Source organism: Salarias fasciatus, chromosome 16, assembly GCF_902148845.1.
Source record: "Salarias fasciatus chromosome 16, fSalaFa1.1, whole genome shotgun sequence".
NCBI classification, from domain to species: Eukaryota; Metazoa; Chordata; class Actinopteri; order Blenniiformes; family Blenniidae; genus Salarias; species Salarias fasciatus.
In genome coordinates this window covers 8,593,965-8,666,053 of record NC_043760.1, presented here as the reverse complement: position 1 = coordinate 8,666,053, position 72,089 = coordinate 8,593,965, and the positions used below count along the sequence as shown (strand labels likewise).

Sequence of the window (72,089 nt, the reverse complement as noted above, 5' to 3'; positions counted from 1 at the left end):
AAATGAAGTTAACACAGACCATAGTTTCTATGGGTGTGAAACATATCAATATGACAATATATCACAATACTCAGCTGCCCAATTTTGAATTAACAGCACTGAGTTTATGAATATAATGATTCAAGTTTCAAATGCGCCATGTCAAGCTGAATCCCTGAAGGGCCGGCATTCTGCATGTTTCAGATGTTTCTCTGCTTCAACACACCTGAATCTCATGTTGCAGTCATCCTCAGTATTGTAAAAAAAAGCCCAATCAGGAGACCCTCGTTGCAATCAGCTGTGTTAAAACTGGAGAGAGACCTAATACATGTGTATGAGCAGTACATGAGTTACAACACTGCCGTCTGACAAGCTAAGCAAAAAGAAAGAACACAATGCTGCAATGCATAATACATCTTGTACCTCCTTGTGTTCCAAGCAGGTCTTGCATTGACTGTTGCTTCACGATATCACATGCCTGCATTGTTAAGCCGCGTTCAGACTGAACGTGTTATTGCGTCAAAAACGTGAGAAGTTGAACGCGTGTCAATTTTGAGCTCCGACGCTGAGCAATGCTGGGCTCCCGAGGATACCGCATTGACGCGGCGCATCTGTGGTGGGAAGGCGGGGCTTCCGGCCTTATTTCCTGTGTTAGCTTAGCATCATGGCTAACCCTGTTGAGCGAGTGGCTTGGCTTTATTTGTTTCATAAAGCCAGACAACGACGCCATTGGCGAACAGTATGCCGTGCCTGGGTGCACGATATTATCCAGAGACGGTCGGAGTTTGGTCAGTTTCACCATTTGCTCCAGGAGCTGCGACAGAATGAAGGTTGCTTTCATCGGTCCCCGCTCCCTGACCGACGTCACCATAGAGACACTCTCTGATTGGTTTGCCGCAAAAACGCCGCATCAAAAGTTCGGATTTCCCAACTTCAGCGTCGGCTGCAAAAACACGCCGAGGACGCCAGAACACCCCGACACGCTGCACAAACGCGTCTGATGCGCCGCCGGGATTTTCGCCACCGGTGAACGTGCGTTCCCCATTGTTTCATTCATTTGGCGGTGTGAACAGGCCTTTACGCAGCCATTCACAACCCATCTACATTTTAACTGTGCTCTCTGCGGTAGAAACATGCAACAGGTTTTGGCCTGGACATGCTTTGCAGTATGCAGTATGCAGCAGTTTCAGCTGCAGTTGCTCATGTGTTAGATCGCACCACTCAGGCCAGCCTTCAAAAGTCAACAGGAACAGAAATTGAAAAACAAAACAAAACATCAAACTTACAGTTTGAATCCTATGTAAGAAAGAAACACCATTTGAACCAGTGCCATGAGTGTCTGGAAAAACAAAAGACACAAAGTGCAGGAGGACTGTGAGGCCATGTTTCCATCCTTGGATCACTGTAGACAGATAAGACCCCAAAAGGGCCGGGATGACTTTGTTCCAAAACAACTGGACCAAACATACTAACTGGATCACCCAGTCTTCTCAGTTACATTAAAATCCTTTATGCTCAGTTTGCATGTTGCTGAAAGAATATCCCTGAGTTAAAATGATTTTTTGCTTCCTCATATATTTGACGAACTGACAGAAGACATGGTAAATACATAATAGAAGTGCTTCCTTTCACCTGTAAGTGGCCTTAATGTTGTGGCTGATCTACGCATGGTTTCTGTCACCAAATTACCACCAGAGGGCAACTGAGAGGAGTGATGCTGAAATAGGGAGGGAATAAATACATCACATACCAAAGAGCACTGGAGTGTAAGTCGATGTGTTTTCATTGTTCTAAACATGACCGCTGCTGTAGAAGCTGATCTCTGCTTCCCACAGTTCAACTCATCCTGCAGGAAGATTACACGCTCTCCTGCAGTGTCCATGCTCATTTACATCACCCTGTCCTCCATCGCTGTGCTCACTGTGGTTCTCAACCTGCTGGTCATCATCTCCATCTCCCACTTCAAGTAGTCAAATGCTTCATCGCTTCAACCGAAGAACGAATGACTGTCATTGTTAATGTTTTTATGTCTCATTGCCTTTTTTTCTGCTGCAATAATAATTGTTTGTTTGCAGCAAGTAATAGAAAAGTGTGTTGATCTGTTTCATCCCCAGGAAGCTCCACACGCCGACCAACCTCCTCCTCCTCTCTCTGGCTGTCTCGGATTTCTTGGTGGGCCTCCTCATGGTTTTTCAGATCATCCTCATTGATGGCTGCTGGTTCCTCGGTGACCTCATGTGTAGTCTGTATTTTCTCTTAGACTATGGGATCACCTCGGCCTCAGTGGGAACAATGGTGCTCATATCAATCGATCGCTATGTGGCCATTTGTGACCCTCTACATTATTCCACTAAAGTCACTCAGAGCAGATCAAAAGTCTGTGTTCTGCTTTGTTGGCTCTCCTCTGCAGTTTTTCAAGGTCTGGTGCTGAGAGATAATGTGAGACATCCTTATGGCGTCATTTTAGTGCCAAAATTCCGCACGCAAAAAAATCATAATCGCGCACAGTTAAACCACTCTCTGTGCGCTCGCGATGCCTCTCCGTGCGCGTGCGGTCACTTTCTACGCGCGCGACATCACTTTTTGTGCGCACGCCAACTCTTTCTGCACGCGCGTGACATGTCTGTGCTGTCTGCTCACGCGGTGGTGTTGCCTTTTGGCACTCAGGGGGCGGGCTTTGAGTTGACGCCACTCAACCCCTCTCTCCTTTGTGATTGGTTGCTCTAAACGTCTACTGTCTTCCGATCAGAGCCAATCAGAGGTTAAGTAGGGCGGGTAGTCATCATTTGGCGGCAGAATTGGAAAATTAAGGAGTAAAATTCACATAACATAACCTCCATACAGTGATTTGATTACTGTGGAGGAGACCTGTCTGTTTCCTGGGAGGAGAAAGAATGAATAAAAACGTCTTCATGGAGCCATCAAGGCTATCTGTCTCAAATGTATATGTAAATTATATTTGATTTATATCTGTTAGTGTATATCTGTTATTCATCTAATTATAAATCTTTCTTAGATTTTTTTTAGAATTACATTTAATTTGTATCTGCTAGTGTATATCTGTTATTTATTTAAGTATATGTGTCTTAGATTTATATGTAAATTATATCTAATTCATATCTGTTAGTCTGTATTTGTTATTTGATTATATCTGTCTTAAAATAATATTTAAACTCTATTTAATTATGTTGTTTAGTTTATATCTGTTATTCAGTTATACCTATCCTAAATTTATAGTAAATTTTTTCTCCTTTTTTTCTGTCTTTTTCCCTCTCTCTCAGATTTCATTTGATTTTATGCCAGGATCAGTGAAGTACTTTTGCTTTTTTTTCCCTTTGTTTTGAGCAGGTGATATGTTGATAAGTTTCATAAGTCACAAAAGTAATAGACCCATTTGAAGACAGTAGACGTTTAGAGCAACCAATCACAAAGGAGAGGGGGGTTGAGTGGCGTTAACTCAAAGCCCGCCCCCTGAGTGCCAAAACTCAACATCACCGCGCGAGCAGACAGCTCAGACATGTCACCGCGCGTGTAGAAAGAGATCGCGCGCGCACAAAAAGTGATGTCGCGCGCAGAAAGAGACCACGCGCGCGCGGAGAGGCATCGCGAGCGCAGAGAGTGGTTTAACTGTGCGCGATTATGATTTTTTTGTGCGCGGAATTTTGGCACTAAATTGACGCCATACATCCTGGCAGGTACAATTCTTGCTATGGAGAGTGTATAATTGTTGTTGAATACGTTGCAGGAATAGTGGATCTTTTGTTATCTTTTATTGGCCTTGTCAGCGTCATTGTGGTTCTGTATATGAGAGTGTTTGTGGTGGCTGTGTCTCAGGCTTGAACCATGAGGTCTCATGTTACAACAGTTACGCTTCAGGGCTCAGTCAATTTAACGACATTGAAATCTGAAAGGAAGGCGCTCAGGACTGTCAGTGTTGTCATAATTGTGTTTCTTATCTGTATCTGTCCTTATTACTGTGTTACTCTTACAGGTGGAGATGCTGTATTAAGTGCTTCCTCTGTGGCCTTTGTAATGTGTCTATTCTATTTTAATTCCTGTCTTAACCCTCTGATTTATGCTCTGTTCTACCCCTGGTTCAGAAAATCTATAAAACTCATCGTTACTCTTGAGATTCTGAAGCCTGGCTCCTGTGAAGCTAACGTTGTGTAGAATGAAGATATATCCAAAACACATCTCTTCTTCAGTTTGTGGTTATTGGTCATTTTGTTTTCATTGTGATAACTACTTTAAAAGAATGGAGAGTGATAACCACAATACAGGTGTAATTTAGTTTGCTATGTTAATGGAATATGCTTGGCTTGTTGAAGTTGAATGTGCTCAAATATGAGGGAGCATGTGAGAGGAGTTCCTGCACTGCAGTAGAATCAGAAGTTCACTCAACCACTCAAATTGTCCAGTTAAAGTAATAAAGAATAGATACTCAATTTAAGATGTCTGATTCGTGATCCTGAGTCAGCTTTGATTTTCAGGAATAATGAATCAGCATCATATCTGTTGTTGGGAGTTGTGCCCTTTTTACATCTGATTTTACAGGAAAATACAGAAACATCCCCGATATATTCGAACCTCTCAGTCTTATGTTGAAACTGTCAGAGTTTCATGCTCGTAAAAACGTTTACATCTTCCTTGCTGAGAAGAGTTGTGTTCATCTCTATTTGTTAATCAGTTTGTTTAACGGCAGAAAGTAGCAGTGAAATTGACACTGAGGAAGCTATTCTGTGACAGGTCACAATGAGAAGTGAACATTGTTTTTGGAAGTTTTGGACTCTTCCATGTCAATACTGTGGCAGCTCAAGAAAACCTTCAGCTTTGGAGCTACAATCTTTATTCAAATATACTTTTCTCAAAGATATTGGATGAAAGAATGACAGAATAAATGAAAGAAAGATTGTACATTTTATACATTTAAATTCTTTTCAGTCACAGGAGAACTTACCCATTCTCAGATGGAATCAACCTTCTGGTTCAATTCAGTTCATCAGCCATTCTGGACAAACTGTCCATCTTGCCACTGACTTCGGTGTCGCGGTCAATCTGTCCTTTGAACCACTTGTTGGTCAGGACTGTCAGCTGTTGGGTGACCTTATTGGCTGTGGTTTCATTTTGTTTAAATAATCTTTCATTATATTGAGGCCTGTTGATCAATTTCATTCTGAATGTAGAGTTTTTGAAGATCAAGCAGAGTGGAGCTCCAAGACAGATGAAGGACGGGGCAGCAAGCAGGGAAAAACATGATGGAGGGAGAGAAAGACAGGAGAGGAAAAGATGCAACCGCCTCTTTGAAGAGCGAGAGCAGAACAGTCATTGGAGGAGAGCTTAATCTAAGTATGAATGACAACTACTGTTTGACTCAATGAACTTCCTGAAAGCTGGTGGAAGGATCTGGCAGTAGTGTGTAACCATGCCCCCTCATTATGAAAACTTTATTACTGTGTATAAAATTCAATATTGATTTATTTTCAGGTGAACCATCTGATCTCTCTTCTGGACCATGAAATGTAATGAAAAAACAACAACTATGAGCTGGAGAAATCAATGTTTCATTTTGAATTAGAGTCTCTGGAAGCCTTTTGGGAGCACCTGGTGCAGGGTGTGATATTGCAAATTGTTGACAATTTTGGGAAGGCTTCATTTTCATAGCCAGGTCGCTACGCCCATCTTTTAAACATCAAAATATGGGAGTACAGCTGAAAAAGAACAACACAGTAGGTTATTTAATTTTATTTAATTATTTAACGTTGCTGTGGGCAAGATTTTCCTAGTCAGTGCTAATTTTTCAGTGTTTTCTTTGGATTAAATGTTAGAGTTAGAGTATTGATAATCCTTTACGAGTGTAGCATAACTGCACTACTGCGAGGGCGCAGCGTTTCCATCTGTCTCTGTTCTGAGCTGAAAAGGAATCTCGACAGCTCCAGGTATCTTTGACCAATCAGAAGAGCCCATGAGGCTCTAACCGTGATTGGTCGAGGGGCGTTTGTCGCGTGTTCTTGTGGGAGGGGCTTAACTTGCGTAAGGGCGTGATGTCAGAGAAAACAGGACAGGATTGGCTGTGCTGGGTTTCAAATCGCCATCTTTGATGGGTCAAATCGCCCCCTAGCTTAGGTAACCCGAAGCAAGATGGCAGAGATGCGGAATCCTGCCGACAGCACCTTTAAGTGAAGCTTAAATACAAACACTGTTGCATTTTTGTTGAAATTTGGTGCTCTTGCCTTTCAGCAAAAATGTCCTGGGTTCAAATATGAGGCCCGGAGTCTTTCTGTGTCGGGATTGTGTGTTCTCTGCATGAGAGCATGGGATCCATCCAGCTACTCTGGATTTCTCCCACAGTCCAAAAACATGCAGGTGAGGTTAACTGTTGGCCCTAAATTGCCCCCAGGTGTGAGGGTGAGTGTGTGTGACTGTCTGTCTCTATGTGTTTGACCTGCGATGGACTGGCGACCTGTCCAGTGTGTACAGTACCTCGCCCTCATCCATAAGGAGCTGGATCTGGCTCCAGCATCGGGATAAGCGGTTCTGAAAATTAATGAATGAATAAATCAATAATAATTTAAAAGAAGACTATTTAAATGAATGTTACCCAATGTTTGTCCGAACTCAATATTTTTATGAATCGTAAAGTCATTGAGTTGTATGTTGCAAACTCAAGTAATTACAAAAGTTGCGGGCTTGACAGAAAACAAATCATCGTTTGCTGTTCAGGAGATAAGTTAATGACAACTAGAAAAAAATTGCAGTTCCTGAAGAAACTGCAAGTGTGAATGCTGAGCTGAAAATGTTAAACTGTAATGCAGAAAAACTGAATAAGAAAAGGTGAAAAACCCTGAAATAAAGTTGAAAAAGGTTGAAAAAGTTTGAAAACACGGCAAAAAGTTGAAAAATGTTGAAAAAGGTTGAAAACACTGCAAAAAGTTGAAAAGGGTTGAAAAAAGTTGAAAAAGGTTGAAAAAGTTTGAAAACACTGCAAAAAGTTGAAAAAGTTTGAAAAAGTTGGAAAAGTTCAAAAAAGGTTGAAAACACTGCAAGAAGTTGAAAAAGGTTGAAAACACTGTAAAAAGTTGAAAAATGTTGAAAAAGATTGAAAACACTGCAAAAAGTTTAAAAAGTTTGAAAAAGTTGGAAAAGTTCAAAAAAGGTTGAAAACACTGCAAGAAGTTGAAAAATGTTGAAAAAGGTTGAAAACACTGTAAAAAGTTGAAAAATGTTGAAAAAGATTGAAAACACTGCAAAAAGTTTAAAAAATTTGAAAAAAGTTGGAAAAGTTCAAAAAAGGTTGCAAAAAGTTGAAAAAGTTTGAAAAAAGTTGGAAAAGTTTGAAAAAGGTTGAAAACTTTGCAAAAAGTTGAAAAGGGTTAAAAAAGGGTGAAAAAAAGGCAAATAGTTGAAAAGGGTTAAAAAAGGTTGAAAACACTGCAAAAAGTTGAAAAAGTTTGAAAAAGGTTGAAAACACTACAAAAACTTAAAAAAGTTGATAGAGGTAGAAGGAGCAGTAGAGTCAGTGTCAGAGTAACAGAGGATCAATAGAGCTCCAGTCTTAATGGAAAAATCCAGACTAATCAAGCCGCAGCAGCACAACAGGTGTGTCTGTTGCTATGGAGACCAGCTGCACAGCAGCCATGACAGTGAATCAGCACTTTTTAATGGAGTGCGCATGGTTGAAGAAATGGCATTTCTCGGGGACCAAGAGGTGAAATTGAAAAAGATTTTCACACAGTCAGATTCAGAAGCCTTTCATGAATGTAATGGTGCAGGAATCATGTCTGTAGGATCATCCATTCAGCCACGGCGATTGTGCAAACACGAGTGAAGTTTTGGATTCAGGCGTCTCGAAAATGCATTGGAGCGGATGGGAGAAAATTCTGCACTCTCCTCAAACAAATGCAGCTGGAGAGAGAACCGTTTGAGATAGAGACAAAGTGACTCAATTGTACGGGTCACAAGAAAAATCCCTACGTTTTGAGGGATTATTGTGCAGATTGAGCCAGAAATGTGGCCGTACGGACGAGAAAATAATTTTTTTTCGGTTAAAATTCAGAGCCTCCCGCACTCTAAATTCCTTTCTCCCACTCTAGCTTTTCCAATACACACCCATTGTAAACTCCAAAAACGGCTGAAATTCTCTCCGTACTTGAAGGCTCACAGTTTAAATTTGGTGAAAAATCTTGCAATGATATTATATACCTAAATAGAGGACAAAAATGCCTACGTTTTAAAAGTTAAATGACTTTTCTATGTGAAAGTATGACAAAGTTTTAAGGGTTCAAAGTTGAAGGACTTGAAAGGTCAGTTGAAGAGGTTTTCCATCCACTTCAATGTTAAAAATAATTTTAAAAAGTTTAAATATTTCAAAAAGTTGAACAAAGTTGAAAAAGTTTAAAAAGGTTGAAGAAAGAGTTTAAAAAGTTTAATATTTTAAAAGTTGAATGGTTAAAATCGGTTAAGATTTGAGGAAGTTATAAGGTTCCAAAGTTTGACAAAATCTCCATCCGTTAACATGGGGCAAAAAGTTGCACAAAAGTTGAAATATTTCAAAAAGTTTAAAAGATATTAAAAAGCTAGAACATAGCACCCATGTCCTTAAAAAGCTGCACATTTTGATATATGAATGGTTCAAATCGGACAAAATTTGTAGGAGGAGAAGCGTGCCAAAAAACGGCGGAAGAAGTCAGAAGAGGAATGTAATTGTGTGAATGCCTCAGCATTCACACAATGAATGCCTCAGCATTCACACAATAATTGTTGAAGTAGTTTTAATACACACAGTTTTCACTGAGCAGCTACAAGTCAGTTAAATTTGACAAACTAAAACCAAACTCTTTATTGCCCTCCACCAAGATCATAAACTATTCTAAACCCATTTTAATATGGAAAGGTTTGATACAATGTGTTATCTCCATGACGGACAGACTGGCTCTCCAGTTGGAAAGACACCTTTGCACATCATCAGCCTAAATTGGCTGAAGCGTAACTAAATGCTCATTCTCTGAAGGTACAATCTAATTCCATGCAAAAGGAAAATGATATGAAGTATATGAGGACATCGTTGAGAAACTTTTAACAATTTTTACATAAGCCAATAGGCCTTTCGCTAAGCACTCAAATGCAAATGAATCAATAGCATTCAAATAACAACTTTGTGGGAGCCAGATAGTCTGAGCACAACACTCTGTAAAAGAGTTTAAGCTGGCAACACTTTGGCTGTTTTCTGGACCATTTCGGCCAAATAAGATGCACAAAATGGTCCAGACCTTAGTCAAGGGTCCATTGTTACTTAAATTTCAAAGAAATGAGCAACTCTGGCTTATTTAGTAATTCTTCAAGTGTGGTATCATATTCAATGTCATAAAGGTTTGGGGATTTTCCCCTGGCAAACCCTGACTACGCAGGTGTGGCTTTGTGTTTTGAGCTTTTGCTTTATGTTCTGTCAGTCATCAAGCTTATTTTTTTTGTGGATCCGCGCTGTCTTTCTTGGACATATGGACTTCAGGCAACATCAGTTTAAGGTCAGTCAACGAAATCTTGTCCTGCAGATGTGCCTCCATCTGTAAGAAAATAAAGAGCAGTAAGAATCTCCATTCAGATGTTTTAATCATCCATCACAACATCGTCATGTCAATTTCAAAATTCAATTCAATTCGATTCAAGACAGCTTTATTTATATAGCGCAAATTACAACACAGTCATTTCGAGGCACTTTAACAGAGAAAACCCTACAGTTCCACATGAGCAAGCAAAATGTGACCAAATGAAGAACCCACATTAAGTCTGTTTGTACTTGTTAGATTCATATAGATATCCCTTCAATCCATCCATCAATCCATCCATCCATCTTCCATACCACTTTGTCCTGTGTAGCTTTGTGGGGTGCTGGAGCCCCAGTTTACCATAGTTAGGAGCAGGATTCACCCTGGACAGCTGACCAGTTCATCACAGGACAACCAAACGCTCACAGTCCCACCTCGAGGATATTTAGGGCATGTTTTAAGATTGTGGAAGGAAACCCAAGTACCTGGAGGAATCCCACATACCCACAGGGAGAGCATGCAGACTCCACACAGAGAGGCTGTAACTGGTATTTGGACCCAGACTTTCTTTCTGTGTGGTGACAGTGCTAACCACTGCCCCACTGTACCATCTGCAATCCAATCCACCTTAATTCAAAGCAGTTAAAACAACCACAGAGACACGAAGTGAGCCTTGAGGACATTGACAGCCCCCAGAGTGCATTGCTTCATACTTCACCTTCTGTTCTGAGTCTATTGTTCAAACCAGGAATTTCCAGCTCCTCCACTGACCAGAGGCCAATGTGGACATTGTGGAGACATGGAGGTACCCTGGAATACATCTTGACAATAAACTGGACTGGATGACGGACACTGAAGTCCTTTACAGGAAGGGCCAATGATGGCTCTCTTTAAGGTCAAGGTGACAGTTTGACTCTGACCCAGGAGTTGACCAGTAAAAGGAAGACTTCTAACTAAATATTGTCCATTGCCTTGTCTCTATGTTACTTGCGAAATCCTGATGAACAACTGTTGGGGTGGCACAGTATGACAGGGTGAAAGAGTACAGTGGTAGCATATCATTAAATTGATTACAGTCCTGCACATGACTGGGCAAGGACAACAGTTAGCTTGACTAAACTGAGCTTGTACACATGTACCGGCAGTTTTTCTTGATGGATGATTATCAGAGTCGAGATTTAAAACAGTTGTTTCTCTGTTTTGATGTCTGTACAAGCCTGAATTCTGAATCTTGTTAACTGAGTGAAGATTAAATCCTCGCTGTTTCAGAGGGACAAATACAGTTTGATGGTGCCATGCTGCTGTATGATCTTTTTCACTGTGAGAGAAGTTACAGAGGTTTTTACCTGCTTCAGGAGCTGGGCATGGCTTTCTGGGTCTGAGAGGTTAGCCAACATCCGAATAGTTAACTTCAAAACAGTCCTCTGCTTCACCTTTGGAGCTGCACAGTCCAACAAACACATGGCCACAATCCAGGGACAGAAACAGAGGGACTCTTTACACATATTTAAACAACAGTCATCATCCTCTAGTCCAGTGAAACTACACATCAACAAGCAGAAATGAATTTGCTTATTTTACCTCCCTGGCAGATAAAAGGAATCTCCGATTGGCAAGGTCTATCATCCCAGTCATGGTCTGGATACTCCGCTACACAGCTCTGAGAATAGCCGTCGTTGCTTGGTTGACCTGTTCTCCAATTCTGGAAGGAACTGTTACTCCCATCAGACCACATCCAAGCTTCTCGATACAAACCAATCCACACTTCATGTCCCGTTATCAGAGACAGCACTTTTTGGTTTTCCTGTTCATTCTCAATCATAGCCAGGTCTGTGTAGTGTATTCTGCAGTAAGACTGTGCATCCTCCCATTTTTTCTCCTCTTCAATTAGGGTGTATGTCTTCTGGTCACCTTGCGCTACAAGACATAAATAAATATGTTAGCTATGCTGAACTATATGAATTGTGTTTACTCGGAATTTTCAATTTTGTTTCCTTTATTTTGTCATGCAGTTATCTGATCTTTGTTCTGGCAGGAAAAAAAAAAAACATTTTTAATTGAAACAAATGTTTTCTTACCAGTGTAACACAGGAAAGAAAAGCGTTTCCAGCAGAACAGATCAACCCATCGTCCAACTTCATTTGTGGCCATGCAGAATTCTTTTGCTATCCAATTATTCACTTTTCCTGCTTCCATGTAGTGGTACCCAGTTGTACTTGTTGATTCAGTTCCAGACCATCTCCAGGAGTTTGAACCATTACCCATAGTTCCCTTCCAGGATTTGGGATCATCCCACAGCCCGATCCACACATACCACCTAATGAAACTCAGTCGGTCTAACTCATCTATGTCATCCTGGCTTTCAAAGGTCGCCAAATCATCGAAAAACTGTCTGCAGAACTGCTGAGCCTCAGTCCACGTCTTGTTGAGGGTGATGTAGCGGTACTTTGGGTGGACAACGTTGGAGCAGCTGATGAGCCCAAATCCTATTAAATATAGATGAAGTTCTTTTTTGAAGCGAAAATATAAGAAGTGCATGACAGAAATGTATTAAAGTGAAACAACAATTAAGTAAACTGTAGGTTCAAACTCACTTCCTGCATGCTAAAATGAAGTGTGTCTAAACAACTGCTGCAGCCCCCCAAAAAAACCCCCAAAAAAACACATTTACACAAAAATGTGTAAATGTGAACAACAAAACAATTTGATGACAAATGGGCGACTGGAACACGCCATACATGGACAATATGGGATGAAAGCAACTGTACAGAGGGACGATATGTGCACTGAATGTGGGACAGGTGGATATTTAGAAACTTGGGAACAAACTCCACTCAGAAAGGCCCCATGTCCTGACTGAAACTGGGAAAAGTGACACTGTGAGGTCAAACAATCTACAACTTTATAATTTACACTACAAAGGAAAACGAGTAACTGTTTCTTACCAAAAAGCATGAGTGCAGCGAGCTCTTTGAAATCCATGTGTGTCTTTACTGAAACACAAAGGAGAACACATGTTAACTGCAATTACCCAAAACAAAATTGGGATGCACCAGAATAAAAATGAATAATTCAGAAGGAATTTTATTTTTTAATTTTCTTCAGTTAATTGTAAGCATGGGTAAAAACAGATGTCACTGTTTGGCATGTGGTCAAATTTTTATACTGCATCCGAATCGAGGAACTTTATGATTGGTCTACAAAAATGCACATTCCAGTGAATCATTTGCACTTTTTTCTATTTTGGGGAATACAAGTCTTGTGTAAATGTGAGAAACTGAGGAAATAAACGACCTTGAAAATTGTTTTAAAGTGCTCCAGATGTGATCTCAGCTCATTTATCAATCTGTTTTAATAATCAGGTGATTTTATGCAGAATGCTGGTGCCAGCGACTCATACAGTGGTTTGGACTGATAAATAAATACTTATCATCTTATATATTTTTTTTCTCCTTGTGTCTTTGGATCTGCCAATCAAAATAAAAAGGCTGGAACTGGAAATGGGCTGTGTCATGTCTGCGCTGGAGGAATCACGAGAAGGAGAGTCTTTTCAGATGCCTTTCGGTCGGGATTTCCAGGAGACGGGACAAGCTGATTACAGTCACGTTGGTGAAATAGTCAAATTATCATACATTTTGGCTTTTTTGGGATTATTGATTGTACATCGCAGAGGGCCAAATAATTGTGCAACTATGATAATTTTCATGCACATTTCTTTGTGCTTTTCTTTTTTCAACAATAAAGGAATTTTAATTCTGATTCTTCAAATATTTGCAATACATTTTGGACACCACATATCAATATGAGAAAACTGCAAAATGCACTATTCCAGATGCATTTTCGGTAGCTTCATTTCAAATGACAAAAATATTTATTTTCCTGTTTTATTTGCCTTTTGTCTTTTGAAATACTCTTTCGTTTTCTGAAGTCTTTTGAAGGTCCTATGATTTTAATATAATTTTTTTGTTTCCTTTACTTTTTGTAGCACTTTGAATTGCTTTGTGTTTGAATGTTGCTATCCAAATAAACTTGCCCTGCCTTAAGAAGTGAAGGAAACAATGTTTTAAAAGGAGTATTTTTGTGGGCTACAGCTACAAATTATCCATCAATGCCTTCTGTGTTGTTCATCTGAATACTATGTAGCGATCAAGTAAATCAAAACAAAGGTCTGTACTCACAGGTTTTCATCCAGATATTCAGAAGCTTGACGGTGGATATTCACAGCACTTTCAACGAATACATGCAGTTTATAGTGGAAAAATTAAAATCTATGGCTTCATGAAAACATCTCTCACTGGAGATCTGTAGGTTAATGTCCGTAGATCCCAGTTAAATACAGCCACTGTGAGTTGTTCTGAGTTTATTTTTGAATATTCAAATTTTTAGAAGAAACTGATTCACATGTAGTATTTGTTTAGAGTTTTTTCATATTGTGCAGTTGGTATTTTCATCCATTTTTTAAAAATAATTTTAATTATTATGATGACTGTAATATTTGATCTTTGGTGTCCACCCTCTGAAAGACATCCTGCATCATCCCGGTGCCAAAAAAGACCTGGCCCAGTGAGATGAACAACTATTGATGGGTGGCACTCACTTCACATCTGATGAAGATGCTGGAGCTGCTCGTCCTCCCCCTCCTCTGGACCCAGGTTCAGTACGTCCAGGACCCCCTACAATTTGCCAACCGGGTGAATGTTGGGGTGAAAGACGCTGTGCTGTACCACCTCCATCGAGCCCACGCACACCTGGATAGGGGAAACGACACAGTCAGGATCTTTTTTGTGGACTTCTCAATTGCTTTCAATGCCACTGCCCCCCCTACTGTGAGTGGACCCAGGAATGGTAGACTGGAACTCTGATCGGATCTATCTATCTATCTATCTATCTATCTATCTATCTATCTATCTATCTATCTATCTATCTATCTATCTATCCACAGTGCACATACATGACTGTTTAGTTTTATTATTTACATCAAGGAGCATTTGTTTTGGCTCATTCTGGACAGACCATATAAATGAACAGAGTTGGGGTCCGTTACTCAAAAAAGTAAAGAGTTCTCTTTCATAGCATTTGTTTTGTGTCTCACATTGGGAACGCCTACAGCAGGGGTCGGCAATTAGATTTGGAGATGGGCCACTTTTTTTTTGGGGGGGGGGGGGGGGGTTGACAGGTTGTGGCAATAGAGGCATGCGCCCGCAGACCAGGGCAGCAAACAATCACTTCGGGTTTGTTAAATCTTCTGCAGCGGTAGCTCCCCTCCCTGCCCGGGAACTTCCTCCGGTTGCTCCATCCGTCGTAGACATGTCTGCCTCGTACACTCACTTACTGGACAATAAATACACACGGAGACATGCTGCCTTCAGCTCAGTGCAGCGCACTCACTTGCGCTCTCTGTTCACCAGACGAGGTGCCACTCCTCTTTATTTTTCAGTGACAAACCGGAAACCACAACGAAACAACACATCCTTCAAAGATTGTCTATTGCAACACAGTGACAGATATCGCACTCCTGCAGGGGTGCGTGCGTCCACTCGAGGGACTGGGGTAATGTGTGCGTTCATGCGTTCACGTGTTGGAATCCTCTCGCGGGCCGGATTGGACGGTTCGGCGGGCCACATTTGGCCCGCGGGTGGCTGATTGCCAACCCCTGGCCTACAGCGTGACCTCATCAGAAGCTCCTATTGCACTCCGCCAGCCATCATTGGCTGGAGTCAGGCATGTCAGAGTCAGAGAGGGTGGAGACCCTCCCCCTATAAATAGTCCTGACACTGCGCTTCCCATCATTCCAAAACCTCTTCTTGTGGTACAGTAGTCTGAGCTGCTGGCTGGCGAAAATAGCAATATTTTCAATGGCAAAAACAACCAAGTGGCAACACTCCCGAGTAGCAATACTCAGGGGCATTTGCTTTACCAGCTAACACTGACGAAGAGTAGCAATACTCCCGCTATAAGCCCCTGGAAGTCGCAACACTTCCAGCTTGCTCCCGCTACCCACTAGCCCAGCCAGCCACGAAACGAATGCTATGAAAGAGAACTTTAGGTTCCTTACGTAACCCCGGTTCTCTGAGTAGCATGAGTCAGTGTCTCACCAGACCACCCTCCTTGCTATTCGAGAAGAGGTGTGTGTCTTTAGAATGACGGGAAGCGCAGTGTCAGTTCTATTAATAGGGGGAGGGTCGCCACCCTCTCTGACTCTGACGTGCTTGACTCCAGCCAATGATGGCTATATACAATAGGAGCTTTTGATAAGGTCACGCTGTAGGCGTTCCCAATGTGAGACACTCACTCATGCTACTCAGAGAACCGGGGTTTCGTAAGTAACCTTAAGTTTCCCGTTACTCATTATTTTTGAAATAAGTAGTTTCTTACACTACTTGATTACTCCATGGAAATCGTAAAGAAATTACACTATTCATTACTGCATAGTGCTCCGGGGAAGGATATACTACCGCACAGCGGCTTAAATCTATGGCTTCGACTGCTGTGCTCCGGTATATCCTTCAGCGGAGCACTGCGCATGCGCAGGTCTGTGTGTATCAAAATGCTATTTTAACAGATTGAAAAGAAAACACACCTTTTAGAATGTTTTATAACCATTTGTATTTACTTCACATGCTAATACGCCATCCCCTGGACCGCTGGAAGGAGTATTTTGTCCACTTTCGTCAGTCCGGCTCTCATTCCTATTGACTTCCAGAAATTGAGCTAAGCTAACTATGATGCTAACAGCCGGGAACCAGCCACTGGATGCAGGGACATAAAAAAGGTATTTATGAGCTTGTCTAACTTTGTCAATGATTGGGATAGGGTCCAAAATCTTTGGAGTATTCCTTTAAAAGAGGCATTTACAGTAGAAGGGAGTGCAGTGCTGTCAATTTGTATAAGGCAACCAATTTTACTTTGACGGTTCCATCCCCCGGAAGGGATAGCGAGTAGTTGCTCGTATGGCCACCGTTCCATCTACTGGTGGTAATAAAAAGAACTCCGCTTAAATAACAATATTTTGGTTGCTCTATTTGCCATCATTGTAAAAGTAACAATCATAGCGTTTCATTTTACACTACTTGTTCGTATCAAAAGTAATTTAACTTCTTGTAACATTTGTTACTTGTAGTTATACACCCAACTCTGTAAATAAAGTGAGCATGACCAGGACTGTTCTTTAAGTCATGGTGAAAAGGTAAACGATCTTTGAATATTTCTCCAGGACAAAAGTGAAAAACGTATTCAAAGTTAGGTTGGCGTCTGTCACTTATTTTCATATTGAAATAATAGGTTTGTGGACAGCACAGCTTAGAAGATGCAAATGCAAGTTGCGTAACTTTCACGGGTGGTTTGGTAAAGTGTGAACATTTTGGGCACTTCCACTCAATCAAACTGCACCACTGAACAACCCTGGTGCGCCTTTGCTCAACACAGTCTAAATTTTACTATTCTGATAGTCTTGTCCTCATTTCTTACCAATGAACTAATTCCCAAATTTGCACTTTCAAGACAGAGACATCTGAATCTGGTGGAGTTGAATTCAGTGAAATGCATGAAAGATTAGATTAGATAAAACTTTGGGAGGGTACCTCAGGGGAATTGTGGTTTCAGAAGCAGTACTGTGCGATTATGAGTGAGATAATGATGAAATTTGAAGACATCTTGAATATTTACAGAAAAAGACACTAAAATTCTTCAAAAAATACATCCTATTACAAGTGACTAAACTCGAAAACTACCAAATCCCAGGAGTAGATGCACTGGGAGTGATGACGCTCTGCCACCAGTGTTATTATTGTCCATCTACGAAGTTGGATCCTTTTTGAAAAAGTTCCACCTTGGGAGTCGGTTTCAAAAAGTTACTTTTTCATTGTCTCCAAGCACCGTTATTGTGCAAACAGGGCCTATATGGTCCATGCACTGAAACAGCTTTTCATTTAGCTGACTGGTCGATTCTGCCAGGACTGGAACTGCAAATGCAGAAATTATTGACTCAATGCATAACAAAAAGATTCTGCTCCAAATCATAAAATATTCAAAAATATTTATATTCAAAGTATAAGAATTAAAGCTGTCTGTGTCCCTGCTGCTGTATTTGCCTGAATTTTACATTCAGATGAGCAGAGTCTTGCTCAGTAAACACGTGACCGACACTGTCTGAACAGGGTGCTGTCGACATCACCATTCAACAAATGTGACTTATCTATCCTTGGACATTAAAATTTTAGTCAAGCAGAAGCATCATCCAGTAGTTGACATAGCAGGAGATGGCATCCGACAAATAGCATGTTAAAAAAGAAAAACATCAATAATAATAAAGCCACAATAAATAGATAAAATCAGGTTTGGGCTTGTCTTAAAGAATGAGATAAGACCCAAACGTAAGATGTACTTTTAAAAAAAGTTTCCAAAACAAGGTACCGGTGAGAAACCTTGAGCAGATTTAATAAAAGCAGGAAAAAAAAGTTTCATCAGGGTTTTGTCGACACAGAAATGGGGCAATCAGCAAATAAAAGCCACGTGTGATGCCCATTTCCTGTTTAAACTGCAGGTTAAAAAAAGTGAGTGCAACAACTGCTGTTGTTCAATTTTCAAGGCCACGGGAACCAGGGGTGCAGAGGATGCTGCAGCACCCCTTTGTGAATGTAGCAAAAACGTCCATAATTGAAAACTATATCGCCCACCTTTCTTTTATAAATATTAACTAATTTAGCTATGTTTCCCCAATAAATGCAATTTGAGTACAGCTTGAAAAGAAATTCAATTTAATAAACTTAATCTGCATTCTGCATTTTCACAAAGGGTGATGTTGTGCACTCACAGTAGTGGCTCTTGCATTGATGGGCTTTTTTTTTTTTCTTTTTCTGCCCACAACCCCCGAGGCCTTAACCCCCACAACCGCCTCTTGTCGTGTACAGCATGATGCTGCTTCCACCATACTTCAGAGTGGAGACGGGTGACATGCAGTGTTATTTTTCGTTAAGGTTTGGTCTCCTCGGAGCTCCTTTCTCAGTATTTCCTACTCTCCAACATGGCTTGTGACAAATTGCAGACTTGATTTTTCCATCTTTGGTTCAATAATGTCATTTCTTGTGTGATTTGTGTATGAAACACTCTGTTCCTCTCTGGCGTCCTCTTGGACAAACTCTGCCCCCAGGTGTCGAAACCGGCCAAGACAAAACAACCAAGTCCATGGCTCTCAGAAGTTCTGAGAGAACAAAGAGTTGGACTCAGGGCAGCAGAAAGAAAGTGGCGTAATTCCCACGAGCCCGCTGATTTGTCCTCATACAAACAGAAACTTGCTTCCTTTACCTCCCGCTTGCAGTCCGCAAAGAATGCTTTTTATCAGAACTAGATCTGTGCAGCGTCTGATTCCAGAAAACTGTTTATGGCGTTCAACTCCCTGCTTTCTCCTCCAGCTGCTCAGTCGTCTACTGAGCTGACTCCTGATATGTTTGCCTCCTTTTTCACTGAAAAGGTGGCTGCAATCAGCAACCAGTTCTCTGAGCCTGACCAGCCCAGTCAGCTCAAACCCACTACTGCGCCTTCTCTCTGCTCGTTTGCTCCTCTGAGTGAGGATGAGGTCTCCAGACTTCTTCTGAGCTCAAAACCGACAACATGTCCTCTCGGTCCAATACCCACCAGCATTCTGCAGACCATCTTGCCCATAATCAAACCTGCAGTCACGCACATTGTCAATTCCTCCCTGGAAACTGGCATTTTTCCTGTTACTTTTAAACAAGCCCGCGTCACCCCACTACTAAAAAAGCCTCATCTCTACCCAGCCCAGGTTGAAAACTACAGGCCAGTCTCACTTCTACCATTCCTGTCGAAAATACTGGAGCGCTCAGTATGTAACCAAGTCTCTGAACACCTGCAGAACAACAACCTACTTGACCCTTTTCAGTCAGGCTTCAGATGCGACCACTCCACCGAGACTGCACTCCTTTCAGTCACAGAATCTCTGCGGCTGGCAAGAGCTGCTGGTCAGTCCTCTGTCCTCCTGCTGCTGGACTTGTCTGCTGCCTTTGACACCGTGAACCATCAAATCCTCCTCTCCTCACTCGCTGACCTTGGCATCTCAGGTTCCGTCCTGTTGTGGTTCAAGTCCTACCTCACAGGCAGACAGGGGTCCCTCAGGGGTCGGTGCTTGGCCCCTTACTCTTCTCTCTGTACACCACTTCACTTGGTGCAGTGATTCGCTCCCATGGCTTCTCCTACCACTGTTATGCTGACGACACCCAGCTTTTCCTCTCTTTTCCACCACAGTCTCAGCTCGAATATCAGCATGTCTGGCTGATATCTCCACCTGGATGAAGGAACGCCACCTTCAGCTAAATCTGTCTAAGACTGAACTCATGGTCTTTCCAGCTTGTCCATCTGTCCAGCCTCAGACCAGTGTCCAACTTCACTCGAGCCTACTTGTGCCCACAAACTCAGCCAGAAACCTGGGTGTCATGATTGATGACCAGCTGACCTTTAAGGTTCACGTGGCCTCAGTTTCTCGGTCTTGTCGTTATGCCCTCTACAACATCAGGAAGATCAGACCCTTCCTGACCCAACAGGCCACACAGCTTCTGGTTCAGGCTCTCGTGATATCACGCATTGACTACTGCAACTTTCTTTTGGCGGGTCTCCCTGCATGTACAGTCAAACCTCTACAGATGATCCAGAATGCAGCAGCACGTCTGGTCTTCAACCAGCCCAAAAGAGCTCATGTCACTCCTCTGTTCATCTCCCTTCATTGGCTTCCAGTTGCAGCCAGGATCAAATTCAAATCTCTCCTCCTGGCTTACAAAACGCTTACAAGAACGGCTCCGGCCTACCTGGACTCCCTGATCCAGGTCTACTCTCCTTCACGCCCTCTTCGCTCTGCATGTGAGAGACGTCTGGTGCTTCCAGCCCAGCACGGCTCTAAACCTCTTGCCAGACTCTTCTCCTCTGTTGTTCCCAAATGGTGGAATGAACTACCTAACTCTGTGCGTTCCGCCGAGTCTCTTTTTACTTTCAAGAGACAATTGAAGACTCAATTGTTCAGAGAACACCTAGGATCTTAATCCGACCCAATGTTCGGGGAAGAATAGATCAGGTGTTCTAAAACCCAGCACTTATGTACCACTGACTAAGTTGACACATACAAAAAAAAAAAAAAAAAAAGGGGGGGGGGGTAGTGGCTCCTCTTCTGCAACTTCATGGCAACTCCCTTGACCAATCGCACTTGAAGCAATTGAAGCACTTACTAATGGTTTCTTTCTTTCTTATGTCTATATTCTTGCTTGTGTTGTACGTCGCTATGGACAAAAGCGTCTGCTCAATGAAATTGTAGAATTGTAGAATGTAGATTGATTTGGTAGTTTTCTTGTGGACAAATTGTGACTCTCTGCAGCTCCTCCACAGTTCCAATGGGCCTCCGGGCTTCTTCTCTCATCAATGTTCTTCTTCCCAGCTTTCAGTTTAGGAGGACGGGCATGTCTTGATAGATTTGTTATTCTAACAAGGATCAACAGGCAAAATGAACCCAAACTCAGCATGATGCATCTAGACACACTGACCTTCAATAGTCAGCCAGCTTTTTTTGATCTGTCACTCAGTCTCCCCATAACAAGCCCTCAAAAATGCCTTCTTTTCCTGCCACACAAGTCCACTCTGGGCTGCATGAACTGCACCCCCCCCCCCCCCCCCTTTTCCCCCATCCTCAATCTCCTGACTTTGACATACACACTTCAAACTCTGTACGAAATTCTGGTAGAGGACAGTGATCAAACATGTCTATAATATCTTTGACCAATTCCAATTCATTTCAATCAGGGGCGCAAAGACCCCAACAAAATATACATAAAAATTCCCTACACCCACATACTTTGTCAGACTGACTTGACTTTTTGATCACTTATATAATGCATGATGCTGGTTACATTCAGCACTGGAGTTGAGGGGGGATGAGGGCGGATGGCATCCCCCCTAAAATAAAAACGATCAAAATCATCCCCCCTGTAAAACTACCATCCCCCCTTTCCATCCCTTAACTTTTTACAGTAAATGTTGGAAATGTAATTTATAATTAAAGCCGCAAGCGGCATTGGACGGGACCTCGCCCTCTGGCAAGGTGGCCCCACTGAGGCCGTCCTTGCACCTTGATGAAAGAACTCCAGGTCACTGGGAACCTTGCTCCTCCATAAACAACCATTTTCATGACTTGACCTCATTTCCTGTTGTAAATGGCCTTTTATTTTGAAGGGATTTTGGGCTTTCATTTTGGAAACGTAGTACATGCTTCCACTAACACTGTTTACCTTGAAATTAGGAAGCTGCTTTTTTAAAAATGTCATTTCTTGCAAAAAAGCGACTTTTGTTTTGAAGGGGTGTGAGGCTTTTATTTTGACAGTCATGTGTGCTACACTTTAGCAAACACCAATGTATACATGTTGCTCCTCCATAAACATCCATTTTCATGACGACCTCATTATCTGTTGTAAATGGGCTTTTATTTTGAAGGAATTTTGACCTTATAATTTGGAAATGTAGTACATGCTTCCACTAACACTGTTAAGCCCAAAATTATGAAGCTGCTTTGTTAAAAATGTCATTTTCTGCAAAAATGTGACTTTTATTTTGAAGGGGTGTGAGGCTTTTGTTTTGATAGTCATGTGTGCTCCACTTTAGCAAACACCAATATATCCATCTTGCTCCTTCACAAACATCCATTTACATGACTTGATCTCATTATGTTGTAAATGGGCTTTTATTTTGAAGGAATTTTTACCTTATATTTTGGAAACATAGTACAGGCTTCCACTAACACAGTTTAACTCAAAATTATGAAGCTGTTTTGTAAAAAAATGTAATTTTTAGCAAAAATGTGACTTTTATTTTGAAGGGGTGTGAAGCTTTTATTTTGATAGTCATGTGTGCTCCACTTTAGCAAACACCAGTATATCCATCTTGCTCCTCTATAACATCGATTTTCATGACTTGATCTCATTTTGTTGTAAATGGGCTTTTATTTTGAATGAATTTTGACCTTATAGTTTTAGAAACGAAGTACATGCTTCAACTAACACTGTTTACCCTGAAATTACGAAGCTGCTTTGTTAAAAATGTCATTTTTTGCAAAAATGTGACTTTTAATTTGAAGGGGCGTGAGGCTTTTATTTTGGTAGTCATGTGTGCTCCACTTTTGCAAAAAGTGCAAGTCAAAGTCTCTCTATGCACAAGTGCATGAGTCTTCACCTATCTCCGTTTTTTACCCCCATGCCACACAGCCACTGTGACTAGTGAAAGCTGCGGGGGGGGGGGGGGGGGGGGGGGGGGGGGGGTGAGACCTGTGGTCGATACACTACCCAATTCTATATATGCTGAGCAACTGGTTAGAAGGTAGTATTTACTATTTTCAAGGTGTTCGGTATGACCCGGCCGGGACGCGAACCCACAACCTTGTGGTTGTGAGACGGATGCTCTACCACTCAGCCATCACTCCGACAGAGAAGTAAGTGATTCCACTAACAAATCCACTTTATTTCTATGGCACATTTCACCAACAGATGCTTCCAAAGTGCTGCACAGCAGAATAAAAACTACAATGGGATATAAAACTGAGAAATAAATCCATCAGAACAAAAAGAAAATTCAAAGATAAGTAAAAAAAAAGAAAAGAAAAAAAACCTGTTGAACCTGAAATTATGAACATGCTTTGTTAAAAATGTCATTTTTTGCAAACATGTGACTTATTTTGAAGGGGTGTGAGGCTTTTATTTTGATAGTCATGTGTTCTTTGCTTTCACGAACACCGATATATCCATTTGAGTGTCAGAGTAGCGTTATTCCATACATCCCATTGTCTGTCTGTGCATCCACGTATCCATCCATCCATCATTTATCCACCAACTTAAAGACTGATTTCAGGTGTATGGTGTGTGTCAGGTGATATTTCTGCAGGGTGACAGCTGTTTAGATCTTTCCAATGTGTTTCAAGTGTTGCTTCCTCAGTGGCTTGCTGCTGCAGGGGCACTGCTGCTTCAGTCATGTGTGATTTGTGGTCACGGAGCGCCATCTACTGTGGAAAGCAGGTACAACATGCAGAGTGTTTTACAGCAGCTCTCAGATCAGCCCAGAGGCTCTATGCCCATATATGGCTTAAGTAGGTCACATGATGTTAGAGTGTGACTCGGCAGACAACCAGTTTCTCTTTGATAGAAACAGCTTGTCTTGGCATTCCCGTTGCCCAAAATGAAAAAAACACCCTCAACTTTGATAGGCATTTTAGTTGTCTTTACATATGTCAAGTTTTCAGAGCAGTCAGACTTATAATTTTGACCATGGAAGCCTTAATTGGTGAAGAAGGAGAGAGTTTTTGAGCAAAAATGTACAATAAAAGTGTGAATGACGGACTTCCTGTTTGATTTAGGTCATGGGTACGAGTGAGTAAGTTGTAGATCGCGATGAGACAAACGCGTGCATATGTTTCTTTTCTCTGTACGACACTGTGAAGGGTGAAACAGTCCATATTAGTGGTTTTTGAGTGAAAAGTGTTTTGAGGCACATTTGATTTGACAGGAAATAACGGACTTCCTGTTGGATTTAGGTATAGGTATGTCTCTTGGTAAATTGTAGAGCTCGATGAGACGAACTCATCCATGTTGATTTTATTTCTCTGCGACATTCGTGCGGGTCGCACTGTCCATTGTAGTGTTGCAAGTGCGTTTTCAGACTTCAAACTTTAAGGGTTAATAAAATCCACACCCTGAGACTTTTGAAAAACTTTTGAACAACTTTGTGAGAGACACTTGTCCTCTTTTATTTGGCACCACCCTGACGTCTCCACGACAAGCGGTCCCGGCGGAGATAATTTTTAAAGGAGGAGTCATTTTCAGCTGATTTTCAGCAAAATTTGACGTATAACGTCAAATTTGCCGTCAAACACGCGGTCACGATAATAATAATAAGAAACGAACGAAGAACAATAGAGGCCTTGCCCTCAGGCAAGGTGGCCTCAGTTGAGGCCACCTCGCCCTCGGGCTCGGTCCCTAATTAAAGCCGCAAGCGGCATTGGTCGGGACCGAGCCTCCCCGTGAGCCCACGACTGAGACGTCCATCCACTAACATGGGAGTTGTTAGCATCTGTCATCCACTAACATGGAGTTGTTAGCATGCCCAGTCGCTAACATGGAGCTGTTAGCATCTGTCATCCACTAACATGGAGTTTTTAGCATGTCCCATTCACTAACATGTAGCTGTTAGCATATGTCATCCACTAACATGGAGTTGTTAGCATGTCCCATCCACTAACATGTAGCTGTTCGCATCTGTCATCCACTAACATGGAGTTGTTCGCATCTCCCATCCACTAACATGTAGCTCTTAGCATCTGTCATCCACTAACATGGAGTAGTTAGCATCTCCCATCCACTAACATGGAGTAGTTATCGTCTGCCATCCACTTACATGGAGTTGTTAGCATCTCCCATCCACTAACATGGAGTAGTTAGTATCTCCCATCCACTAACATGGAATTGTTAGCATCTTCCATCCACTAACATGGAGTAGTTAGCATCTCCCATCCACGAACATTGAGGAGTTAGCATCTCCCATCCACTAACATGGAGTTGCTAGCATCTCCCATCCACGAACATTGAGTAGTTAGTATCTCCCATCCACTAACAATGAGTTTTTAGCATCTCCCATCCACTAACATGGAGTAGTTAGCATCTCCCATCCACTAACATGGAGTAGTTAGCATCTCCCATCCACGAACATTGAGTAGTTAGTATTTCCCATCCACTAACATGGAGTAGTTAGCATCTCCTATCCACTAACATGCAGGTGTTACCATCTCCCATCCACTAACATGGAGCTGTTAGCATCTCCCATCCACTAACATTTAGTAGTTAGCATCTCCCATCCACTACCATGGAATTGTTAGCATCTTCCATCCACTAACATGGAGAAGTTAGCATCTCCCATCCACTAACATGGAGTAGTTAGCATCTTCCATCCACTAACATGGAGTTTTTAGCATCTCCCATCCACGAACATTGAGTAGTTAGCATCTCCCATCCACTAACAATGAGTAGTTAGCATCTCCCATCCACTAACATGGAGTAGTTAGCATCTTCCATCCACTAACATGGAGTAGCTAGCATCTCCCATCCACTAACATGGAGTAGTTAGCATCTCCCATCCACTAACATGGAGTTCTTAGCATGTTCCATCCATTAACATGGAGCTGGTGGCATCAGTCATCCACTAACATGGAGTTGTTAGCATGTTCCATCCACTAACATGGAGTTGTAAGCAGCTCCCATCCACTAACATGTGGCTGTTAGCATTTCCCATCCACTAACATGTAGGTGTTACCATCTCCCATCCACTAACATGGAGCTGTTAGCATCTCCCATCCACTAACATTTAGTAGTTAGCATCTCCCATCCACTAACATGGAGGAGTTAGCATCTCCCATCAACTCCATGTTAGTGCATGACTGATGCCACCAGCTCCATGTTAATGGATGGAACATGCTAACAACTCCATGTTAGTGGTTGGGAGATGCTAGCTACTGAATGTTAGTGGATGGGAGATGCTAACTACTCCATGTTATTGGATGGGAGATGCTAACTGCTCCATGTTAGTGGATGACAGATGCTAACAGCTACATGTTAGTGGATCGGACATGCTAAGAACTCCATCTTAGTGGATGACAGATGCTAACAGCTCCATGTTAGTGGATGGGAGATGCTAACTACTCCATGTTAGTGGACGGGAGATGCTAACAATTCCATGTTAGTAGATGGGAGATGCTAACTTCTCCATGTTAGTGGATGGGAGATGCTAACTTCTCCATGTTAGTGGATGGGAGATGCTAACTACTCAGTGTTAGTTGATGGGAGATGCTAACTTCTCCATGTTAGTGGATGGGAGATGCTAACTACTCAATGTTCGTGGATGGGAGATGCTAAAAACTCCATGTTAGTGGATGGGAGATGCGAACTACTCCATGTTAGCGGATGGCAGACGCTAACTACTCCATGTTAGTGGATGGGACATGCTAACAACTCTGTGTTAATGGAAGACAGATTCTAACAGCTTCATGTTAGTGGGTGGACGTCTCAGTCGCTGGCCGGCGGGGAGGCTCGGTCCCAACCAATGCCGCTTGCGGCTTTAATTCTATATAATTATTTCATCATTAGAAAGTAGCACGCATGTTGAATAGAGGAAATAAACAGAGGGCACAGGAGCAGTCAAACATGATGACGCGACATGATTGTTATTTTTAATTTTTTGATGCCTGATGACAGAGGGACAAGCGGCAGCGAAGAGCGACATCACTGCAGCATCAGCATGGCCAAACGAGCGGCTGGACAACGAGATGTCAGGGAATATTTTATAAAGACAAGATTTACAGGTGAGCTATAAATCAAGACTCAGGAATCTCAGTCTTTCTTTTTTATCCATCTATACAAGTCGGCAGACTTGCCACAGGCTGCATGCACAATAACAACACAGCTCGTTTTCCAAAGTCGCCGTGTAGCCTCCAAACTAGCTGTGATCAACTCACGTTACCGTTAATCTTCTAGCTAGTTAGATAGCTTGATAAAACACCAGACTTGTCATTCAGTCACGTTAGATTTGGGTTTATGAGCGTGGCAAATGTGGAACAGCTTACTGTTAACGTTAGACGAGAGTTTGTCTCAAATATTTTACCAGTATTAATGATGAAATATTCTTCACGTGGCTAATCAATTAATCTATTAAACCCGATCATGTTGTTTTGTTCTCATAGATGAACACCATGGCCAGGAAGCAGGAGCGTCAAGAGGAGGAGAAGGAACAGGTTTGATTATTAAACTTTTTGGCTTTAGATCAGGGATTATGTTAACTGGGAATTCCCACTGATAGACTGGTTTTTCTACACAATAATTGAAAAATCTGAAGGCCGTCAGTCATCTTTTAATATAATTAAGTAATTTTAATGTGGAAACTGATTATAACAAAATGTTCACGACTGTCAAAATGACGATTACAACAAAAAAAGTGTAGTGCAACCTGTAGTTTACACACTTATCTTTTTCAATTCATGCCTAAGCCTGCTAGTATAGAACTAATTATCTCAGTGGAAATAAGCGAAATTAATCTATGCTTGATTTTAAATGTTTTTGTAGTGGAAACACAGAGAGAGGAGGGTCAGGAGGAGGAGAAGGAACAGGTTTGATTATTTTACATTTTGAGTTTAGACTCTTTTTCAGTTCATATACAGGCCTGCCACCGACTGTGGCTCATTATGTCAATGGAAATGGGACAAATTATGTTTGATTTTGTTGTAAAAGTATTGTAAAATGTTGGAAATTCTGTTCTGTAAATTGGTATGATTTTTCACTTAAAAACAACTTGGCTTAACTGGATTTGAGAGGATTTAGAAGTCTTATTTACAGTGCTTTTTGTTGATAATGAATTTACGTAAATGAAACCCCTGCCCCTCCACTCCTAAAAAAAAAGGTAAAAAAAAGTTGACCATCCCCCTTAATTTTTTTTTACAGCTCGACTACTGGTTACATTGATACATGAATGATTGTGATAGGTGCTACAGCGCCACCTACAGTAGCACAAAGACAGACATGATATATTATGACTCCATAAATTCATGTGATTATGTGCATGATTGACTGACAGCAAATAAAGTCAGTTCTTAATGTTTTGGAGGCCGCAGTGTGTGGTGTTAATGTCAATTTAGCGAGCGCGAGACATCGATGGCAATCGCAGGGAGCGAAACACTAACGGCCATGGCTTTCATTTTATTTATTCTTCAATGATTAGAAAGATGACAAGGAAAGTAAAATACAGAACAAGAGCACATTAAAAGCTAGCTTTGTCCAATTGAGACTTCTGTGGAAGGTTATGCCTTACCTCCCTCCCAATCAACTGGAAAAAGTAATTCACGCACTGATTTCATCCCGGCTCGATTACTGTAACTCTTCATATTACGGCCTTGACCAGTCTTCTATCCGCAAACTTCAACTGGTCCAAAATGCTGCAGCTCGTATGCTCACAGGAACTAGACGTCGGGAGCACATCACACCAGTTTTAGCTTCCCTTCATTGGCTTCCTATTAGTTTTAGAATCCAATTTAAAATGTTGCTGTTTGTTTTAAAGTCATTGCACAATTTGGCACCTTCTTACTTCACTGAGCTGATTACGCTGCGTACCCCACAAAGAACCTTCAGGTCCTCCAACCAACTTCTTTTGGACATCCCATGGTCTAATAGAACTTGAGGAGACTGGGCATTTGCTATAGCAGGTCCTGAACTTTGGAATAATCTTCCTATTAATATCAGATTTGCTTCCTCTGTTGAGTCTTTTAAATCATTGCTGAAAACCCACTTCTTTTCACTGGCTTTCAATTAAAGTTGATTTTAAGGCTTTTGGTATTATAATTTTATTGTATTAGCAGTTTTGTTTTAAATCTTGTGTTTAATGTTATTGTAGTTGACCTTTTTATTATGTAATGGTAGTTTCTTGAATTGTGGAGAACACTTTGGCGCAGTATGTTTCTGTTTATAAATGTGCTATAAAAATAAACTTGACCTTGACCTTGACCTTAAAAAAATAAATATTACAAAACGTCTGGTTACCATGGTACCGGCCAGGGGTCACGTGATCAGCACTGAGGGAAAAAGTAGGGAGCTGAGTGTCTGAATCGCCAATGGATTCAGGGCACTACATAGTCCAGTCTGTAGTCCAGCTCTATGTAGTGACTGAGGAGTTAGGACATAATGAGGACATTCAGACGCAGCCATGGAAAACATGCAGGGCTGCGGCCCTCCAGCACCAGGAATGCCACCCCTTGCTTATATGCAAATATTCTTTGGATTCCTAATAAAGACATTTTAAACAAGAGCAGAACAGTTAGATCAGGTTCATAAAATCTTTTGAGAGCTTTGTAGGCCACTTTTGCCAATTTTAATAATGACAAATAAGTGTATGACACTGAAACAAAGAAACATTTCCTCACATGATGTTGGCCTCACAGGAGCCAGGGCTCAGTATCTGACATGTAACGATGCGTTTAATAGATTCTCTGAACCAGGGGTAGAACAGAGCAAAAATCAGAGGGTTGAGGAATGAATTGAAATAGTAAACAGATATCCCGAAGGCAGCAGTTGAAGTGTTAATATAGGCATCCTGACCTGACAGACACGCTGCTGTGTTTTTCCTTTATTATCCCCTTTAAAGCTAAGAAACGTCATGATAATGCATTTGTAGAAGTATTCATGTTTTGTGTTTGTTAAGAGAAATGTGGAAAGTAAGATACTGGTGTCTGCAGTAACTTTGAGAGTGAAGAATAAGTTCAGTAAAAGTGAATGTCACACTCATTGTAGATTCCTTGCTGACTGCATGGTGGCACAAGCAGCATTGTTTCTGAGCCACGTTTATAATTTTGCTTTGCAGTGTTAAAAATTGGGTGAGTATATATTTGATAAGAAAATGTGTTTCATGTTTCTGTGTTATATTATATATAACTATATATATATCTATATATATTTTATGGGTAAAACGCTGATATTACTTTGTTTATGACAGCTATACATGACTAAGATTGTTATTTTCATTTACATGTGAATTTAAGCAGATGTAAAATGTCAGTTCACACTGAGACTGTATAGATTTAATACATGATTTAATTTTGATTTAAGCCACCATAAAGACACTTTGTTTTACTGGTACAACATGTTATTTTTCTAACAATGTTAAATGTATGGTTTTCCTCTGGCAGTTGCTGTAACATAAATTGTGTTTAATTTTGAAGAATCCATTATTGCACTGGATATGACTCAAGAAGCAGCGTGTCTGTGTTGTTTCTTTACTTTCCCCTTTACAGGGGTGTAACAGAAGCACACCTACTTGTAAGCCTTAAACGTGTGATGTGGTCATTGATCAAGCTGTAATACATTAATGACATTAACTAAGATGTATTTTTTTGTCTACAGACAACAGGAAAAATGAAAGACATCTCAACTCGATCGTCGTCGTCAATAAGTTCCTCATCAGAAGACGCAGCATTGGAATTGTCTAAAGTATTTTATATACTCTTTTTAATTTATTTTTTAATTTATCTATGGATCAAATATGTGTCCTTAATAAAGATTGAATGAATGAATGACTGAATGAATGAATGCCAATTGCAGCTCATATATTTTTAAACAGTTTTACAGATAAAACTCAACAGTTTCACATGAGCAAGCATAAGCGACTGTGGAAAGGGAATACTCTCTTTTAAAAGGAAGAAACCTTTGCAAACCAGGCTCAGAGGTGGCGGCTTACTGCTATTCCAGTTAGGGTGAGGGCGAGTCAGCACTGATGTAACACCAAATTAAACTGATGTCAATGAAGACAGTGTCATTGTAAGCTTGATCATTCACTGTCACACCTCAAACACTGAACAGAATCATATAAAATCTTCAGCATCTGTGTCTTAAGTAAAAATGACATTGTACATGATGATACACATGAATTTACATCATTGCAGACATCAGTGCTTCTACTATCATGTTTCTTTTTGTAAATAACTGTAAACACTCATTTTAAACAAACTATCATGCATCATTCACGTTTCATGATTTACCCATTCTTAACATCAACATTATATATGATACATGAACTTGCAGCACTGCTTGTGTGACGAATTCAAACGGATGAAGATGGATTACATATGAACATGACTGCTTCTCTTTTCTCAAGAACCAGGAAAATAAACTAAAGAGGATGTTGCGACGTTCGCAGAAAGAGGAGACAGACGAGGGATTCGGTGCGAGTGGAGTTTATGTGTTTACACACGCCAGTGTCAGCTGTCATCCCAGGAAGCCCCATTGACAGGTTACTTCCCCACGTCAGCAATCAACACCCCCCCCCCCCCCACAAACATTCAGAAGGGAGCAAGCATCACAAGGAAAGGAAAAAATGAAAAAGCACCATCAATAATTATCTACAGACCCACACAGGAGGCTGAATCACACGGCCAAAACGACTACGCATCTCCACAGGCACCGGTGCATGACTGGTCGGAAGGGCAACTGCAGGCGCAGGGGGCACAGTGGCAGCAGCCGATTTGGGGCAACGCCTCCACCTCGGAGACTGCGCCACTTCCACCGGCTCCTCCGGCAGAACGTGCGCAGGCTTTAAGCGATCCACTGAAACCCAGACCTGCTTCCCACCAATGTCCAAAAGAAAGTTCTTGGGCTCCGCTTCCAGGATGTGGAACGGGCCATCACAAGGAGGCTGCAGCGGAGCCCAGTGGGCATCGTGACAAACGAATACAAACTTAGCCGCCATCAGCATCCTCAGTACATAGGAGCGGGGGAGGCAGTGATAAGCCGGAACCGGGACGAAATGCCAACTGGCCTCCATGGAAACGGGCCGCCCAACCGCCATTGACCAGGTTTCCAACGGATCAGGGAAGAATTCTCTGGGAACCCACAGGGGCAGACCCAGGACCAGCTCCGCAGAAGATGCCTGCAGATCCTCCTACGGGGCTGAACGCAGGCCCAGCATGACCCACGGCAGCCAGTCAACCCAGTAGCAGTCCATGAAGGCTGGCACGGAGGTCCGCCTTCATGGAGCGATGGAAGCGCTTGCACAGCCCATTAGCTTGAGGGTTGAATGCCGTGGTGCGGTGCAGCCTCACCCCGAGGTTCGTTGCCACTGCTGTCCAGAGCTTGGAGGTGAAATGGAGGCCTCTGTCCGATGCCACATCCAGTGGCGTGCCAAAACGGGCCACCCAGGTGGATATGAAGGCCCGAGACACCTCTGCTAATGTTGTCGACACCAGCAGGACCACCTCTGGCCACCTGGTGGTCTGGTCCACCATGGTGAGGAGGTGCATAAAGACTCGGGAGGAGGGCCGTGGACCAACCAAGTCCAGACGGGCATAGTCGAACCTCCGTTCAGGAACAAAAAACGGTTCCAGCAGGGCCTCAGTGCGGCGGTGATTCTTGGCCTTCTGACGCGCCACACAGGAGGCTGACCAACTCCTGACGTCCTTCCTGAGACCTGGCCAGACAAACCTCACACCCACCAGCTTCACTGATGTCTTCACCCCATGGTGTGACAGTGTGTGTATGGCGTCGAACACCCGCTGGCGCCAGTCTGCAGGTACCATAGGGCGAGGCTGTTCTGTAGAGACATCACCCAGGATCGTAGTCCCAATCCCCTGAAATGAAACGTCCCCCAACCCCCTGTGGCGGCTGTCCTGTATGCCTGAACCTCGGAATCAGCTTGCTGGTTGGTGGCCATAGCAGCGTAATCCTTGCCCCAGGTGCACAGAGCCCACGTGCCTCTCTGCTGGGTCTGGGGTCTGGCCGGATCGTTCTGCCATGATCGGAGTGCCCTTAGACCAAACCAGACCAGAGACCAAAACAGGATTGATGTTTTCACATGTTTATTGAGTACAGGAAAGCCAACAGGGCTGCTGCCTGGCTGCAGCGTCACAAGTTGGTTTGTGGCGTGGTGTGGCGTGGCGTGGCGTGGTGTGGCGTGGCGTCGTGAGGCATGGCGTGGTGAGGTGTGGCGAAGCGTGGCGAGGCAAGACAAAGGATGACTAAGGCTGTGTCCGAATGTTCACACTCTTCCCTATATAGGGCACTTGTCGTGGATTTTTATTTTAAAAGTATCCTAGGCCAGTTACACAAAACAGTGAAGACGCCATTTGTAGGGCTATCGAATGTCCAGAAAGCAAAAAAAGAAAGGAAAAGAAAGTGCACTAGAAATTTCTCACAATGCATCTCGAAAAGTAGAGAGCATCGATGGTCCCTCGACGGCTCAATATTACCCATCGTGCAATGCAAATCTATGTGTGTCTGAAAGTATGAATTGAATTTCTTCAATGATTAGAAAGATGACAAAGAAAGTAAAATGCAGAATCAAAGCACATTTAAAAAAAATATATTACAAATGTTTTTTGTGTCGTGGAATTACGTATTCGCAAACCGGTGCATCTGGTTACCATGGTACCGGCTGGGGGTCACGTGATCAGCGCTGAGGGAAAATGCAGGGAGCTGCATGTCCGAATCGCCAACGGATTCAGGGCACTATAAAGTCCACTATGTAGTCCAGCACTATATAGTGATTGAGGGGTTAGGGCATAGTGTGGACATTCGGACACAGCCTATATCTTCTTTCCGGTTCGGCAGAGCAGCAGAATCCAGAATCTGGAAAGTTAACAATCCGGCAAGGAGCAGGTAGGGTAACGCTTCCTTTTACAGTACGGTAATTACCATGTATTAACAGGGTAATTGCAGGGTAAGTACCATGTAATAAGGAGAAGTTACTGTAAAATTACCATGTAATTACAGGGTAACTATGTTGCCAATTACCTAGTACTTTTAGAGTAATTACCAAGCCAATTCTAGGCAAATACCAAGTAACTACCTGGTAGTAAGTATTAATTACTGGGTAATTCTAATGTATATAGCAACTATGTCGGTAATTGCCAAGTACTTACTAAGTAATTGCTAAGTAATTACCATGTAATCATTGGGAAATGTAGACTTTTTACTAGGTATTACTAGGTACTGCTAGGTGTGTACGCTATGTATTTCCCTATTAGTCAAGTGTTTTTTACTACTTACCTGGTAACTTCTCAGTATTTCCCAGTAACTACAACATTTACCTGGTAATTACGGTTGAACTGTAGACTACTGCAAAAGGGAAGTGAGGCCTGTTTCCACACTATTACCTGGTAACTACTTATTCGTTACCCAGGAACTGCAAAAATACCTACCTGGAAATTACATAGTTATTAAAGTGGATTTGTACTGTAAAAGGAAGTGAGGTCTGTTTCCATGTTATTACTTGGTAATTACTCATTTATTACCCAGTAAATAGAAAAATATTTACCTGGAAATTACATAGTTATTGAAGTGGATTTGTACTGTAAAAGGAAGTGAGGTTTGTTTCCATGTTATTACCTGGTAATTACTCATTTATTACCCAGTAAATAGAAAAATATTTACCTGGAAATTACATAGTTATTAAAGTGGATTTGTACTGTAAAAGGAAGTGAGGTTTGTTTCCATGTTATTACCTGGTAATTACTCATTTATTACCCAGTAAATATAAAAATATTTACCTGGAAATTACATAGTTATTAAAGTGGATTTGTACTGTAAAAGGAAGTGACGTCTGTTTCCATGTTATTACCTGGTAATTACTCAGTATTTAGCCTGTTACTCGGAAACTTTCACATTACCCCACACACTTGCACCAAAAATGCATCAAACCCCATCAGTGTCTGTGATACAGTCTCTGAACAGCACACTGTATCTGTCAGGAGATCATAGTTTCCATCAAAACCACATCACCAGCCATCACATTACATTAAGATGAATGCATTATTATTACATTTCCTCACTACGAACACCTCACTGTGACAGACATGCAAAAACAAGAGAGCTGCCAAAGATGAACATTTTAATCAAATGGAGTTCAACTTCTTATAAAACAATTTACAAAACAGTGCACATTTTTAGCAGTCAGACACCTTTTTTTTTAAGAAACAGAACAGATTTCTTTTGCAAAAAACAAAATACAAAAAACATTAATAAACAATCACTATAAATCAACATTAATAAGTACACTGCTCCAGTCTTGTGAATTCACATCATGTGTTTTCTGTCGACCCGTCTGGTCTACAGGAACCCTTGATCTCCATCATTCCGAATACCCAGGACCGCCGTCGCCAGGTGTTGTCACGTTGTCCACGTCCAGACTTGTACCTCCCTCAGCGTGATGGAAACGAGGACAGCACAACTGTTCCTTCTTAATGCTCAGGGTTTATTCACTGTAACACCCAAACCCCAAACGTGAGAGCTGAAAACATACAAATATATATTTTAATAAACAGAAACTTACACAATAAACAAATATACACATTGCACAAAACACAAATATCTTTAAACCTTCAAATATGCACATGAAACCGACATTACAACCGAAACATTCACCCAAGCCTGAACCACAGCCACCCAGCACCAGCTGCAGAGCCAACACACTACCACCACCACGATAATGATCAATAAAACACCAAGAAAAACGAAAATATACACACCTCAGTGGCTGCTTCACATTGTAAAGGAGGTAAGCCATTTGTTTTTGCTCTTTTCACGGAGTTTTTTGTTCTTATTTTCTCTCTCCGCGTTTGTCTGTGCATCACTTAATGTGGTCCTACCCGGAACGTTCCGCCGTAAACACGCTTTCTCTCATTAGAGTAGGAACCGAAATTTAATTAAATATAAATATCACCATATCACCAAGTTTCTGCAGACGTTCTGCCATAAATAAGCTTTCTCTCAGTCGAGGTAGAACCGAAATTTAATTAAATATAAATATCACCGAGTGGCGGAACTAACCCTCTGCAGACGTTCCGGGTAGGACCACATTAAGTGGTGCACACAAACGTGGAGAGAGAGAAAACGCTCCAAAAAGTATGTAAAAAGAGCAAAAACAAACGGCTTACAGTGTGAAACAGCCACTGAGGTGTGTATATTTCCATTTTTCTTGGTGTTTTATTGATCATTCTAGTGGTGGTAGTGTGGAGCTCTGCAGCTGGTGCTGGGTGGCTGTGGTCTCATGTCCAGGCTTGGGTGAATGTTTCAGTTGTAATGTCGGTTTCATGTGCATATTTGAAGGTTTAAAGATATTCGTGTTTTATGCAATGTGTATATTTGTTTATTGTGTAAGTTTCTGTTTATTAAAATGTATATTTGTATGATTTCAGCTCTCACGTTTGGGGTTTGGGTGTTACAGTGAATAAACCCTGAGCATTAAGAAGGAACAGTTGTGCGGTCCTCGTTTTCATCTCGCCTAGGGGGGTACAAGTCTGGACGTGGACAACGTGACAACACCTGGCGACGGCGGTCCTGGGTATTCGGGATGATGGAGATCAAGGGTTCCTGTAGACCAGACGGGTCTGCAGAAAACACATGATGTGAATTCACACGACTGGAGCAGTGTACTTATTAATGTTGATTTATAGTGATTGTTTATCACTGTTATTTGTAATTTTGTTTTTTGCAAAAGAAGTCTGTTCTGTTTCTTAAAAAAAAAAAAAAAGGTGCCTGACTGCTAAAAATGTGCACTGTTTTGTAAATTGTTTTATAAGAAGTTGAACTCCAATTGATTAAAATGTTTATCTTTGGCAGCTCTCTTGTTTTTGCATGTCTGTCACAGTGAGGTGTTCGGAGTGAGGAAGTGTAATAATAATGCGTTCATCTTAATGTAATGTGATGGCTGGTGATGTGGTTTTGATGGAAACTCTGATCTCCTGACAGATACAGTGTGCTGTTCAGAGACTGTATCACAGACACTGATGGGGTTTGATGCATTTTTGGTGCAAGTGTGTGTGGTAATGTGAAAGTTTCCGAGTAACAAGCTAAATACTGAGTATTTACCAGGTAATAACATGGAAACAGACGTCACTTCCTTTTACAGTACAAATCCACTTTAATAACTATGTAATTTCCAGGTAAATATTTTTCTATTTACTGGGTAATAAATGAGTAATTACCAGGTAATAACATGGAAACAGACCTCACTTCCTTTTACAGTAAAAATCCACTTTAATAACTATGTAATTTCCAGGTAAATATTTTTCTATTTACTGGGTAATAAATGAGTAATTACCAGGTAATAACATGGAAACAGACCTCACTTCCATTTACAGTACAAATCCACTTTAATAACTATGTAATTTCCAGGTAAATATTTTTCTATTTATTAGGTAACAAATAAGCAATTACCATGTAATAACATGGAAACAGACCTCACTTCCTTTTACAGTACAAATCCACTTTAATAACTATGTAATTTCCACGTAGGTATTTTTGCAGTTCCTGGGTAACGAATAAGTAGTTACCAGGTAATAGTGTGGAAACAGGCCTCACTTCCCTTTGCAGTAGTCTACAGTTCAACCATAATTACCAGGTAAATGTTGTAGTTACTGGGAAATACTAAGAAGTTACTAGGTAAGTAGTAAAAAACACTTGACTAATAGGGAAATACATAGCGTACACACCTAGCAGTACCTAGTAGTACCTAGTAAAAAGTCTACATTTCCCAATGATTACATGGTAATTACTTAGCAATTACTTAGTAAGTACTTGGCAATTACCGACATAGTTGCTATGTACATTATAATTACCCAGTAATTAATACTTACTACCAGGTAGTTACTTGGTATTTGCCTAGAATTGGCTTGGTAATTACTCTAAAAGTACTAGGTAATTGGCAACATAGTTACCCTGTAATTACATGGTAATTTTACAGTAACTTCTCCTTATTACATGGTACTTACCCTGCAATTACCCTGTTAATACATGGTAATTACCGTACTGTAAAAGGAAGTGTTACCGCAGGTAGCAGGGGGAGGTTTATATAGGCAGGGAGAGTGGCAGACCGCAGGTGAAGGCAATCAACCATCAGATGGACCCAGGGAGACTGAGACTGCCCCTGACTGCCTGAACAGAATCCTGACACCATCACTTTTATTATTTCTTGATCCACCCTTTTCTCATTTATGGCCATGACAGCTGTGGGGGATATTAGTCTTTTGGCAAAGTTTTCTGTTTCAAAATGACCATCAGTACCATTTTTGGTCCATCTCCAGCACTTTGGCCTGCGGGGACGTCAAACATGAGGGGGACCTCGCCCATGTTAGTGATATGATCTTTTGACACCTTCTCTTCAGTGACCTGCTTTTCAATGAATTCATGGAAACTGCTGACCTTGGCTTGGAGTCTGTTGGCAGTTTCTGATATGACGCTGTCTATTCGCTGATGGAAAGGTGGTTGCTTTGCATGAAGGGGTAACAGCAAGAAGGCCCACCTGCTAAATCATTTACATTCATCTTCTTGGTAACCACCAGGGCATGGAGACGCAGCTGCACTGTTGACAAGCCCATCCAGGCAGCACATTTTTCAAGCTTCCATCTATGGTCCCGTTCTTCTAGCTCTGGCCATCTTGTTTTTAGAACATGATTACCTTTCTCAGTTATTTTATTGCGATAAGGAGAACCTCTGCTCTTTCCCAGTCCCTCACAAGTTTTTCAATAACTCCAAACTTTATTTCTGTTGTTTGATTACTGTTTTCTTCCCTTGATAATTTGCTACCAGCAGTTTGTAATGTACAAATTAGGTTTTTCTGTATGGGGCATTTTGTTTGTGTTCAGTTCACAGATGGTAAATACAATGGATAGAGCTTTCGTGACGTCATCCATACTGTTCCGAAAATCCCTTCTGAAGATTTCAGGGAGTTCAACAGGACGTCTCCACATTGAACCTTTGAAACCGGTTATACATTTTATTGGTCCAATGTGTCACGTGATCGCATCACATGGGCAGAGGATGTGCTGTGATTGAGCGATTTATTCAAAACTTTAACTCGAAAAATAAAATCAACAGATCATTTATATGAAAATCAGTCCAATGAAGCCAACATGGTTGTAGAAACTAGTTTTAGAGACCAGAACATGTTCTGAAACCAGGCGCTTTATGTTTATTTGCACTCAATCTGCATTTTTTGAATAGGATCCAATGAGACCCGGGCTGTTTTTGAAACCAAAATCATCGCCCCCTGCTGGAATTTCTCTGGAATTACAGCATTTTTGCACTTCCGCATTATCTTCATGTTTTATGAGCGGTTGAGATGCGCGGATTGCGGTTGCACCCGCGGATAACCGCGGATAGGGCGGATGACGTGTCGAAAAATTAAGATTTTAATGACATTCGGGCGGGTTGCGGTTGAAGCACTCAAATAAAAAAGCAACATTTTAATAGCCAAAACACTATTCTGCGGATGGCGGGCGGGTTCGGTTTTGAAAATTGATAAAAAATCTTCCATGCGGGCGGATAACGGGCAGATGGAGATTTTAAGAAGCGGTTACGGATGGAAAAATGAGCCATCCGCGCATCTCTAATGAGCGGAGGTTGGTGCTTGGTTCAGTCTTTCTCAGTTGTTTATGTGTTCATGTTTCTGTTCATATGTTTTAAAAATACAGGAGCAGCATATAGCTGTCACAGTCTTAGAGCACTGTCTGGTGGCTGTAGATAGTAATGTTTACTCCTTGATTCATGACAGTCAGTATGAATTACACACCATATTTTACTTGAGGATCAGTAATAGCTCATTCTCTAAAGGGGGGGGGGGGGGGGGGGGGGGGGGGGGGGGGGGGGGGGGGGCAACGCTCCTGCCCCCTGACCAAACCGCTCATGTGACTCATATCTCACAATGAAAAAACTGAGTCCCACTGTAAAACATGCTTGGATAGGCACTGCAAGAAATTCTAAGATGTATATTTTGTCAAAAAAGCCCAAATGTATCTGGAAGTCACTTCTTTTGCAAAAGATCTTACGAAACAAATTATATCTGATTCAGATTCTCCCTCTTGAGAAAGAAAAAAAAAGTTGAATAATCTTCAAAAATCTTTTCTCATATTTCATGTTTGGACCTAAAAATTATGATATTGAAATGTTAGAAACTGTTTTTTAAGTCACTATTGTGTGCATTCTGATACAAAAGAGTAGACACAGAAATCCCTTTGCTCAAGTAACATGTTAAAATGAGCCACTGCTCCGCGAAAGTTTTTCTTTCTTTCAAGATGAAATGTAATTGAATTTCTGTTGAAAAAATAAACAACATTTAAAAAATAAATATCATCACAAGAATTACTATGGTGCGGAATGAGTGAGTGGTTTATTTCGGTTATATACATTGTACAAAAAATTTCCAAAAATCACTTCAATAACAAAAGCATCACAATAAATGCAAAAGGATCAGCTGAAGCACATTGTCCTGCATTGTCCTTCCATATATCCATGAATTGTGAGCAGGACTGATTGTCTCTACAAAATTCTGATGTCACTGGAGTCAGACTTCAGTATTTTACATGTGACAACGAGCTTGGCAGATTTTAGAAACCAGGGGTAACAAAAAGCATAAATCATTGGATTCAGACAGGAGTTAAGGCAAAAGAGCCATGATTCTATGGGAATAGATGTAAACCCAGCTGAGCTGCTCTGGCCTAAAAGAGATGAAATATAAAATGGAGCGCAGCATGAGAGAAAGGCAAGGACAACTCCACCCAGAGTCTTAGTGGCTTTCAACTCAGAGCTTTTAGCACGCACAGTCACTGCACCCTGAAATGTCTTAATCTGAGAGCGCATGGCCCGGGCCTGAGACACAGCCACCACAAACACTCTCACATACATAACTATGATCACTGTAAAAGGGCAAACAAACGTCATGAATAAGTCCACAACTCCGACGGTGTAACTAACAACCACTACACACTCTCCATGGCAGGAGTTATACCTGCCTGCTTTTTTGAAGTTATCCTTCAATAGGAGGATGTTGAACAGGAAAGAGAAAGACCAACAGAGAGAAATACAGACGGAAACTCTTGTCACAGTGACTTTAGTGGAGTAGTGGAAAGGATCACAAATGGCCACATAGCGGTCGACTGATATGAGTACCATGGTTCCAACTGAGGCCGAGACGATTAGGCAATTCACAACAGTATATATTACACACACAAGGTCACCAAGAAACCAGCAGCCGTTGGTTTGGACAATCAGAAAAGGCATAATAAGGCCCACGAAGAAATCTGAGACAGCCAGAGACAACAGCAGGAGGTTGGTGGGAGTGTGGAGCTGCCTGCATTGAAAGAGGAAACATCACAGCTGTTATTAAGAGATTTCATTAACTGATTTGCAAAACATCAAATCGATCATTGGCACATATCCTTCATTAAAAACAGGAACATACACAAAAATGGCAGTTCATATATGACAAGATGTCATCTTGTAAAGATGAAAAAATTCAACACATTCATGTTATGCATGAGGTGGATGAAAAGTTGCTACTTGAAGTGGGAGATGGAGATAATGACGAGCAGGTTGAGAGAAGCAGTGAGCAGAGAGATGAAGGACAGCACAGAGTAAATGAGCACAGCCTCGCTGAGTGGACGCTTCGGCTTCCAGCAGGAGGTGTTGAAGAGCTGCGGGAAGCAGAGCTCAGTTTCTCCCATCCTGACAGAGTGAGGATGAGGAGAAGCTGCTGAGCTCCAACAGCTTTTTGACCAACCCCTCTGTCATCCAGCTCATTTATCTGTTTTCTGTCCCCAGTCTCTCCGTCTTCCAGATCTTTCCTCAATGAATATCCCTCCTCCCTCTCTCTCTCTCTTTCATCTGTCATCATTTTTTTCATTTGGCACTGTTTCGTATCAAATCTCTTTGAGGAAGCAGATCAGTACAAATTGAGTCAAAGTAAAGTCAATGAATGTTTCTCTTTGAATATACCTGGAGGTGTCAGGACAGTTGTTAAGAAGGAACATGAGAATAAGTGATTTTTTTCCTCTCTGAATTGTGTCCTTTCCTCTTTTAAATAGTAATGTATTATTTTTGGTTTGAAAGATTGTTTTTGTTGTTGTTTTGTTTTTTTAATGTGTTTTATCCAAACGGCCCCGAATGCCTCACAACCTGGCCACAACAGCACCATTGGCTCCAGGCATGTGGACAGAGCCTTCAATACCAGAAGGAGCCGAGAGGCCGTGGGGCACACATGGCCAGCAGCCATAACTTCAAAACCTCGCTACCTGACAATCACATCAAACCCTTTTTTCTTACCATTGTATTTGTGGCAGAACAGGAGATTTTAGAACATGTAAATACAGTGTAAACAATGATTATACTGTGTTTGGCCTTTTGTTAGATGTCAACTCTATCGCTTTCTTCAGTGTCAGGCTGGTTGACTGTCAGTCTCAGTGAGTCAGTTGTCCGTCAAGTTAGCCAAGTTCAGTCTTTCAGTTGTGATCAGCTTATCCTTCCCAGTGTCTTTCTTACAGTGTGATGCTGGTCCAGCTATTTCTTGATTAAAGGTATAATACACGATTTTGATTTCCGGGTGGATCACCTAAATAATTGGTGGGTCTGTTTGTCAATCATTCTGACGAGCTGCTTTCGTAAGGCGGTTCTACGTGCTTGCGCCCAATCAGCTTCTCCCTTTTGCGCATGCGCATTCAGAGTGTTTAGGTAGCCGTGAGCTTCTGAGCTAGTACTTACCGATGGCAAGTCTGACATAATGAAACTGTAACTGTTTCGGAAAAAAAGCTTTATTTATGAGCGAGGTGGATCGCAGAAACTGTAAACAGAGCCGTGCACGCCGGAGAAGAGGAGATCGCGCTCGTACACTTCCGCGTTTCCTGGGAGAAGCAGGAGAGCTGGGCGGATGGTCTGGCGCATGCGCGTTGTTCAAAAAGTGAGTAACAGACTTGGGGCTTTGTCTTTTCGAGAAAATCGTGTATTAGACCTTTAAGTCACCAGCTGACGACCAAATTGCTCTTTCACCCTGATGCCCTGGCAACACAGTGCAGGCTCAGCATTTAAAAGCATTAAAGTGCACTTGTGCAATGACAAATAGTGCAGTTTCAGAAATTCTTTAATTTTGCAACTGTGTTTTTGTTTTTCTTATTTGGACAGTACGGCACTCATCATGTGTTTGTTGGCTTAAACAGCATGCACCAACACAGAGTCGGCCATGGCATAGGCAGTGTAGGCAGATGCTAAGAGTGCCATCCATTAGGGGGCGCTGCCACACCAGCATCATAAATTGGAAATAAGAAAGGTGTAACTTTCCTTGTGTTTATAAATAGTTATACGAAATCAATAAGCAAATACTATCAACTTATAACCGTAGTCTACAATATTATTCACTGAGTCGCATTACTGAGATCACATTGTTTGTTATTTATTCCACCAGAAGAATTAAAAAAAAAAAAGAATGTTAAGGCAAAAACACGACAGATTTTATTTTGAAATCACTTATTTTGGAACACGTGTCTACTTTCCTTCCAGCACCCAACTTGCTTGTGATCAGATTGACGGCAGGGCTTTGGTGTCCAGAAAACTGGGATCCTGACAGAAAGTTTCCTGACCGCCAGACGGGCTCCATAGCAGCAGAGTTTAATGCACTGAATTGATGCTCATGATGTGTTTCTTTTTCTGAGTGCACACTGATGTGTTTTTTCGTTTCCATTTCATGTGTTTCAGTTTCACTCGTCCATTTCAAGTCAGAAGGCTCTAATTTGACGGCGCAACTTGGCGATGATCAGCGGCGGAGGCAGCGCATTCCTATTTTCGACAGGCACAGAAGAGGGTTTCTGGCCAGTCCGCTGCACTTGCGCCGAGATGGGCGTGGCGGCGCACCAGGGGGAGGGGTTGACAGAATCAGCTGGGCCAGTGAGATTTTAGTGCAGAAGGTGTGAGCAGGCTGGGGAGCGGAGGATCTGATGACACTGACAGCTTGTCAGTGTCATGAAAGATACACAGAATCACTCATGAAGCACATTATTGTTTTTATTATCTTCTTTAGCACTAGAACAGCCAAAATGGTCTGACAGACCGTTTGGGTTTTTGGAATTCAAATAAATCTGTTAAAAATAATTTCCCTGTCCTCTAATTCTTTGACTTTTCCTAAATATGTGTCTTGTATGTTTTTCTGAAGCAAATAAGGTCCTAACAATGACACAAATAATATTACAAAGCATTTATACCTCCAAAGGCCAGCAGCATCTCACAGACTGCTGATAAAAAAGACGCACTTCACAGGGCTTTTTTTTTCTGCTGTTGATTTGTTTTGGTTCATGCGCGCATCTGAACAGGGAGCTCGCTCTGACAGCAGACAATCAGACAGACAGCCAAAAATATCAAGCAAATCCCAAAAGAAAGAAAATAAAAACAGGCAAAAATAAGAGATATAAGGTGGAAGAAGCTTTAGCAATGATACAGGAGGTCAGTGAGGGGGAATCGGATGGCGGAGACGTGTCGGACATCAGCGATCTTGACTGGAGTGAAGAGGAGGAAAGTTCTGAATCAGAGTCAGAACAGGCACGCGCCAAACAGCGAAGCAAATTTAATCCTGCTGCCCCAAAAATGCCCGATCGACCTCCAGCTGCTGTACAGTCCAGCAAAGAACCTGCAGTGGCGTATGGAAGCGCTCACGCGTCACCTCCAGGTATAGAGAATTACTGTAGGCTGCTGTCAGTTTACAACTAAATAATTATAACATAAAATAGTGTAAAAAAAAAATAAACTAATTTAATAAAATTAAACACAACAGTGAACACGGTAGTTGACAGCAGGAGCACTGGCCCAGCGACTCCAGAGGTACCAATTACAGATTCGGGTAAAATATTATATCCTCCATCAAAGTACAGCAAACCATGTATTTTTCATTTCCAAAAATTAATTTTAGAATGAACATATTTTCTAAATAAATTCAGGAATCCATGAAATTAGGTGTGGGGTTCCCCAAGGTTCAATTTTAGGTCCCATACTTTTTAATCTCTACATGCTTCCACTTGGGGACGTCATCAGGAGACACGGCATCAGTTTCCATAGTTACGCTGACGACACTCAGCTGTACATCGCCGTGTCTCCTGATGACTCAGGGCCAATAGAAACCCCTTTTAACTGTATTTCAGACATCAAGTAATGGATGGCAGTGAATTTCCTACAGCTCAACCAGGACAAGACTGAGGTTTTAGTTATCGGTCCCGAAGGTCAGAGAGAGAAAATTTTACCTAAATTATCAGATTTTAAACCAGCACAATCAGTTAAGAACCTGGGCGTGATTTTTGACTCTGAGCTAAGTTTTATTCCACACATTAAAAACATAACTAAGATTGGATTTTATCATCTTAAGAATATAGCCAGAGTCCGCCCGTTTCTCTCTCAGGCCAGTACAGAGGTGCTAATGCATGCTTTTATCTCCTGTAGATTAGATTATTGTAATGCCTTGCTCTCTGGTCTTCCCAAAAAGAACATTTCAAACCTACAGTTATTACAAAACTCAGCCGCTCGCGTGCTGACGAGGACCAGGGGGCGGGCCCACATTACACCGGTTTTACAGTCGCTGCATTGGCTCCCTGTCCGCTTCAGGATCGATTTTAAGGTTCTCTTATTAGTTTTTAAATGTCTTAATGGCCTTGCGCCTTCTTATCTAGCTGATCTGTTTTTATCGACCCTCGCGGCTTATCGACTCTATCGACCCTCGCGGGCCCTGAGGTCCTCTGGCAGCGGCCTATTGTGTGTTCCTAAAGCCAGAACCAAAACCCATGGTGAAGCGGCTTTTAGCCACTATGGCCCCCGCCTGTGGAACAGCCTGCCGGAGAACCTCAGGACCGCAGAGACTGTTGATATTTTTAAAGGGAGGTTGAAAACACACCTTTTTAATCTGGCTTTTAATTGACCTTTTATACTTCTTATCTCCATCATTTTTATTTTTGGTCATTTTAATTTTTAATATACTTATCCTATTTATTCATTCTATTTTTACTATGTACTTTTAATTTATTTTATTTTCTATTTTATAATCTTATCTTACTTTTTATTTATTTTTTATTGTTTTTATTAGCTTTGTATCATGTCTTTTTAACATCTGTTTAACTCCAGTGTTTCCTCAGGGGGGTCCTTCACACCGGGAGTTGGTCCCGGTCCTCTGCTGGGGTCGCTGCGCTCTGGTCCTCTGGTCCTGGCTGGCCTGGGGTCTCCACACCTTGGTGTGCGGGATCCCGTTGGTCTGACGGGGTCGGGGGTTGAGCGCTGGTGCCCCAGTACTAATGACCTTCGCCTTCTCCTGGTGTGAACGGCCCCACTGGTAGTGTTTTCCCATGATGCTTAGTGCCATGCCATGTCTCCTCTGCCTTGCTATGGGCATAAATTGGGTGTGTACGTGTGTTTGTGTGTGTGTGCGTGTGGTGTACACTTATTGATGGTGCAGCTTTTGTTTTTTTGTTTTTTTGTTTTTTTTTTTACTGTTAAGCACTTTGCGTTGCTTTTATTATCATGAAAAGTGCTATACAAATAAATAAAGTTTGAAGTTTGAAGTTAAATAAAAACCTTTGTCCTGTCAAGCCTGTAGTCCCAGAATCAAATGAGCAGAGTCAGGACGGTACCGTGTGGGAAGTTGTCCGTCCTGGTGCGCAGCCGGGGAGACTTATTTTACTCATTTTAATATGCTTTTGATTATTATTGACTAGGAGTGTAACGGTATTTGTATTCGTCCCGTACCGTCACGGTATGGGGGTCACGGTTCGGCACACACAATCACAGGACGAATACACCAGTGAGTAAAAAAAAAAAAAAAATTCCAACCTGAGATGGCGGTAATGAGCCTAAAAGCTGCCGGCAACCACCATTATCACAGAAGAAGAAGAAGTAGAACAAGCAGGTCCAAACATGAACAAACAAAGAAGAAAGTACAAGCGGAATGAGAGCTGCAGCGTGTGGCGGAGCGGATTAAACGGGAGAGCATTTGTTCCGCGTGCGTTCCCTCATACGGAGTGACGTGTGACGTGCCAGTAAACGGGAAGCAGCACAGTCAAAAAACCAGCAGAGAACGCCACGGTGGTGGAAAAACACTTTTTTAATACAAAACCCCGACATAAAAACCATTGGAGAGGTGAGATGGAACCAAATCGCGCAACAGCGAGTTGTATAAAGAGCTCTATAGCAGAATACGAGCGATCGCTGGCTGGTGTTATGGATTAACTGGTTCCCGTGTTAACGAATGACAGCGGAGGTCTGTGTAAACACATGCTGATTACAGCAGTTGTTAAAGTAAGACTCACAAAAGACTTTAAACGTATACACTCACTGTAACTGTCGATAACCGACGTTCGCCAGAACGACTAGATGTTTCAGTCATTATTGGTCACAAGTTAACACGGGCACCAGTTAATTCGAAACATCGGCATGCGGCGCAGAGCTCACACCGAGACATGCTGCTCCGCACGGCGGTGCTGCGGTCAGGGGAGCAGCCGCTCCTTCAGCAGCATATCATGGAGATTTTGGGACATTATTTGAGCAGATATCAGCAGATAAAAACTCTCTGCTTGGCGCTGAGGACTGCTGCTGCAGAGATGAAGACCTGCAAGTTCCTCGTGAGACTTTGTGCGCACACTGTATTAAAAAAAAAAATTGGTTGAATTGATTATTCATAGGGTGAAGCGTTTCACGAAATGTTTTGAGTTGACTCAGTTACTATTTAAAAACATTGACTGAACGAAAAACTTTGTTGGCTATTAATTCAGCCAGTTGCTTAATAATCGTTGACAGAACGAATGACTGTTGGCTTATTAATTGAGCCAATTGAAACAAATTAGTTGACACCATGTCATATTCCACATCATGTGCTCACTCAACTAGGACTTATTAGTCATTACAACTATAAAGTAATAATTGAGTGAATAACATAATAATGACTGCATGAATTAATATTTAAATGATATATACTCAACATAAAATATAGCCTAATTAAAGACTAATAAAGACAAATTTACTTTAAATTATTTTTCTGTGTACAAAACAAAACATTTAAATTCAAAAAAATTACACAACATTTGAAAAGAGTGCAAAACAGAGCAAATCCAATAGCTGACAGTATAAGCTGTAAAGGAAAGTCTGGGGTTCAAGGCTCGTAAGGAGGTAGCAATGGCGCAGCTTCCAGGCCTCCCGGAGGCCCCACAATCTCCAGGATACCCATTGGCATGGGGCTTGAGGCTTCGTACACACCATCTGGCTATAGAAAAGCTCGGTTTTCTCCCCCAGGTAATACTGCAGCCCTTTGACAGCCACCACCCTCCGATGTTTAACGATCTCTGTGGTCTGGATACACAGGACAAGTCAAGTCACATGCATATTGTTCATACATGTACATTATACAGCATATTTCATACAAGACGTGTAAACTCAAAGTGCTTAAACATGAAAACAAAGTAAACAGTTCTAAATTAAAACAAAAAACAACAATGTAATGCTGTCACTGTACAATTTCTTACAATGTCGACTCTTTCAGTCATAGTGTGGGAATGGAGTGGGCAGGCAGCTCATTTCACATCTAGAATCTAAAGGCTGATTCATTGTAACTGCATACATACATCTACTGTATGTACAGTGTACTGAAAACGGCTTCTACTGAAAATAGCAGACTGACAAGCTCACGATGTGACATTGTGAGCTTGTCGATCAGCTATTCTCAGCAGAAGCTTTACCCACAATAACAGAAAACACTATTTTCAATCGTGAGGGACTCCGGACACCCAGTAGGGTTTAAGTGGTGAAGACACATTTGTCCGTTATTTTCCATCTTACCTGCTCGTCTCGGTACTCCAACAGACTCCTTAGTGTCACTTGAGTGGGGTGGTGAGCTACGGTGCGGAGCTCTGGTGTGCTCATCCAAGGAGGGGAAGAACGTTTCCATCAATTCTTTTCCTGTTACTCTTCTGAATTCTGCATGTACCTGCAAAACAATTAGATAATGAAGAGACAACTTGTGAATGTACAACCTGTAGACAGATCATAGCAAAAACCACAGATGTAGCATCACGTCACTTGCTCAGGACAGATCAGAGTGACCATCTTCAATACCAGGCTTAAAGGGCCATTCCACCTTTGAGGCATCAGACCCTTTATTTAATGTTAGGGTATAAGAAACATGGCCCTGGTGTTGTTTTTGTGTTTATTCTGTGTTTCTAGAAATATTAGTCTAACTTCCTCTTGACAAAATCATTACATCTGATTTCTCTTCCCACCTACAGTTAGTTCCACCCCTCTCCAGTGCATATGGTTGTCTCAGTTGTGTGACATTTTATGTGGAAGGAACAAAGTAAAACATACACAAACTTACCTGACCCAACAGGAATAGGGCTGGCCATCTCTGGCTGATTGTGGAGACATGCACATCTTCAGCAACGACCTCCTTTCGTCTGAGGGAGAAGATACATAACTATAGATATGCGACAGATATTTACAGGGTAGTGCAAGTCAATGAGAAGAAACTGTGTCAAACAGAAGAAACTGCCCTGAGTAGAGAGATGCCAAAATAAAAAGTTAAGATGGAAGCCAAAGAACGGCACAGCCAATTTATTTCATGATGTGTTGTGGGCTTGTAGATCTGTTGTTTTCACTAGTTTGGGTCCTGGCAAATGTCATAATTCCCCTTTGGGTCACAGGCAAAAAGGTTTGGGAGCCACTGCTTTAGGAGACTGTGAAATGACCCTTACAAGTTAGGAAAAAGTGTTTTCCTTAAAGGTATAATGGAGGATTTTCTCGATAAAGTCGAAGCCAAACGTCTGTTACTCGCTTTTTGAAAAACGCGCATGCGCCAGACCATCCTACCTGCTCTGCTGCTCCGACGAGCGCGCTTGACGGCGTGACGCAAGCATTTCTTCAGCGTGATTGACATGTCAGAGGACCAATAGTTGACGCTCGCATCACGCCATTCATTGGCTAAAACATCGTCCATTATACCGTTATATATTCAAACAACTTTAATGGGACTGGGGTCCATTTAGTTCAATTTGTACTTTGTCAGAGTTAAGGGAACCCAGTGGTTTGAGAATGACAGGATTACAGCTACTTCCAGAGCAAGTATTGATATAAATACAAATGCTAGAAAAGCTGACCTTATTAAAGCCGAGACGTTTGCTTCCCGACTGATGGTTTGCTTGCTAGGCTGTTTACCAGGCAAAACCATATTATAAATCTATGCTAGAGCGAGCTGGCCAACGAGCTGACGGCGTTCGTCCGCCAACAGCTGTCGCACAGAGGCGCTGCTATGCCCACGCCGGGGCGAGTGTCAGCTAGCCGGCTAACGGGCGAACGTGCCGCTCGCGGGACAGGAGCTAGGCGTCAGCTAGCAGGCGGACGTGCCGCTCGCGGGACCGGAGCAAGCGTCAGCTAGCAGGCTTACGGGCGGACGTGCCGCTCGCGGGACCGGAGCTAGCTTTAGCTAAACCCTGCCCCGCGGGTTTGGCTAACGTGCGGACGTGCTGCTCGTGGGGCCTCGGGCGCTGTTAGACGGCTAATGCTGTTAGCTGGCTAAACATTGACCTTATGAATTAGAGGGGTAATATGTAAGTTAGCTGCCCGGCTACCCAAGCTAACTGGCTAGCTAGCAAGCAAAAAATGTTACAGTCCCCCAAGAACAGATTCCACAGAAAAACAAATTTCTTTTGACTCTGGTTTCAGAGATTGACAATGTTAATAAGCAAACGCACAGTGTTGCTTACCTGTCACTCCTCGTCCCTCCGTGAGGCCGTGTCGACAAACTTTGTGGCTTTGCCGTACTTCCTTTGCTCGAAGTTCATTACCGCAAATGACGCTGCCCACATTTGTTCAGTCAACAAATGCAAAACTTGTCCAATCCATTCACTCAATTACTGTATGTTAGTTGAGTCAATATCAGCCATTGTGGGCGTTCACCCAACAACAATTTATCACCTGACTCAATATTTTTTATGAATAATTGTACAAACATTTATTAACTGGCTTTCCCAATAACAACACTTGAGCCAATGGTCTATTTCAACTTGCCTTAGCAATCTTCTAATTGAGTCAATGTTTTGGTAATTGGGTTTTTTACGGTGCATGGATGCTTTGTATGCTGTACATGAATACACTCGCGTTTAATACTATTGTTTACAATCGGATTGAAAAAACACCATGCAAACTGGGCCAATAATGTGTCGCATGGGAAAGCTTGGGAAAAATGTTCTGGTACATTTGTGAGCTTTTTTTACTTTTTCCCCACTGTACCGAAAAACGTACCGAACCGTGACCCTTACAACGAGGTACGTACCGTACCGTGGCTTTTGTGTACCGTTACACCCCTATTATTGACGGTTATAATACAACTTTTTTATGTGTGTTGGTGTGTTTGTGCGTGTTTATCAGAGACACGAGTGTGCAGAGTGTCAGTGAGAGGTAACGCTGCGCAAATGTGTAAAAAGTTAAATAAATTTTGAAACCTGATTTGAGGCATTGATAAAGCAGACATGAGGCATTAAAAGGTTTGCTGATCCTCTTGACTTAATATTTTGTTTATTTATCTTATTTCCGCGCTAGGTTTCCACCGCTGTTGATCTTCCTCAGGCAAAGAACCAACAAAAAAAAAAAAAAAAGAGAAAGAAAGAAAGAAAAGACAAAAGAAAAACAAACCACACGCGAAAATGGTTTCAAGTGGGTCAATGCACAATTCGGCCGGGCCCAGAGCAGGATACGTTGTCTCTACAGAGTTGTGGCACCAACTCTGTCATCATGAATGAGTCGAAAATGAGGGACTCTCCGCTTTGCGTCACCTCATTCGTGCATGAACAGTCTCTATTTTGTGCTCAGAAGATCTCTCAGGTCATTTTGAACCGGCTTAAAGGAAATCCTTCATATGGACAACCAGTCCGTTTGTCACTAGAGCTGACCAACACACTCCACGCAATGACAGCGGCTTCATTCAGTTCACTGATCTGATTTAAAAAATAAAATGAACATATTGCAGGCGCGGAACTATGTGGATCCCGCACGGCTGCATATGCATGCGTTGAACAGCGTAAAAAGCAGGTGAATCATCATTTCTACGTGTGATTTTGAGGAGGAAACCCACACGATGTCAGAAGTTATTTCACACCATCGGATCAAAACACGGTTCGGACAGTCTTGGGCAGGCTCTTAGTGTGTTTTATTGATCTTGCATCTTGTCACGACGCATTTGCTACAGCCATGCACCTGTCAGTTTGCCTTGTCTTTCTTTGTGAATGAATAGTGCCGTGCGTAAAAGCGCGCACTGTATGTAAAGACCTCGGCGGAGCCGATCGGCGCTCTGAAAGAAGTATTAGCCTGTAAATGTGTCTGCATTGTTATTTCATTTGTCTGGTTCCCCAAGCTCTTCAAGAGATTATTTATTTTAAAATACCTTCATATACATTGTTGCTTCACTATGGTTTAGTGTTGAGGCCAGGAAATAAAATGTAGTTCATCATGTTGATGAAGCAGTGTCCTTTGCTGCAGTGCATTTGAAAAAAAGGAGAGGTGTTCATTTGATTGGTCAAATTACTCTCAGCTGGGTAAAACCCACTTTCTCTCCTCCCTCTTGCGCCACCTGCGCCAGTGGGCGGGATGGAGGTGTGACTGCGCCTAGTTCACGAAATTAGGACAATTTTCTGGACACGCCCTGTTGACTTTATCCGCCGACGGCGAACTTTGCGCTCCGCTGACAGCGAGCGGACTCGGTGCAGTCTACGAAGCCAGAGCCCACAATGTTAAATTGTAAGCTGTCTTAAGCAGACTGTAACAAAGGAGCAAGACGCTCAGATCCTGGCTCGTGAAAACAAGTTTGGCTTGCTGTTCATTTACGTTAACATACACAAAGTATCCAACACGTGGTGGTAACAATATAAAGGTAGACATGCAAATATCACCTCTGACCTCTGAGAAGATCAGAAGAAGGCCAGAGAGGCCCCAAGGAGTCACACGATTGGCAGCAATCCCAGAGCTCAGATCCCAGCCACCACCCCAGGAAGACTTACATGCACCCATCCAGAAGGGTCACATTGTCAAGAAAGAGGACATCATGCGAGATGCGATTTGTATCCCCCAAATTACGTTCTTCAGCAGAGAAGACAGCTGTATTTGTATAGTGGAGCTCAATTGCTGTTTGATCTGGTTCTCAATGCAGTCAAGGCCTCAACTCCAATGTGGACTGATCTGGACTGGCTACTTGAGACAATGTTGTAGTTGCAACAAACCTCATCTCTGTCACACCCATAGCTAGACTGATGACCTGGATGCGACCTGGGTCCCTACAATGACAACCAGGATGCAAACAAGCTTGAACCACCTGAGCAAGACAAGGGGAAGTTAACAGCCCAGCTGGCAGGCCAGATCTATGGACTCAAAAAATTCAAACTGTTTTGGACAGCAAATCGCATGACCTCACCAGGTATGCCCACAGACCATGCATCTTGAACCCTGGCCATACCTAGAAGATCTTTGGAGCTCTGGATGGTAGGCTGGTGGCATTGCTGCAAGGCATCAATGACGGGACCAGGCACCGAGGCCACAATGGCAAGCCAAAAAGACTAGGACCATGAGTCTCAGAAAGCTCTTTGTAACATGGTTTGATGATGTTCATCCCCAAGATCCCAGGGACAGCAGACGACAAACCATGAGGGTCTCTTATTACGGGAATCTAGGACCGAGGGTGAAGCTCTCAGTGACCGTGGACAAGTTGTTGATGCAGAGTGAGGCTGGCTCCGACCTGATTCGAGAGTGTGAGAAGCTTGAGGCAGCTGGCTGGGAGATTGGTTGGCGTGGATATAGCAGACTTCATCATCAGAACTCAGGATAGAGAAGCAACGTTACAAACAGACATGCCAGAACAGGAGGTGGACAAAGTCTGACAGCAACAAACTGACTGGTAAAGTACAACGATCACACGTCAAATGGCAGCTCAGGTCAGGCCAGATATTGTGGGGATCCAGTGGAAGCTAATCGGACCACTCTCTGCCACAGGTGAAGCCCAATGACTGATTTGGAACATGCCAGCCTCTTCCACAATCACGCCCACCGAGGACAACAAAGAACTGAGAGGAAAGGAGGAAAAGGTCAGAGAATACTGGCCCCATGTGGTGGCTGAGGTGGAAGTTGTGACAACTTTGTATCATTCAGTAGACAATGAAGACACGTACACACCATGAGCTGATAGAAGTCATTGGATAGTTGTAAAATGGTGGCTGTCACCAGATTCAAAGAGGGAGGAGGGTGTTCATGAAGGAGGGGAATAAATTTTGGACTTGGCAAACCTTCAGTCAGTAGCTTGGGAGAGTTCAGTCACTTTTCCTCCTCAGCATAATAATGGCAACCCTCGAGGAAGCTGAATTCTGCTTTCCAAAACTCCTGAATTCCTCCTGTAAGAAGATCATGCGTCCTCACTCAGTGTCCATGCTGACCTACATCACCCTTTCCTCCATCTCTGTGCTCACTGTGACTCTCAATCTGATGGTCATTGTCTCCATCTGCCACTTCAAGTACTTCAAACTTTTATTGCACTTTGTGCTTTGTTTATCGATGCTGGATTGACACTTTTTTTTCCAATCATCAATGTGTTGCTCTGCTATTTCTCCAGGAAGCTGCACACTCCCACCAACCTTCTCCTCCTCTCTCTGGCTGTCTCGGATTTCTTTGTGGGCCTCCTCATTGTTTTTCAGATCATCCTCATAGACGGCTGCTGGTTCCTGGGTGACCTCATGTGTAGTTTGTATTTTCTGTTTGACTATGTCATCACTTCAGCCTCAGTAGGAACAATGGTGCTCATATCAATTGACCGATATGTGGCCATTTGCTTTCCCTTCCATTATTCCACCAAAGTAACAGTGAGAAGTGTCTTTATTTGTGTTTGTGTTTGTTGGACCTGCTCCTTTCTGTACAACTGTCTAATATTGAAGGATAATTTTTATCAACCAGGCAGGTACAGTTCCTGCTATGGAGAGTGTGTGATTATCATTAATTCCATTGCAGGAATTTCTGACACTATTATTACCTTCATTATTCCCATTACTGTCATTGTAGTTGTCTATTTGAAAGTATTTGTGGTGGTGATGTCTCAGGTTCGGTCTGTGAGGCCTCGTGTAGCAGCTGTCACACTTCAGGGCTCAGTGAAAGTAAATTTGAAGAAATCTGAGCTTAAAGCAGCCAGGACTCTGGGAGTTGTTGTCGTTGTGTTTCTAATATGTGCCTGCCCATATTTCTGTGTTACACTCACAGGTGGTGGCACCGTGTTCACCGCCTCGTCTGTAGCCTTTGTAATGTGTTTGTTCTATCTAAATTCCTGTCTCAACCCCCTCATCTATGCCCTGTTCTACCCCTGGTTCAGAAAATCTGTGAAACTCACCTTTACACTTCAAATATTAAGACCCGGTTCCTGTGATGCAAACATTGTGTGAACAGTGTGGTACTAGTGTCAGGAGGAATAGATATTCTTAATAATTTGTTCCATATATTCTCTCAGTGTAACTAGCAAAACCACATGTTCAGCAATATTATCCTCAATTTAACAGTTGGCTATTTATTAAACTGCAAACAAACAACAAAATGTCATGATATGTAAATCATTTAGAGGCTGTCGTTAAATAAAATTACATCAAAGACTCTTGATGTGTTGAGTAATCCTGATGTATTTCAAAATGGTCTTTTTGAATTTCATGTTGGAAAGACAATCTTTAAATTTTGTCCAATGAAGCACTCTGGGTTTAAAGCAAGAAGCATGCATTTTATGTTTTGGGTGTTGTCCTGGAACTCTGACTTCATCCTGCAATCCAAAAAGCATACGTGACATTATTTGATGTCCCTGAAATTGACTGTGAGTGTGTGTGTTGTTGTCTCTCTGATTTTACTGGTGACCTTGGCTGTAGCCAGCCATCACTGGATTTGAAAGTGTAAAAAGTGCTATTAGAAGATGGAGTCACTATGTTACTGTAAGAATGAAAAAGAATATGCAAATGCTAAAATTCTGTTGACACAAAGGTAAGGTTTCAGATGTGTTTCTTTGTGCTGTGGGTTGACATGCAGTATGTCTATGTTAAGAAATGACAGTGAGGGGGCACTGTGAGTTGATAGGTGTGAATGTTGTGAGGAAAGGAAAAGAACAGAAAGTGAGAGAGCGGTGAACTGGGAGAGGAGAATGGACTTGCTGTGTTATGTGTAGAGCTCACTAAAAGTTATGAATGGATTCAAATTGTGTCTGGAGCGATTATTAATGCACCCAAGCACCCATGCTTATATTATATCTCAATCATGACAAAGGCAGGACGTTGTCACCACTGTGTGACAGACTGTGCAGGAAATTAGAGCAGGGAATTCAATGCATACACTGTAAAAAAAATTCCGCAGAATTTACGGTAAAATACTGGCAGCTGTAGTTGCCAGAAATTCCCCGTAAAAATTACGGTAACCATGTAGATGACTTTACGGTATAGTGACTGTAAATTTTGCAGTATAAAACTGTTATTTGTTTACAATAATCTCCTGTCAAAATTACAGTCTATCTCAGTAATAAACAGAACATTTCAAAAATTAATTGAATTAATATTTGTTCATTTCCCAAGCCACTTTGTCCTTTTCAGGGTCACAGAGGGCTGGAGCCAATCCCAGCTACTTCAGGCAAGGACAGGGTCACTGGACAGTTCACCAGTTTGTCAGAGGGCTGACACACATTCACTGGGGGCAATTAACCTGGCATGCATGATTTTGGACTGCGGGAGGAAGCCAGAATACCCAGAAGGACCCCACACACAGGGAGAACATGCAAACTCCACAGAGGCCTCAAGCTCCTACCGGTATTTGAACCTGTGACATTCTGGCTGTGAGGCAAGAGCGCCAACCACTGTGCCACCGTGCAGCCCATAACTGTTCTAGGATGATTCATGAATTGTATGTGCTCAACTTGTGCTCCAAACAGTCAATCGATAATATTAAATAACAACAGCTGATATTATGTCATTGTGAAATATTGTTTTTCTTTAAATCAGCAATATATGGACCACATTTTGAACATGTTTCTTCTGTAGAAATGACAGTTTACATCAGTGGTCGTCAATGAGATTTGACTTCGGGCCACGGTTTTTTGGGCACTTGGAATGCGGGCTGGGGGCGGCGGGGGGGGGGGGGGGGGGGGGGGGGGGGGGGGGGGGGGGTATGCATGGCATGCGCGCGGACTGGACTGGGTGCGGGGTGCGTGTACGGTCGCGAGCCTGGGGGGGGTGTGCGTGCGTGCGTGCGTGCTTGCTTGCGTGCACCCGTTGCAATCCAGTCGTGGGCCGGATTGGGCGGTTCGGCCCGCGGGTCGCCATTTGACTGTCACTGGTGCATAACATGCTGAATGATTAACGGTTTTCTCCTGTAAATTTAAACGTACACATCTGTGGAATCTGTGATTTATCCTGAATAATACTGCAGATTATAGACTTACTATCCACTTTTGCCTTCATGATATTTCCTCATAAATTTTACAATTCTTTGAAAGATCACAGTAAAATTGTCTGTCTTTTATATACTGGAAAATTACAGTTATGCACTGTATCTTGATTTACAGAAATTCAGTGTATTTACTACGGTGATACACAATTTTGGAATTGACGGTGCTTTGCTGTTGCTGTTTGACAGTTTTTTACTGTACTTTTTACAAACTTTTTTTACAGTGTACAAATTGTGAAAACTATGAATACGCTTGATGGTTAAGACAATCATGAACACACAGCATTGTATTGAAAAAGAAAACATGTCTACTGGGTAAAATTTGTAAATGTATTCACTGAAAGTTTAACTTAATTGTACATCTGTAACCTTCAAAATGAAGTTAACACAGACCATAGTTTCTATGGGTGTGAAAAATATCAATATGGCAATATATCACAATACTCAGCTGCCCAATCTTGAATTAACAGCACTTAGTTTATGAATATAATGATTCAAGTTTTAAATGCACCATGTCAAGCTGAATCCCTGAAGGGCCGGCATTCTGCATGTTTCAGATGTTTCTCTGCTTCAACACACCTGAATCTCATGTTGCAGTCATCCTCAGTATTGTAAAAAAAAGCCCAATCAGGAGACCCTCGTTGCAATCAGCTGCGTTAAAACTGGAGAGAGACCTAATACATGTGTATGAGCAGTACATGAGCTACAACACTGCCGTCTGCTCACAGCCGCCACTCTTGACAAGCCTGCCATGTTTGAATAAGTCATCGGCCTCCAGATAAACTCTACCATTTTTGTTCACATATGCCGCTTTGAGCGCACTGCTTGTTTTCTTAACTCAGATTTTTGAAATGCGAGCACGCCACATGGCAACCTGGTCTTCGGACGAGGTGAAGAGGCTCCATAACAGGAGAGGAGGAGATGCGGAGGGTGGTGGATGGTGCTGTTCGGAATGAGAAAGTTTTCCAACCTGTGTCACTGAGAATAGAGGCTCATGGCTTTTCTCAGACACCTCAGCAGTGCCGAACCAAATACAAGAACCCGAGGTGTCAGTTTGACTCACTTTGGAAATGACAAGCCAGAAAGAACACAATGCCGCAATGCATAATACATCTTGTACCTCCTTGTGTTCCATGCAGGTCTTGCACTGACTGTTGCTTCACGATATCACATGCCTGCATTGTTAAGCCGCATTCAGACTGAACGTGTTATTGCGTCAAAAACGCGAGAAGTTGAACGCGCGTCAATTTTGAGGTCGACGCTGAGCAACGCTGGCTCCCGAGGATACCGCATTGACGCGGCGCATCTGTGGTGGGAAGGCGGGGCTTCCGGCCTTATTTCCTGTGTTAGCTTAGCATCATGGCTAACCCTGTTGAGCGAGTGGCTTGGCTTGATTTGTTTCTTAAAGCCAGACAACGACGCCATTGGCGGACAGTACGCCGTGCCTGGGTGCACGATATTATCCAGAGACGGTCGGAGTTTGGTCAGTTTCACCATTTTCTCCAGGAGCTGCGACAGGATGAGTGTTGCTTTCACCGGTCCCCGCTCCCTGACCTGCGTCACCACAGAGACGCTCTCTGATTGGTTTGCCGCAAAAACGCCTCATCAAAAGTTTGGATTTCCCAACTTCAGCGTCGGCTGCAAAAACACGCCCAGGACGCCAGAACGCCCCGACACGCCGCAAAAACGCGTCTGATGCGCTGCTGGTGAAAGCACGTTCCCCATTGTTTTTCCAATTATATTTGGACGCAAAAACGCGGAAATCATTTGGCGGTGTGAACAGGCCTTTATGCAGCCATTCACAACCCACCTACATTTTAACGGTGCTCTCTGCGGTAAAAAAATGCAACAGATTTTGGCCTGGGCATGCTTTGCAGTATGCAGTATGCAGCAGTTTCAGCTGCAGTTGCTCATGTGTTAGATTGGACCACACAGGCCAGTCTTCAAAAGTCAACAGGAACAGAAATTAAAAAACAAAACAAAACATCAAACTTACAGTTTAAATCCTATGTAAGAAAGAAACACCATTTGAACCAGTACCATGAGTGTATGAAAAAACAAAATACACAAAGTGCAGGAGGACTGTGAGGCCATGTTTCCATCCTTGGATCACTGCAGACAGATAAGACCCCAAAAGGGCCGGTATGTCTTTGTTCCAAAACAACTGGACCAAACATACTAACTGGATCACCCAGTCTTCTCAGTTACATTAAAATCCTTTATGCCTGCTCAGTTTTCATGTTGCTGAAAGAATATCCCTGAGTTAAAATGATTTTTTGCTTCCTCATATATTTGACGAACTGACCGAAGACATGGGAAATACATAATAGAAGTGCTTCCTTTCACCTGTAAGTGGCCTTAATGTTGTGGCTGATCTACGCATGGTTTCTGTCACCAAATTACCACCAGAGGGCAACTGAGAGGAGTGATGCTGAAATAGGGAGGGAATAAATACATCACGTACCAAAGAGCACAGGAGTGTAAGTCGACGTGTTTTCATTGTTCTAAACATGGCCGCTGCTGCAGAAGCCGATCTCTGCTTCCCACAATTCAACTCATCCTGCAGGAAGATTACACGCTCTCCTGCAGTGTCCATGCTCATTTACATCACCCTGTCCTCCATCGCTGTGCTCACTGTGGTTCTAAACCTGCTGGTCATCATCTCCATCTCCCACTTCAAGTAGTCAAATGCTTCATCGCTTTAACCGAAGAACGAATGACTGTCATTGTTAATGTTTTTATGTCTCATTGCCTTTTTTTCTACTGCAATAATAATTGTTTGTTTGCAGCAAATAATAGAAAAGTGTGTTGATCTGTTTCATCCCCAGGAAGCTGCACACGCCGACCAACCTCCTCCTCCTCTCTCAAGCTGTCTCGGATTTCTTGGTGGGCCTCCTCATGGTTTTTCAGATCATCCTCATTGACGGCTGCTGGTTCCTCGGTGACCTCATGTGTAGTCTGTATTTTCTCTTAGACTATGGGATCACCTCGGCCTCAGTGGGAACAATGGTGCTCATATCAATCGATCGCTATGTGGCCATTTGTGACCCTCTACATTATTCCACGAAAGTCACTCAGAGCAGAGCGAAAGTCTGTGTTCTGCTTTGTTGGCTCTCCTCTGCAGTTTTTCAAGGTCTGGTGCTGAGAGATAATGTGAGACATCCTGGCAGGTACAATTCTTGCTATGGAGAGTGTATAGTTGTTGTTGAATATGTTGCAGGAATAGTGGATCTTCTGTTGTCTTTTATTGGCCCTGTCAGCGTCATTGTGGTTCTGTATATGAGAGTGTTTGTGGTGGCTGTGTCTCAGGCTCGAACCATGAGGTCTCATGTTAGAACAGTTACGCTTCAGGGCTCAGTCAATTTAACGACATTGAAATCTGAAAGGAAGGCGCTCAGGACTGTCAGTGTGTCATAATTGTGTTTCTTATCTGTATCTGTCCTATTACTGTGTTACTCTTACAGGTGGAGATGCCTGTATTAAGTGCTTCCTCTGTGGCCTTTGTAATGTGTCTATTCTATTTTAATTCCTGTCTTAACCTCTGATTTATGCTCTGTTCTACCCCTGGTTCAGAAAATCTATAAAACTCATCGTTACTCTTGAGATTCTGAAGCCTGGCTCCTGTGAAGCTGACGTTGTGTAGAATGAAGATGTATCCAAAACACATCTCTTCTTCAGTTTGTGGTTATTGGTCTTTTTTTTGTTTTCATTGTGATAACTACTTTAAAAGAATGGAGAGTGATAACTACAATACAGGTGAATTTAGTTTGCTATGTTAATGGAATATGCTTGGCTTGTTGAAGTTGAATGTGCTCAAAATTGAGGGAGCATGTGAGAGGAGTTCCTGCACTGCAGTAGAATCAGAAGTTCACTCAACCCACTCAAATTGTCCAGTTAAAGTAATAAAGCATAGATACTCAATTTAAGATGTCTGATCGTGATCCTGAGTCAGCTTTGATTTTACAGGAATAATGAATCAGCATCATATCTGTTGTTGGGAGTTGTGCCCTTTTACATCTGATTTTCCAGGAAAATACAGAACATCCCCGATATATTCGAACCTCTCAGTCTTATATTGAACGGTCAGAGGTCATGCTCGTAAAAATGTTTACATCCTCCTTGCTGAGAAGAGTTGTGTTCATCTCTGTTAATCAGTTTGTGTCACGGCAGAAAGTAGCAGTGAAATTGACACTGAGGAAGCTATTCTGTGACAGGTCACAATGAGAAGTGAACATTGTTTTTGGAAGTTTTGGACTCTTCCATGTCAATACTGTGGCAGTTAAAGAAAACCTTCAGCTTTGGAGCTACAATCTTTATTCAAATATACTTTTCTCAAAGATATTGGATGAAAGAATGACAGAATAAATGAAAGAAAGATTGTACATTTTATACATTTAAGTTCTTTTTAGTCACAGGAGAACTTACCCATTCTCAGATGGAATCAACCTTCTGGTTCAATTCAGTTCATCAGCCATTCTGGACAAAACTGTCCATCTTGCCACTGACTTCGGTGTAGCGGTCAATCTGTCCTATGAACCACTTGTTGGTCAGGGCTGTCAGCTGTTGGGTGGCCTTATTGGCTGTGGTTTCATTTTGTTTAAATAATCTTTCATTATATTGAGGCCTGTTGATCAATTTCATTCTGAATCTAGAGTTTTTGAAGATCAAGCAGAGTGGAGCTCCAAGACAGATGAAGGACAGGGCAGCAAGCAGGGAAAAACATGATGGAGGGAGAGAAAGACAGGAGAGGAAAAGATGCAACCGCCTCCTTGAAGAGCGAGAGCAGAACAGTAATTGGAGGAGAGCTTAATCTAAGTATAATCCAAAACAAAGGTTCATTTCAAAAGACCAGGGAGGTATTTTGTTATTTACCTGACAGTTTCGGCAGCTGTCAGCTGTCTTCTTCAGAGAGTCACGTGATGTTGTGGTGACGTATCTTGTCAGCTGATTATACAGGTTTTGGCGCTGACAGCTGCCGAAACTGTCAGGTAAATAACAAAATACCTCCCTGGTCTTTGAAATGAACCTTTGTTTTGGATTATAACTTGGAAGACCAATGAACCTTTTTGGACTATTAATCTAAGTATGAATGACAACTACTGTTTGACTCAATGAACCTCCTGAAAGCTGGTGGAAGGATCTGGCAGTCGTGTGTAACCATGCCCCCTCATTATGAAACTTTATTACTGTGTATAAAATTCAATATTGCTTTATTTTCAGGTGAACCATCTTATCTCTCTTCTTGACCATGAAATCTAATGAAAAAACAACAACTATGAGCTGTAGAAATCAGTGTTTCATTTGAATTAGAGTCTCTGGAAGCCTTTTGGGAGCACCTGGTGCATGGTGTGATCTTGCAAATTGTTGACAATTTTGGGTCGGCTTCATTTTATACCCAGGTCGCTACGCCATCTTTTAAACATCAACATATGGGAAGTACAGGAGAAAAGAACAACACAGTAGGTATTTATGTTATTTAATTATTTAAGTGAAGCTTAAATACAAACACTGTAACATTTTGTTGACATTTAGGTGCAAAAATGTCCTGGGTTCAAATATGAGGCTCAGAGTCGCTCTGTGTAGGGTTTGTGTGTCTCTGCATGAGAGCATGGGATCTGTCTGGGTACTCTCGATTCCTCCCACAGTCCAAAAACATGCAGGTGAGGTTAACTGTTGGCCCTAAATTGCCCCCAGGTGTGAGGGTGAGTGTGTGTGACTGTCTGTCTCTATGTGATGGACCTGCGATGGACTGGCGACCTGTCCAGTGTGTACAGCAGTGGTGGGCCGTCAGGGCCTGCAAAGCCTTCTCTGCTGGCCTAAAAATTATCTGAATTACAGACTGATGTAAATTATATTTTGTCCATGAATACTTACTAAATGATTCCAAACGGTATGTTCCAGTTCCTTTCATAGTTTTCCCGTGGCTGCGCTGCTTCCAGACATGTTTTTTTTCATCTTAAATCAACCAATCAGATTTCAGGCATCATCTGTTGCTGGGGTCAAAGAAATCTGCCGGAGGTCTTCACTGTCCGTTCCTGATGGCGCAGTAAAGTAAAGTGAAGCGTCAAACAGACAGTTGCTTCAACCAATCAGACAGTTGCTTCAACCAATCAGACAGTTGCTTCAACCAATCAGATTTCGAGTTGGCGACTCAGCGCCTTCTTGCTAGCGTACACCAACAACAGCATATCCAGGCCTTCTGATTTACATTCACCAAGAGATACAATAGGGGGCGGTATGCACCTAAGCTGTTGGTCGCCTACCGCAATTATTCCAAAGAAGAGAAGAAGACCTGAAGAGAAATAAAACTTAGCCAGAATATCACAGGGCACGCTGACTTTAAGTCCTGGCTTTATGGAACTGAAACGCACGGATAATCATATGACACAGCAATTGAACTCTTTTTGAGGAAGGAAAGGAGGATGTATTTTGTTTACAAATAATTGGATTTTGGTGAGTAAAATGTTCCTCTTTTCCTAAATCATATTGCTGTTTTATTAAGTGGTTGATGCTTATTGTATGTGCACAGATGTAGTAGGAGAATTGTGCACTTCGCAAAGGCATTTATTCTGGCTGCACAAGTATCTATCTGCTGTGCAACAACTGTTTATGTGCATATCTGCATAACAAGATTGTTTTTTTTTGTAGACAAAATAGTTATTGAGAGGTGGATTGGTTCAGGCGGATTTGTTCTGAAGGCCTTAGTGTGAAATGCACGGTCCGCCACTGTACACTGTACAGTACCTTGTCCTCATTCATAAGTCGCTGGATGGCTCCAGCATCGGGATAAGTGGTTCTGGAAATTCATGAATGAATTAAATCAATAATAATTTAAAAGAAGACAATTTAAATGAATGTTACCCAATGTTTGTCCGAAATCAGTATTTTGATGAATTGTAAAGTCATTGAGTTGTGTGTTGCAAGCTCAAGTAATTACAAAAGTTGCAGGTTGACAGAAAACAAATCAGTTTGCTGCTCAGTAGATAATTTAATGAAATAGTTTTAATACACACAGTTTTCTCTGAGCAGCCACAAGTCAGCTAAGTTTGACGAACTAAAACCAAACTCTTTATTGCCCTCCACCAAGATCATAAACTATTCTAAACCCATTTTAATATGGAAAAGTTTGATACAATGTGTTATCTCCATGATGGACAGACTGGCTCTCTAGTTGGAAAGACACCTTTGCACATCATCAGCCTAAATTGGCTCAAGCTAACTAAATGCTCATTCTCTGAAGGTACAATCTAATTCCATGATAAAGAATAATGATATGAAGTATAGGAGGACATCGTTGAGAAACTTTTAACAATTTTTACATAAGCCAATAGGCCTTGGGTAAGCCTTCAAATGCAAATGAATCAATAGCATTCAAATAACAACTTTCTGGGAGTCCGATAGTCTGAGCATAAAACTCTGTAGCGTTTAAGCTGGCAACACTTTGGCTGTTTTTCTGGGCCATTTCGGTCAAATACGATGTACAAATGGTCCACAGCTTAGTCAAGGGTCCATGTTACTTATAATTTCGAAGGAAAGAGCCACTCTGATTTATCTACTAATTCTTCAAATGTCGTATCATATTCAATGTCATAAAGGTTTGAGGATTTTTCCCTGGCAAACCTGACTACACCGTGGCTTTGTGTTTTGAGCTTCTGCTTTATGTTCTGTCAGTCATCAAGCTTAATTTTCTATCGATCCCACGCTGTCGTTCTTGGACATACGGACTACATGCAACATCATTTTAAGGTCAGTCATCGAAATCTTGTCCTGCAGATGTGCCTCCATCTGTAAGGAAATAAAGAGCAGTAAGAATTTCCATTCAGATGTTTTAATCATCCATCACAACTCGTCATGTCAATTTCAAAATTCAATTCAATTCGATTCAAGTCAGCTTTATTTATATAGCGCAAATTACAACACAGTCATTTCTCTGCACTTTAACAGAGAAAACCCAACAGTTCCACATGAGCAAGCAAAATGTGACCAAATGAAGAACCCACATTAAGTCTGTTTTTACTTGTTAGATTTCATATAGATACCCTTCAATACCATCCATCAATCCATCCATCCAGCTTCCATACCACTTTATCCTGTGTAGTTTTGTTGGTGCTGGAGCCCCAGTTTACCATGGTTAAGAGCAGGATTCACCCTGGAACAGCTGAGCAGTTCATCACAGGACAACCAAACACTCACGGGTCCCACCTCGAGGATATTTAGGGCAGTTTTAAGATTGTAGAAGGAAACCCAAGTAACCCGTAGGAAAACCCACATACCCACAGGGAGAGCATGCAGACTCCACACAGAGAGGCTATAACTGGTATTTGGACCAGACTTTCTTTCTGTGTGGTGACAGTGCTAACCACTGCCACACTGTGCCATCTGCAATCCAATCCACTTTAATTCAAAGCAGTTTAAAACAACCACCAGAGACACAAAGTGAGCCTTGAGGACATTGACAGCCCCCAGAGTGCATGCTTCATACTTCACCTTCTGTTCTGAGTCTATGTTCAAACCAGGAATTTCCAGCTCCTCCACTGACCAGAGGCCAGTGTGGACATTGTGGAGACATGGAGGTACCCTGGAATACATCCTTGACAATAAACTAGAGCTGGCATGAGGGACACTGAAGTCCTTTACAGGAAGAGCCAATGATGCCTCTCTTTAAAGTCAAGGTGACGCTTTGACTCCTGACCCAGGAGTTGACCAGTAAAAGGAAGACTTCTAACTAAATATTGTCCATTGCCTTGTCTCTATGTTACTTGCGAACTCCTGATGAACAACTGTTGGGGTGGCACAGTATGACAGGGTGAAAGAGTACAGTGGTAGCATATCATTAAATTGATTACAGTCTGCACATGACTGACAAGGACAACGTTCGCTTGACTAAACTGAGCTTGTACACATGTACCGTCAGTTTTTCTTGATGGATGATTATCAGAGTCGAGATTTAAAACAGTTGTTTCTCTGTTTTGATGTCTGTACAAGCCTGAATTCTGAATCTTGTTAAGTGAGTGAAGATTAAATCCTCGCTGTTTCAGAGTGATAAATACAGCTTGATGGTGCCATGCTGCTGTATGATCTTTTTCAATGTGAGAGAAGTTAAAGAGGTTTTTACCTGCTCAGGAGCTGGGCATGGGTTTCTGGGTCTGAGAGGTTAGCCAACGTCCGAATAGTTAACTTCACAACCAGTCCTCTGCTTCACCTTTGGAGCTGCACAGTCCAACAAACACATGGCCACGATCCTGGGACAGAAACAGAGGGAATCTTTACAATATTTAGACAAGCGTCATCATCCTCTAATCAGTGAAACTACACATCAACAAGCAGAAACGTGTCTTTAAAGCGATACTTCAACATTCTGGCAAATTGGCCCATTTAGCGCAATTATTTAGTCATTTTCGGACAGTATACTTACTTTTTTTGTGAGGGCGAGCTGTTGTTTATTCAGAGGTGAGTCGGGGAAGGTTTTCGGGACGGACACAATGGAAGTGGATGGTATTTTGGTTCCCTCTCGTCAAACTCATCAAATACACAATCCAACAACCCCAAAACACTTTGGTGGGCAAATTATAATCTGCACATTCACTACGCTGTGGAACACCAAAAAATAATATTGTAGCGTTACGACACTGAAGCAAATACTGGGAACTACTTTTTCTTTTGAAATCACTACGCCCAGACAAGTAGTTCCGTCTTAGCAATCTTCACATAACAACTCAATCTCGTAATTTTGCATTAATATTTCACAGCGTAGTGAATGTGCGGATTATAATTTGCCCACCAAAGTGTTTTGGGGTTGTTGGATTGTGTATTTGATGAGTTTGACGAGTGGGGAACCAAAAAACCATCCACTTCCATTGTGTCCGTCCCTGAAACCCTTCCCCAACTCAACTCTGAATAAACAACAGCTCGCCCCTCACAAAAAAAGTAAGTTAACTGTTCGAAATGACTAATGAATTGCGCGAAACGGGCCAATTTGCCAAAATGTTGAAGTATCGCTTTAAGAATTGTTTATTTTACCTCCCTGGCAGATAAAAGGAATCTCCGATTGGCAAGGACTATCATCCCAGTCATGGTCTGGATACTCCGCTGCACAGCTCTGAGAATAGCCTTCGTTGTCTGGTTCACCTGTTCTCCAATTCTGGAAGGAACTGTTACTCCCATCAGACCACATCCAAGGTTCTCGATACAAACCAATCCACACTTCATGTCCCGTTATCAGAGACAGCACTTTTTGGTTTTCCTGATCATTCTCAATCATAGCCAGGTCTGTGTAGTTTATTCTGCAGTAAGACTGTGCATCCTTCCATTTTTTCTTTTCTTCAATAGGGTGTATGTCTTCTGGTCACCTTGCGCTACAAGAAATAAATACACATGTTAGCTATGCTGAACGATATGAATTGCGTTTACGAGGAATTTTAATTTTGTTTCCTTTATTTTGTCATGCAGTTATCTGATCTTTGTTGTTGCCAGGAAAAAAAAAAATTAATTGAAACAATGTTTTCTTACCAGTGTAACACAGGAAAAATGGCGGGTCCAGCAGAAACACATCATCCATCGTCCAATTCATCTGTGGCCATGCAGTATTCTTTTTCCTATCCAATTATTTACTTTTCATACCTTCATGTAGTGGTAGCCAGTTGTACTTGTTGATTCACTTCCAGACCATCTCCAGGAGTTTGAATCATTACCCATAGTTCCCTCCCAGGATTTGGGATCATCCACACAGCCCGATCCACGCATACCTCCCAATGAAACTCGGTCTTTCTAAACTCATCTCTGTCGTCCTGGCTTTCAAAGGTCGCCAAATCATCGTAAAACTCGTCTGCAGAACTGCTGAGCCTCAGCCCACGTCTTGTTGAGGTTGATGTAGCGGTACTTTGGGGTGGACAACGTTTGGAGCAAGCTGAGATGATGAGCCCAAATCCTATTAAATACAGATGAAGTTCTTTTTTGAAGCGAGAATATAAGAAGTACATGACAGAAATATATTAAAGTGAAACAACTATTAAGTAAACTGTAGGTTCAAACTGACTTCCTGCATGCTTAAAATGAAGTGTGTCTAAACAACTGCTGCAGCCCCCCAAAAAAAACCCAAACACATTTACACAAAAATGTGTAAATGTGAACAACAAACAATTTGATGACAAATGGGCGACTGGAACAGCCATACATGGACAATATGGATGAAAGCAATGTACAGAGGAGATATGTGCACTGAATGTGGGACAGGTGGATATTTTGAAACTTGGGAACAAACTCCACTCAGAAAGGCCCCATGTCCTGACTGAAACTGGGAAAAAGTGACACTGTGAGGTCAAACAATCTACAACTTTATAATTACACTACAAAGGAAAGCAAGGTTTTCTTACCAAAAAGCATGAGTGCAGCGAGCTCTTTGAAATCCATGTGTGTCTTTACTGAAACACAAGGAGAACAACATTTTTAACTGCAATTACCCAAACAAAATTGGACTGCACCAGAATAAAAATGAATAATTCAGAAGGATTTTTTTTTTTTTTTTTTTTTTTTTAAATGTTTTTAAGATTAATTGTAAGCATTGTTAAAAATAGATGTCACTGTTTGGCATGTGGTCAAATTTTTATACTGCCATCCTAATCGAGAACTTTATGGTTGGTCTACAAAAATGCACATTCCAGTGAATCATTTGCACTTTTTTCTGTTTTGGGGAATACCAGTCTTGTGTAATGTGAGAAACTGAGGAATATAAACGACCTTGAAAATTGTTTTAAAGTGGCTCCAGATGTGATCTCAAGCTCATTTATCAATCTGTTTTAATATCAGGTGATTTTATGTAGAATGCTGGTGCCAGTGACTCATACAGTGGTTTGTACTGATAAATAAATACTTATCATCTTATATATTTTTTCTTTCTCCTTGTGTCTTTGGATCTGCCAATCAAAATAAAAAGGCTGGAACTGGAAATGGGCTGTGTCATGTCTGCGCTGGAGGAATCACGAGAAGGAGAGTCTTTTCAGATGCCTTTCGGTCGGGATTTCCAGGAGACAGGACCAAGCTGATTACAGTCACGTTGGTTTGAAATAGTCAAATTATCATACATTTTGGCTTTTTTGGGATTATGATTGTACATCGCAGAGGGCCAATGATTGTACAACTGCGATAGTTATCATGCACATTTCTTTGTGCTTTTCTTTTTTGAACAATAAAGGAATTGTAATTCGATTCTTCAATATTGCAGTACATTTTGGACACCACATATCAATATGAGAAAAGTGCAAATGCACTATTCCAGATGCATTTTCAGTAGCTTCATTTCAAATGGCCAAAAAATATTATTTGCCTGTTTTATTTGCCTTTTGTCTTTTTAAATGCTCTTTCGTTTTGTGACGTCTTGTGAAGGTCCTATGATTTTAATGTAATGTTTTTGTTTCCTTTACTTTTTGTAGCACTTTGAATTGCCTTGTGTTTGAATGTTGCTATACAAATAAACTTGCCCTGCCTTAAAAGGTGAAGGAAACAATGTTTTAAAAGAGTATTTTTGTGGGCTACAGCTACAAATTATCCATCAATGCCCTTCTGTGTTGTTCATCTGAATACTATGTAGCGATCAGTTAAAGTAAATAAAACCAAAGGTCTGTACTCACAGGTTTTCATCCAGATATTCAGAAGCTTGCGGTGGATTATTCACAGCACTGTCAACACAATACATTCAGTTTATAGTGGAAAAATAAAATCTATGGCTTCATGAAAACATGTCTCACTGGAGATCTGTAGGTTAATGTCCGTTAGATCCAGTTAAATACAGCCACTGTGAGTTGGTTCTGAGTTTATTTTGAATATTCAAATTTTTAGAAGAAATTGATTCACATGCAAGTATTGTTGTAGAGTTTTTTCATATTGTGCAGTTGGTATTTTCATCCATTTTTTTAAAAATAATTTTAATTATTATGATGACTGTAATATTTGATCTTTGGTGTCCACCCTCTGAAAGACATCCTGCATCATCCCGGGTGCCAAAAAAGACCCGGCCCAGTGAGATGAACAACTATTGATGGGTGGCGCTCACTTCACATCTGATTAAGATGCTGGAGCTGCTCGTCCTCCCCCTCCTCTGGCCCCAGGTTCAGTACGTCCAGGAATCACTACAATTTGCCAACCGGGTGAATGTTGGGGTGGAAGACGCTGTGCTGTACCACCTCCATAGAGCCCACTCACACCTGGATAGGGGAAGCGACACAGTCAGGATCCTTTTTTGTGGACTTCTCAAGTGCCTTCAATGCCATCCCACCCCCCCCTCCCCCCCCCCCCCCCACCCCCCCCCCCCACCACCCCCCCCCCCCTACTGTGAGTGGACCCAGGAATAGTAGACTGAATCTCTGATCGGATCTATCTATCTATCTATCTATCTATCTATCTATCTATCCATCCATCTATCTATCCACAGTGCACATACATGACTGTTTAGTTTTATTATTTACATCAAGCAGCATTTGTCTTGGCTCATTCTGGGCAGACCATATAAATGAACAGAGTTTAGGGTCCGTTACTCAAAAAGTAAAGAGTTCTCTTTCATAGCTTTTGTTTTGTGTCTCACATTGGGAATGCCTATAGCAGGGGTTGGCCAATTAGATTTGGCGGTGGGCCACTTTTTTTGGGGGGGGGTGGGGGGGTTGACAGGTTGCGGCGACAGAGGCATGCACCTGCAGACCAGGGCAGCGAACAATCAATTCGGGGTTGTTAAATCTTCTGCAGCGGTAGCTCCCCTCCTGCCCAGGAACTCCCTCCGGTTTGCTCCATCCGTCGTAGACATGTCTGCCTCGTACACTCACTTACTGGACAATAATACACACGGAGAAATGCTGCCTTCAGCTCGGTGCTAGCGCACTCACTTGCGCTCTCTTTTCACAGGACGAGGTGCACTCTGCTTTATTTTCAGTGACAAACTGGAAACCACAACGAAACAACACATCCTTCAAAGATTGTCTATTGCAACACAATGACAGATATCGCACTCCTGCAGGGGTGCGTGCGTCCACTCGAGGGCCCGGGGTAATGTGTGCATTCTCGTGCGCGCGTGTTGGAATCCTCTCGCGGGCCGGATTGGACGGTTCGGCGGGCCACATTTGGCCGCGGGCCGCTAATTGCCGACCCCCCTGGCCTACAGCGTGACCTCATCAGAAGTCCTATTGCACTCCGCCAGCCATCATTGGCTGGAGTCAGGCACGTCAGAGTCAGAGAGGGTGGAGACCCTCCCCCTATAAATAGTCCTGACACTGCGCTTCCCTCATTCTAAAACTTCTTCTCGTAGTACAGTAGTCTGAGCCGCTGGCTGGCGAAAATAGCCATATTTTCAACGGCAAAAAACAACCGAGTGGCAACACTCCCAAGTAGCAATACCAGGGGCATTAGCTTACCAGCTAACACTGACGAAGAGTAGCAATACTCCCGCTATAAGCCCCTGGAAGTCGCAACACTTCCAGCTTGCTCCCGCTACCACTAGCCTAGCCAGGTTAGCGTTAGTTGGTGCAGCATAGCCCGCTTCACGCGTAGCCGCCACGGAAGCCGAGGCTAAACCAAAGGCGCAAGCCTGTCCCTGCGGTAATAAAATATCGAGCTGGGATACTCACCCAATGTGTCGTGTGTCTCGGCTTGAAACATGCCCAAGCCGCCTTTGAGTCCTCGGAAGAGTGCATCCACTGTGTTCGCCTCTCCCCCAAAGGCTTCGTCGCTGCCTGGCTTGTTTAACGAATTTGTC

General features: G+C 42.2%; 2 protein-coding genes, 1 long non-coding RNA gene and 2 pseudogenes across 4 annotated transcripts; 3 read left to right on the top strand and 2 right to left on the bottom strand.

Annotated features, from left to right (window-relative positions):
- LOC115403216 (trace amine-associated receptor 8a-like) overlaps window positions 1–4,149 on the top strand; it is a 4,279-nt pseudogene extending 130 nt beyond the window's left edge.
- A 36,244-nt stretch (window positions 4,150–40,393) lies between these two features.
- LOC115403359 (trace amine-associated receptor 13c-like) lies at window positions 40,394–41,577 on the bottom strand. The gene is made up of 2 exons (XM_030112225.1): window positions 41,414–41,577; window positions 40,394–41,204 (listed from the first exon to the last, which is right to left on the bottom strand). The coding sequence occupies exons 1-2, from the start codon at window positions 41,575–41,577 to the stop codon at window positions 40,394–40,396; spliced, it is 975 nt and encodes a 324-aa protein (XP_029968085.1).
- A 6,336-nt stretch (window positions 41,578–47,913) lies between these two features.
- LOC115403365 (uncharacterized) lies at window positions 47,914–50,966 on the bottom strand. 2 transcript variants are annotated; one of them, XR_003933204.1, is made up of 4 exons: window positions 50,620–50,966; window positions 49,236–49,314; window positions 48,701–48,848; window positions 47,914–48,214 (listed from the first exon to the last, which is right to left on the bottom strand). It is a non-coding gene; the product is annotated as an uncharacterized LOC115403365 (long non-coding RNA). The 2 variants fall into 2 exon arrangements; XR_003933203.1 differs by lacking the exon at window positions 50,620–50,966 and having other exon boundaries at window positions 49,236–49,742.
- Window positions 50,967–54,235: 3,269 nt separating this feature from the next.
- On the top strand, window positions 54,236–55,323 carry LOC115403343 (trace amine-associated receptor 13c-like). The gene is made up of 2 exons (XM_030112205.1): window positions 54,236–54,408; window positions 54,507–55,323. The coding sequence occupies exons 1-2, from the start codon at window positions 54,236–54,238 to the stop codon at window positions 55,321–55,323; spliced, it is 990 nt and encodes a 329-aa protein (XP_029968065.1).
- Window positions 55,324–59,862: 4,539 nt separating this feature from the next.
- Window positions 59,863–60,995, top strand: LOC115403358 (trace amine-associated receptor 8a-like; annotated as a pseudogene).
- The last annotated feature ends 11,094 nt before the right edge of the window (window positions 60,996–72,089 follow it).

Coding starts and splice junctions, on each gene's coding strand:
- LOC115403359 (XM_030112225.1), bottom strand. CDS start 41,577: ATGGGAGAAACTGAGCTCTGCTTCCCGCAGCTCTTCAACACCTCCTGC. Junction 41,205..41,413: donor ATCTCCATCTCCCACTTCAA/GTAGCAACTTTT, acceptor CTTTCAATGCAG/GCAGCTCCACACTCCCACCA.
- LOC115403343 (XM_030112205.1), top strand. CDS start 54,236: ATGGCAACCCTCGAGGAAGCTGAATTCTGCTTTCCAAAACTCCTGAAT. Junction 54,409..54,506: donor GTCTCCATCTGCCACTTCAA/GTACTTCAAACT, acceptor CTATTTCTCCAG/GAAGCTGCACACTCCCACCA.